The following is a 72,089-nucleotide window of genomic DNA, read 5'->3' on the forward strand; positions in this document are numbered from 1 at the left end:
CTAGCTGTATCCCTCTCATGGGAATGAAATCCTCAACTTTGAAGTCATGCTTTATTAAGAATATAATCCTATTTTGACGGCTCTCTTGGACAAAAGTGTAAAATGATAGCGAATCAGGAAATTAAAAAGTCTGCACACAGGTCCTGGTCTCGGGAAGGGGGCTAGAGTTGGGAGAAGCAACACCTGCTTTTAAGTAGCAGGAAATGGACACTTGAAAATAGTCAAATTAATCCATGAGAAAACCTGTAACGTTATTTTACGGCCAACATTATATTAAAAAACTATGTGGTAACAATGGATACTTTCTTGTACTTAGAGCAAATAATTCAACACAATTGATAGCTAGCTGGCACAAATTCCACATCGTGACACTGGCATTAAGGAATCTGAAAGTGTAATTGCCATGTCATTAAATGTCCTTAATTTAAAATGGTTGAACCAGGTTAATGAGGTCTTTATGGATCCACCTATACCCGAGAAGGTCCGGATCCAGAATCCTGAATAATGCTGTGTGTGTGTGTGTGTGTGTGTGTGTGTGTGTGTGTGTGTGTGTGTGTGTGTGTGTGTGTGTGTGTGTGTGTGTGTGTGTGTGTGTGTGTGTGTGTGTGTGTGTGTGTGTGTGTGTGTGTGTGTGTGTGTGTGTGTGTGTATGTGTGAGAGTGTGTGTGTGTGAGAGTGAGAGAGAGAGTGAGAGAGAGAGAGAGAGAGCTACTGAACTTTCCTTTTTTGATTTGAATTTTCACGAGAGTGGCCCGTGTTACTTGTTGCTGGCCAATCATAAGTCATCAAAGTGGCAACAGGTTATAATTATAGAACGACAAAGAGTTGTAACGGTTCTCCTCGTCATCGGAGGAAGAGTAGTCAAGATCGGACCAAAATGCAGCGTGGTATGTGCCACTGTCAATATTTAATAAATCAACTGAACACTGAATAACAAAACAACAAAGAGAGTGAACAAAACAGAAAACAACTACCAAACAAATCAAGTGGGAAAAAACAGGCTACCTAAGTATGATTCTCAATCAGAGGCAACGATTGACAGCTGCCTCTGATTGAGAACCATACCAGGCCAAACACATAGAAAACCAAAACTAGAACAACACATAGAATGCCCACCCCAACTCACGCCCTGACCAACATAAACAAGAAACATAACAAGGAACTAAGGTCAGGACGTGACAAGAGCCAACAGGTTGGCTGCTACATTATATTCTGAATAGAGTTGTTGTTGTTTGTAATTGATAGGACGAGAACGCTCATGCAGCCTCAATTAGCCTAGCTAGCTGGTTAGCTTAACTACCTTCTGCCTGTTTGATGCAGTCAAGACCAGTGATGTAAAGTACTTAAGTAAAAATACTTTAAAGTACTACTTAAGTAGTTTTTGGGGGTATTTGTACTTTACTATTTATATATTTTTTTTTACAAATTTTACTTTTACTTCACTACATTCCTAAAAAATATAATGTACTTTCAAAATGGATGAGAACGCCCCAGGCCTCTAGAGCGAAACCCTTTCAAGGAATCTTCTATTGTTTTAAAATAACACTTTGAATAGTACAGAGTTTAAAATAATTATTGCTTTGCTGTGCGAGAGCACATCAGAGTATAAGACCGCTGGGACTGCGTGATTGATGACCCTTGGCTGGTTCACTGTCGAACCTGAGAGCACCACATGAGTGTTTGTGTTTATATTTCCCAAACCTGCCGCTCTTATCCCTCACACAGCTTCTTATGTCAGCTATCAGTGCCATAATCGCAAATAACAAATGGGACACTCTGAACCTGCAGCCTGAAACTATGTGTGAAAGTGTGTGTGTGTGTGGAAAGAAAGGAAAAGAGAGAGAGAGAGAGTATGTGTGGGGAGGTTATTGTCAAGATAACGAAGGAGTCGTAAAGTCTGAGTGGTGTCGCTCTAATTTTACTAAATAAACAAAGAAGTAAGTGTTGGATTTCTAAGCCGCTCTCACTCCAATATTGTTCGATTTGCACACAAAAAGAATCAGCCCACAGCGACAGTTTTGGCAATATTCCCTTCTCAGCCTTGAAACCAACAGTCCGCCTATGATTATGCTGGATCATGAGTTTGCTGCCTCAAAACCATCTTTTTTTCCAAGGAACAAAAATCATAGCAGTATCGCTTTTCTTTTATTCCCCCTTCAAATCAGCACTTCTAAATGAGGCTCTCTCGCCCTGGGTGCTTGGCAGTAGATTAAGCTCGCGCCAGCCTTGACATAGCTCTCTCTCCTGCCTTGCCATTCCCTGGAGACGCTCCGCTCAAAGTTACTGTTGGGCCAGGGTCAGACGCTGACGTCGCCCCGTTGTTGAGTCTCTCGGCACAGGGTGAGGACAGGGCCACTGGCAACTATATCAGCTTCACCTGATAGCACGGGGGGCAACTCAGATGCCAGTCTGTGTGTGTGATGGGGTATCTGCTCACATGTCCAGCTCTGCAGAGCAGAATCAGGGTAGCAAACTCTGGCGAAGTCATTACCTCTATTGCCCCTTGAAGCTCATTAAGAGCCCACTGCAAGTGTTCAAAAACTCTTTTGAGTGAACAGGTTTCTTCCCAGCAACTTCAGAGTTGAAATTGGAAAGATACATATTATTTGTGACCAGGATGTTGATTATCCAACAAACCCTGACTCAGAATACTTATCCTATATGTTAAGCACGATGGCGTATAATTGTCCAATTTGTGTTTTGAAATGGACCCTTCTGTAAATCCAATGCACATCTGTAATAATAACCAATAGAGGATGAGATGTTGGAGCCTGACACGTGCCCAAGTGGGGTCCAGTGAGTCTATATAAGACAACGCAACCTCTAAGGCAAACGAAGTGAGTTGTCCTAACTGCAGGCAAGAGGACCGTTTTCATTAGTGCAGGCAACAGATGGGTGTTTGGAAAAGAAAGGAAATTAATTTTGTTTAGTTTTTTGTTGCAGAAATTCCTTATTGAACGTGAACTTTCATGTGCCTTAATTACTTGTATGTGATCCGCAAATATGAACTATGAACTATTTTCAGGTGTGAAAATTTCAGCAAAACATTCAAGTGCATTTTCCCCCTACTTTTCTCCTTAGTGGGATTACTTTCCCATGTTTCCATCAACTACAATGTATTATATACCATTTCTAAGCTCTGAGTGTACTTTTATGAATTGTAAAGTTTTTTATTATGTTTGTTTGAGCAGTGGTCCCTGGGCAAGAAACGTTTGAAGACCCCTGTACTAGATGGTAACAGGTATCTGCGTTGGCCTAGTGAAGTGGTTCCCAACCAGAGGTACAAGGATCCCTGGGTGTACTTGGCCTATCCACAGGGGGTACTTGAGTTGACCCATGAGACCATAGGTTCACTGGTAAAATGCACATGAGGGGTACTGCAGGGGTACTCTGGGCAGAGCAAAATTCAGATGGTGGTACAGTAAACAAAAAAGGTTGGGAACCACTGGCCTAGTGGACTGTTGGAAGTTGCCATGGATATAAAACAACAAGCCATCCAGTATATCCATCATTCTATTAAAGCATGGACAGTGCGTAATTCACTAGAGTTTTAATGCAATTGTGAGCTCACAGAAAATCATGGTGGCGTACATAGAGAGGAAGGCGTCATGTGACGGGAAAATGGCAGTGTACCTGGCCTGTTCATCATGGAATGATGCCTGAGTGGTAGAGAAAATCTATGTTTATATTTTTTGAGTGATACAACAGTGTTTATAATGAATATATACAGTACCAGTCAAACTTTTGGACACACCTACTCATTCCAGGGTTTTTCTATATTTGCACTATTTTCTACATTGTAGAATAACAGTGATGACATCAACACTATGAAATAATGCATATGGAATCATATAGTAACCAAAAAAGTGTTAAACAAATTCTTCAAAGTAGCCACCCTATGCCTTGATTACAACTCGGAATTTTTGGCACACTCTTGGCATTTTCTCAACCAGCTTCATGAGGAATGCTTTTCCAACAGTACTGAAGGAGTTCCCACATATGCTGAGCACTTGTTGGCTTTTCCTTCACTCTGCAGTCTAACTCATCCCAAACCATCTCAATTAGGTTGAGGTCGGGTGATTGTGGAGACCCGGTCATCTGATGCAGCACTCCATCACTCTCCTTGGTTAATAACCCTTACACAGCTTGGAGGTGTGTTGGGTCATTGTCCTATTAAAAAACAAATGACAGTCTCACTAAGTGCAAGCAAGATGGGATGGTGTATTGCTGCATAATGCTGTTGTAGCCATGCTGGTTAAGTGTGCCTTGAAATCTAAAAAAATCACTGACTGTGTCACTAGAAAAGCACCCCCACTCCATCACACCTACTCCTCCATGCTTCACAGTGGGAACTACGCTTGCAGAGACCATCTGTTCACCTACTCTGCGTCTCACAAGGACATGGCAAATGGAACCAAAACTCTCAAATTTGTATTTATCAGACCAAATGTCAGATTTCCACCGGTCTAATGTCCATTACTTGTGGTTCTTGGCCCAAGCAAGTCTCTTTGTCTCATTGGTGTCATTTAGTAGTGGTTTCTATGCAGCATTTCGACCATGAAGGCCTGTTTCACGCAGTCTCCTCTGAACAGTTGATGTTGAGATGTGTCTGTTACTTGAAATTTGTGAAGCATTTATTTGGGCTGCAATCTGAGGTGCACTTAACTCTAATGAACGTATCCTCCGCAGCAGAGGTAATGATAAACTTGAAGAAACTTTCAAAGTTCTTGAAATGTTCTTTATTGACTCACCTTCATGTATTAAAGTAATGATAGACTGTCATTTCTCTTTGTTTATTTTATTTTTATTTATTATTTTTATTTTCTACATTGTAGAATAATAGTAAAGACATGAAATCTATGAAATAACACATATGGAAACATGTAGTAAACAAAAAAGTGTTGAACAAATTTGAGCTGTTCTTGCCATAATATGGACTTGCTCTTTTACCAAATAGGGCTATCTTCTGTATACCAACCCTACCTTGTCACAACTCAACTGATTGGCTAAAACGCATTAAGAAGGAAAGACATTTCATAAATGTACTTTTAACAAGGCACACCTGTTAATTAAAATGCATTCCAGGTGACTACCTCATGAAGCTGGTTGAGAGATTGCCAAGAGTGTGCAAAGCTGTCATTAAGGCAAAGGTTGGCTACATTGAAGAATCTCAAATATACAATATATTTTAACAGTTTTTTGTTAACTACATGATTCCATATATGCTATTTCTTAGTTTTGATGTTCACTATTACTCTACAATGCAGAAAATAGTACAAAGAAAGAAAAACCCTTGAATGAGTAGGTGTATCCAAACTTTTGACTGGTACTGTATATAAACATGTCCATTTGTGGAAGTTTTTGGCATGCCTAAACTTAAACTTGTCCGAATATGTGCAAATACGCACATACAGTATATACATAAAAATACACACACATATAGTTTGTGCAAAGTATCCATAGTGAGCTGCTGATGGAATCACAGACTAAATAATGTGAGACAGTGTTGGTCTACAAGCAGTTTACAAGCAGACCTTCAAATAAATCAAGAGTCCCCTAAAAATCTTGGCCGGGGACAGTCCCAAGTAACCAATGAAGTGTAATAAATGTCATGTTGCAAAAGGTACAGACAAGAACCACGTGCCTCTGAGACCAGCGGGAGTGTCTTACTGGTCAAAAACTGTTTGAATTAATGTAATTTCAACCAAAAACGTAAATGTGATGACGTTGAAACAATGTGCAAAACTGATTGGATTGAAAGCAGTCATCAGCATCAGGGAATTTTAAACCTAAACGACATGGTGAAGAATTTTTTTATTTCACTTTGAATTCCCGTTAGTTGACAACTCAACCAAATGTAAATCAAAACTAGACATTGAACTGACTTCTGTGCCCAGTGGAGCGCATCCTGGTGAAGGACATGGCCTGGCGATTAAGTGTTCTAAGAGAACAGTCCTGCGATAAGAGTTGTCTCCATTGGATACTAAGATTACATGGATACAGTGTACATCCAAACTCATACGAACATACACCTCAGGGGCTTCCTGCAGCTCGGATCATTGTTGCCAATGAAGAGGAAGTGTTCTGCTGTTGAAGGCTAAATGGAGGATATACACTGATAAGGTTCATATCGCCCCGAAAGAGGACCGAACACGTTGCAACTTTGTTGGTGATGATGTCAAACTGCGAATTGGCTAACTTCTCAGTGGATGAACAGTGCTAAGTTAGGAGATCATGAAATTTAGTAATATTTTGTATTCCTCAATTGCATAACATGCTAAGTTATGTAGTCAAGTGTGATCAAACGCACATCCTTTAGTGGGGCCTAAAAAAGACTGTATGAAAGAAATAGAGCCTGCACACTAATAAGCTCCACCACGCACCTTTATGAACAAACAAACACCGTTTCACCCCTGCAAGGATCTTCGTCAGGTCTCTGGCCAATCCCACAGATCAAGATGTGCAAGATGAGGTACGTTGGGAACCTTCTGACATGATCATTTGTTCTTCTCTTTCTCCTCAATGCTTCCATCCAATCCAGGACACCAGAAGTAGCTTTGTGCAATTTTCTTACTTCATGAAAACCATTCCACAATGACCTGAGAGTAGCTGTTGCAACACTGGTTTCCTCAGTGAAAGAGGAATGATAACTCTCCTCATTCACAGCAGACAACCGGACTGTACTGACAGCTAAGTTCTGGAAAGGTAAGGTTTTCAGTTCTGGAGCATCCCCTGTGGCTTTACCTTTGATAATGATGTCTATTACTCCAGATAACACCGGGTCAGGTAATGGTAGCCTGGAAAGCCAATTTGAATTGCAGTGCTGTTTTACTTGCGGTATTTGATGTCAGTTAATGGGTGCTGACAACAACTAAACCCACCTTTTGAATTCTGCTTCTGCAAGTGACAGAATTCCAGTATGTGGTCCAAAGATGCTCATCAGCGGATAATGAGCTGTGAGAAGGGTGAACTTCCTCCTGTACAGATACTGGTGAAATGTATGCACTTCAAAATTGATGCCTAGGGCTTCACTTATATCTCTGTGTAGTTACTTTCTGCATTGTTCAATGTCCTTTATGTGAAAGCGATCGGCTTCTCTTCACCGGAAGGCATGATAAGGGACACGATTGCTCCCACACCATATGGAGTAACATCACAAGCCAGTTGGATGAGCAATGACAGGTCTAAGTGTGTTAGTGCCTAAGATTTCAGGGGTGTTTTTTTGGCTTTCAAGAATGCCTCATCGCATTGTTTTGTCCATTTACATGCTTTGTGCTGAAAAACCATCATTTTTTTCTTTATCAATGTAATTTGCAAGAACACAATATTCAAACCATTCTGTAGAAGCTCCACTGCTCAATATTTCGTGAAACTGTCCAATGTTTCCAACCATTTTTCATTTCTCAATAGGCTCCTGATTGTCACTCACTTCAATATTGTCCTCAACCACGGTAACATTTTCCTCAGTCACGTGATCTTCATTCACTTCACGCACTTTGGCCTTTCTAGGGAGTTTTTCCTAGCCACCGTGCTTCTTCACCTGCATTGCTTGCTGTTTGGGGTTTTAGGCTGGGTTTCTGTACAGCACTTTGAGATATCAGCTGATGTACGAAGGGCTATATAAAATAAATTTGATTGATTGATTGATTGACTTATGTTTCATCCTCAAATTCAGTCCTCTAGCAGTTTTTCATTTCAAATTCATCTTCACAGGTGAATAAATGGCCTTCCCTTTGCTTCTTTTCTGCCGTCTATGACGATGCTAACTCCCTCGATTAACTAACTCGATGCTGCACTTGCTTTTGCTAGCAATACGCTGCGCTAACATTAGCCTAGACTGTACTACGGAAAATAAGTTTTAAACTTAAAAAAAAAAAAACGTATTCAAGACAGAATAATAACAGCCAATTTTGTGTTATGTCTCATTTGTTTCATAACCAGGTCTTTGTAACAATTCATTAATGATGAGACGGGAGGCAGGGATGTGATCATCACAACATAATTCCGATGATGCTCTGCGGCACAACCCCAACACACAACACATATTTTATTTTCAATGTTTTTTTCTTATGGAACCATATTAAAAGTTACCTTGCTATCTAACCATTCTAATTTCACTCTACTGGCTCCATTTGTCTGTGCAGCATGTGTAACATCCTGAAGATAACAGTTGACACTTTAAGGTTCTTTTATTGTCTCCGTACAAAAGGAAATAGGTCAGAGGCTGTGGTTTAGTTGGGTTCAAGAAGTGGTTTAGATATTTATGTCTGAAAAACAAAACAATTCTGAGGATAAAATTGACAAATATGTTTTGACTGCATATACAGTCTTATTGCGATGATGCAATTTATCCTGACCTCACCATCATTACAAAAACTCCCTCATTGTAATGAATCTCCTCTTCGTCTGAGGAAGAGTAAGAAGGATCGGACCAATATGCAGCGTGGTAAATGTCCGTCATAATGTATTTGAACGAACACACAAAACAAAATAACAAAGGGAAATGGACGAAACAAAACAGTCCTGTAAGGTGACATACACTAAACAGAAAACAACCACCCACAAACAAGAGTGGGGAAACAGGCTACCTAAGTATGGTTCTCAATCAGAGACAACGATTGACAGCTGCCTCTGATTGGGAACCATACCAGGCCAAACACATAGAAATACCCAACATAGAACAAAAACATTGAATGCCCACCCCAACTCACGCCCTGACCAACCTAACATAGAAACATACAAAAGGAACTAAGGTCAGGACGTCACACACTTTTGTTTACACTGCATGAAAAGTGCAAAAGCTACGACAGAAAATTCAGACATGCAAATTGGTGTTGTCAGGAGATCGCAAATGCAGTTGATCAGGTGTCGTTCATCCTGCAACACTGAGTTCCTGTTTTTTCGTGCACACCCTAACCATCATGAAAAATCATTGTGAGTTAGACGGCAGCAACATTGTGAAAATCTTTTAATTAAGCCTTTCAATGGAGGGGGGTTCCATTAAATTAACATGTGGAATTGTTTTTAGATCATAACATGGATCATTTTGCGATTTGATTTAGAATTTTAGGAAATCTGTAGGTATAAAGAAATATATATACAAAAAATGTTGATTAAACATTGAATTTGCTCTTACTGTTCTTAGTCCATAGAAACGCATTGAATAACATATTCATACGTGGCAAAACAGAAGGAAGAAAGTTTTGAAGTGTCTGTCCTACATCTGAAAGATATTTTTTATACCCATATTTAACCCCCTTTTTTTGGGCACTAAAATAAAATAAGCCTAATGATGATTGAGGATTCTACATGCAACAGTCTGAAGATCAAATAAATTCTGATAACATATACTGACTGCATACACTGAGTGTACAAAACACACATTCCTGATATTGAGTTGCACTCAATTTTGCCCTCAGAACAGCCTCAATTCGTTGGGGCATGAACTCTAAAAGATGTCGAAAGCATTCCATAGGGATTCTGGCCCATTATTGACTCCAATGCTTCCCACAGTTGTGTCAAGTTGGCTGGATGTCCTTAAGATGGTGGACCGTTCTTGATACACACGGGAAACTGGTGAGCATGAAAAATCCAGCAGTATTGCAGTTCTTGACACACACAACCGGCACCTACTACCATGGCCTGTTCAAAGGCACTTCAATCTTTTGTCTTGGCCGTTCACTCGCTGAATGGCACACAAACACAATCCATGTCTCAATGGTCTCAAAGCTTTCTTTAACCTGCCACCTCCCATTCATCTACACTGGTTGAAGTGGATTTAACAGGTCACATCAATAAGGGAGCAGAGCATTCACCTGGTCAGTCTAGTTCATGAAAAGAACGGGTGTTCCTAATGCTTTGTCCCCTCAGTGTATGTTGTAGTCGACCAAAGACAATAGTCCATATTCAGCAGTATGAGACTGCAGGCTGATTGTGCTGAATGGTTGGCACATTATTCTCACCTTAAACTCTCCCCAGTCTATGCAATCAAATAACGATGTGCTTTGATTGAGATGAAATATAACTGGAAAACACAGATTACATGCAGATCTATTAACGCAGCAAACAAATGGTTGACAGCCATTTAGCCAGTGTTTGGGAGCGTGAGTGTGTGCTCCTGTGTATGTGTGGGTATTATTAAGGAAAGAGAGAATACAATGCTTTGAACAGGAAGTGGAGGATGGTGGATCTGCACTGTTTGAGGTTGACCTTCACCACTAGCTGTGTCACAACAGCAAAGACTTGCACAACACACCGGTTTAAGCGTCTTACATGAATGATCATCAAAAGGCTGTGGTCCACAACTTCTGCTCACCCAAAGGGAACACCCTTCTGTGGTTTTTGCTGGCCCTCTGATCCTCAGCTATTGAAGTATGATCATCTGCAAGCCATTTTGGTGTCCCCCTTGTCATTAAGTGGGGGCGGCTCTATTTTTAAACAGTCTGCCTGACACACAGCTTTATGTCATCTTGACAAAGACCAATTTGGCTTTATTAGTGTTTCTTTCCACTTTTAAGAAGAGGAATCTGCAAGTCTGTCTAATGTTATGCATTGTGTGAGTAGATGTGAATGGTGAGCCCCCCCCCCCCCCCCCCCCCCACACACACACACATTACATCACATTCCGTGGTTAGTGGATAGGAAATACAAGGCTGTCCTCATGGCTAGGCCATTTCCTTCCTAGCCATAACCCTGTTGTGTCGCTTGTTTCGGCTCTTGTCTTACCTCATCAATGTAAACTGAGCTGGCTGAGGTCTACTCACGAAAGACACCATATGCTGTGTGAGTAAGTAGTCATGCAAGCTTTTGTTCGCAAAATATCCTCTCCATAACATCTGCCTGTCCTTGGTTTTCATGTTGCTCTCATTGGTGTTTTGTGTGAATGGGTTAACCAATGTCTTAACTCAACACTAATAATAATAAATAAAATGAAACAATTCTGTGGAAAGCAAAGCTGTTCTGTTGAGTTTCTCTGAGACTAATTTCATAATTGTGTGTGTGTGTGTGTGAGTGCGTGTGCGTGTGTGTGCGTGTGTACTCATGCACAAGGTCAAATATACTGAATTATACTTGACTGAGCATGCGTAGAACACCTTTTCAGAAACTGCAGAAAACCAGAAACAACACATTTCTGTTTTAGTGTACATCCTTTAAACTTTAATGGTGAAGTGAAACAAATAAAATACTGCAAAATAAATTAGATAAAAAAACTTTGCCACAAGCACATTTTGGATTTGTACAACAAAGCAATGCAACATCTTGGTATTTGCATTTCAATATATACAGAATAAAAAATATGTTTTATTCTAAGTCCACTTGTTTCAGTGTAAATTATTTTGTATTGATAAAAGAAAATGAAAACAAATACAACCACTTTTTTTCTATTGATGTTGTATGCATTAATGCACACTGTATGGTACATGAATGTGTTTCTTAAATTAGTCTATACTCCAAGACAACACTTTGTGGGGCAATATTTTGGTAACATTTATTTTACAGCCCATTTTAAACTGGTACACTTTACATGGTACTAACTAAGAAACTATGTGCAATGGATACTTTCTTGTACTTCTAAACTGTCAACATTGAAATAGATATCCATAATACTGGTAACTCACTGCTTTAACTAGTACCAAATGTTACATATTGAAGCTTGCGTCAAATGAATCTCAAAGAAGATAAAGTATAAATACTATGTAAATAATTAGCTGGTAAAAAAAAGCAGGCAGTAAAAGAGAGTGTTACCAAAGTTTCTAATTGCTTCATTTTAGAAATTGGACCATGTACAATGTTGTACGAAGGCAAGCGAAAGAAACCAACTCTCCAAACAAAAACTTTTACTTGGTGTAAGATGGGACCTCCAATATTTGGCGAGATATTTTGAAATATGAAACTATTTTAACTAGAATTTCAAATCCAAATTCAATGGAGACATTCATTTTCTGCCAAAACATGACAAATTGGCCTACAGTAAGTGCTTTTACAATAATAATCAAATAATAATACAATAATAACATAATAATATGCTGCTCTCCAACAAGATAGTATTGTGAAAAGTATAGCTTAGAGTGAAGCATTATGGGAAATGAAGTCATTGTGCAGGAGCAGAAGGAATGTTTGGGCACTGATGCTAGGCTACGCTAATGCTGACATGTGATCTGTAACAGCCTCACAATGACGGTTGGCAATACTTACAAAAAGTCTTTGGTGGTCAAAAAATGCTGTAATAATACATGTGTACTATGTGTTCTCAAAATTACATCTACTCGTCTTTTTTTCTCGTTATCTCTGTTTTACACTCATGTGCTCTATAGATGTTTTGATTCATAAGTGCCTTTTAACCTCTCTTAGAATACCATTGATATTTGTGACTAGGCTGATCAGAATGTTGGTATAGTGCAAACTGAAAACGTTCGTAACGTTTTTCAACAAAATTGTAACAAAAACAACAAACAATAATATTGTTATCAATAGCAAATTATAATAATTATACATAGAGAACTGTTTGGTTCCAGCATCTGGTCCAATGTGTTTCTTTCAAGTATCTCTCAACAACACACACTCACACACACAAGCACGTACACACCATGAACGCATACACGCACGCACACTCAAACAAGTCTTCTCTTTTTAAGTTTTGAAAAAGTAAACAGTTGAGAAAATGAAACAGGCAAAAAAAAATATGAATTGTAATACTTGACAAGTTGCATAGTTTGGACAGTTGAAGTCAGAATTTTACATACACTTAGGTTGGAGTAATTAAAACTCGTTTTTCAACAACTCCACAAATTTCTTGTTAACAAACTATAGTTTTGGCAAGTCGGCGAGGACATCTACTGTGTGCATGACACAAGTCATTTTTCCAACAATAGTTTACAGACATATTATTTCACTTATAATTCACTGTATCACAATTCCAGTGGGTCAGAAGTTACACTAAGTTGACTGTGCCTTTAAACAGCTTGGAATATTCCTGAAAATGATGTCATGGCTTTAGAAGCTTCTAATAAGCTATTTGACATAATTTCAATTGTCAATTGGAGGTGTCCCTGTGGATGTATTTTAAGGCCTACCTTCAAACACAGTGCTTCTTTGCTTGACATCATGGGAAAATCAAAAGAAATCAGCCAAGACCTCAGAAATAATATGGTAGACCTCCACAAGTCTGGTTCATCGTTGGGAGCAATTTCCAAACGTACAAACAATAGTACGCAAGTATAAACACCATGGGACCACGTAGCCATCATACCGCTCAGGAAGGAGACGTGTTCTGTCTCCTAGAGATGAATGTACTTTAGTGCGGTGGACCAAAATTCCCCCAACTTATTGTGGGAAGCTTGTGGAAGGCTACCCGAAATGTTTGACCCAAGTTCAACCATTTAGGCAATGCAAATACTAATTGAGTGTATGTAAACTTCTGACTCACTTGGAATGTAATGAAAGAAATAAAAGCTGAAATAAATAACTCTCTCTACTATTATTCTGACATTTCACATTCTTAAAATAAAGTGGTGATCCTAACTGACCTAAGACAGGGAATTTTTACTAGGATTAAATGTCAGGAATTGTGAAAACCTGAGTTTAAATGTATTTGGCTAAGGTGTATGTAAATTTCCAACTTCAACTGTATATTTTTCAGGCACCTGGTCTCATGGTCGCATGGTCTCTCATCTTGCAGTACATGAAAGGAGCAACTACACCGCATCTGGGTCACATAAATATCCTCTCACCTCCCTCCCTTTGTTTTGTAACAAAAATATATTAGATATTATTTGTATTTTTTTTGAAAGTGCCACAGAGATTTCTCTGAGTTATAGATACCCCCTGGACTTGCCAACGATGGAGAACAAGCCAGTCATTGAGTCCAAATAAAAGTCGGTCTTGACAGTGTCTTGCACGCAAGCGAGAGAGAGAGATAAAGGGCCTCTTCCGTTTAGTTCTGTCTCTCTGGGCATGAGACCAACTTCCAAGCCCCACCAGCTCCGCCAGGCTTTTACGAGCAGCCACACTCCTCTACGACCATGTTCTGAATGTCTTTTTTGACAATCTTTTGCTCCTCATTGTAGTAGAGCATAGACATGGCGCGTAGCCTCGTGGGCACGCAGCACGACTTAATGTTCTGGAAGGGCGCGTAGCCCCGTATGCGGTAGTGATTGATGACGGTGGAGTGGAAGGACAGAGAGGAGCCTGTGATGCTGGCCACGTGGCTGGGGCAGTCGCCCTCGCAGTAGTTTGCGTGGTAGCCCCCCGGTGCTATGATCCAGTCGCTCCAGCCAATGTCCTTGAAATTGACATAGAACTGGCGCTTGCAGCAAGCACGCACCTTGCCGTCGCATTCCAGGCCCCTTTTGGGGCGTCGCCGTGGCTCGCCGCCCTCGCCCTGCTGCACTACCGCCATGAGGAAGGGCCGGTGGGACTGCTCACGCTCCTGGTTGCCGCTGGTTGACACCAGGATGGGTGTGGCGCCAGCATTGGCGCACAGCGGGCAGGAGATCTTCACACTGAGCATGCTTCCGCCACCCTTCAACAGGGCCTGGACGCTGGCTGACACGGGAAAAGTGTGCCAGCCACTGCGCCGTGTGTCCACTGCCTTCTCGGCCAGTAGCACAGACTCTTCATGGCCGTCTTCGCCATGGCGCTGCTGCAACAGGAGTATAGTGACCTTGGCACGGCTGCGATTGGTCTTGGCCAGCCGGAGGAAGATCCATACATTAGCCTGCTCCACCAGAGACAGCTCACCGCCCTCCTTGGAAATGAGGAAGTTGACCGCACCCTGGGAGTCGCCTAGAGAGGAGGAGAATAGAGAGAGGATCGGAGAATTCGATTAGTAAAGCATTGTAGCGAAGTCTGAGCTCATTTCAGTGTAAGTAAAGGTTTTGCTGTCTGATTCTTGTCTGAGTCTGGTGGGGTGTGATAGGGCCACATCTATCAGACTGAGTCACTTTAGAGATGGCACACATATCATTAGAATTTCCTTACTTTACATTTTTTTTATTTATTTATTTCACCTTTATTTAATTACTTAAAATAGGCCCTTATTTTTAGCCTCTGTCTCTATATTTAATAACTTAGTTAATGACTTCAATGACATGAGTTCACGCAGAGTAAGGCACTAGACTGTTTCTCTTTTTCCAAATTTGCTTCATTCAGCTCATCATTGATACTTGTGGGCACATCAGTTTGAAAATAATATGTAATGTCCTTTGCTAACATTAAAGTGAAATGTGTTTACAGGAGAGACAGTAGAATGGTACATTTTGCGTACAACATGCAAATATGTTTTGCGACGTGTATACACTCACTCACTCACTGCACACACACACACACACACACTCACAAGCACACAGCAAGACACAACACAACAGCACTGTCCATCACATACTGTTTACCTCTCCTAAAAAATAATGTTTTGGGGAGGTTTAAATGCCACAACATTGCATAATCTCTTTGTGTCACCTTTACTGGTGGCAGCCAGCATACTGTAAAGTACACAATAGGATTACATAGAGATACAGCAAGAGGTTGAAGGATTTCAGTTATTACCCATAATAACTACAGTTTTCACAGGCAGATGTGACTTCACTTGTGATGTGGTGACATGTCTTCTCGTGCCACTGTGGGAGGCGTGCTGGTGAACCAAATCTACTAGCTCTGGCTCAAATCTGGCTTATGTCCAGGGACCTAAGCACAAGCACGCCTCTGGAAAGCTTCTCCTAACAGTAGAATGTCCAAGCTAATCTCTTCCAATTACAGAGGAAAATCTTTACAATGTGATGTCTTAACAACGCTTGAAGCTCACTTTCCTGATATTACATTTGGCTCTGGGTTAGGGTTGAATGGCAGGAACACGGTTACACTCCCATTTCCCGGGATAAATAACTGCGAGAAACCAGTAAATGATAACAATTTTATATATATGAACGGCATGACGTGAAATTGAACTGTTCAATTATATGTGATGTCTAAATTTGGCTTCTCTACGGCATGATGAATCTGAATGATGAATCAATGCTCAGGGTGGGGACAGACAGCCCAGCTCAGTATGGAGTGCAGTTCACAATGCATGTAGACTTACAGTATCATCTCATTATCGTAATGTTTTTTCTTGGGACAGGTAGGCCTACATTTGCTGCAGAATAGCCTATGCTACAGTAATATAAAGACAGAATTCACGTCTAATTTACCCATCTCCATCTGGAATTCGGGTTCACCTTGTTTTTTAATGGCACCTGCAGAGTTTTCAAACAGCTGACCACTCAAAGAATATTGTTGCTTTCAATCAGTGCATACGTGAACACGTGAATGCAGTTTTTCTCTCTTTCCATCAACTCCATTCAAATTGCATCCAAAATAGATTATCCTGTTGTAGATTGACATACTGTATAGCCTGATATATAGATGTCCTAGCCTACCTCTTTCAGGTAATACATGCAATGCAGTATTACCCTTATTTTTAGCTAATTAATGATGGGTTATGCATAATAAGCTTTTAACTTATAGCCTTTGTCTCTTGCTCAGTACACAAGCACCCGTGCTCTACGCCCCTTAGGTCTTGGAGTCCCATGCAAGAAAAGCTAGACAAGAATGAGCTGAATGTTCTCAAAGTGGCTGTGATGTCATTATCAAAGGAATCGACACAGCAAATTGGCCAGTTAACCTAGTGTTGATTTGTCAGTGCAACGTTTCTAGTGTTGATTCAGGTGTTGGTGTAAAATAACCCAAGTGTTGGTAATAATAACCAGTGCTAAGATAAAACCACTCCCATCATTATCACATTTCCCAGCATGCTCTATTGCAGACTGATTTTTACAAGTGTTTGTTAGTGTCTGCATCACAAACACAGGCAAAAAAATAATTGGCTTTTCCAGTGGTGGCTCCGTCATTGTTCTTCCGTAATCCTGCACTGGGGCTAAAGAATGGGACTGTACAAACCCAAGGGGGCCCTAACCCAAAGAAAACCTGCCCTGAGAAGAGGGTTTGAGTGGATCGCTGCCCATCATGGTTCCTGAAATAAGTTGTGAGAAAATAATTGGAATCAACTAAAGAGCGGTACAATAACCCCTGAACAGTAAACAATAATTTTGCCAATGAGAAAGACAATTTGCACAGCTGTCCTGCACACAAAAATTGAAAATGACATTTTCACATTTTTACCTCCCCCATTGCGTGCCTTCAAAAGAAGAATAGGGAGTGGGGGGGTGAGCTCGAATTACCTGACAGCTTAGGAGCATTAGTGGTGGGTTCCTGTTCTGTCCAAATACTGTCCTAATTAATGTAGTCAATATGCTCACTCTTAATCCAGTTTAGCTTTGGAGGGCTAATGGTCTTTGATCTCTCCCTAGAGGTTCCAGTCTTATTGTATGGAGCCCTAACACTCTACCACTGAGGCAACACTTCAATAACAAGAAGGATAACACTATAACACACTCTTGAGGTGTTTATTGTTTACCAATTTAAGAGACATTGCAGTTCATTTATACAGTTTGATTGCCTAATTTGATAGGAGTTAAACAAAATTGCCTATTGATTAACATGAACTCAATCCGATACAACATGTATCCGATGTTTCTGCAACCCGTGACCTGCCAGTTGTGTTGGAGGTAGTTGTAGCAGCTTTAATACCTGCCAACTCTCCGTCCACTAGTTAGTAGACCTACATTCAGAGCAGACTAAACAGAGTACTCTTTGAAAAATGTGTCTTTTTCACATTTGCCTCTTTGCCTGCTGCAACTTTGAAAGAGTTCTGGTTTGATAAATCAAGCACAAAACTATTATGGCTTACTGTATCCTGGACAGCATAATATATAACCCCTTTTTTGTTGTTGTTGACTTATCCCGATAAGTAATAGTTTTAATGCATTTCTTGAAAAATATCATCATAATGATAACAGAATTGTAGCAGCATTTTTCTCTGAAAGTGCCAATCACCTTATTCTTCCCAAATTGATTTCTCTTGAATGGTGCACTTGCCTGTTTTAACACAACCATATGTGGGTCTCAAGACATTCCAGGAATGTTCCCTGACAATGACAGCAATGTTGGAGAGCCATTGTGCAAAGAACCCAGTGTTCTATGAATGTCATTAGGATGTATGTTAGATGCTATCACCACCAAATTGAAGCAGTTACATTTTAAGAATGCTTGTAAAACATTGTAGGGCTCATGGCAATTGTCTTTTAATAGACTGATAAAAAAAAAGTTACAAGCTATCTCATGTGTACCTGAAATCATTCCAATAGCATTCCCAAAAGCACTATTGCAAGGTTAACAGAGTGCATCTGCATACAAATTGAACCCTTTGGAAAAAGTCCAACAGGCATTTACGATACGTTCCATCTTAGCCGAGTCGATAAACTGACCACCAACTGACCACAGAAATTGCAAAGGTCAGTGGTGCCATCAGTCTTGTAACCTCTTTGACTTGCTTCCTTGGACTCTCAGCCTCTCCGTCTCACACTCCACTATCTCACTTGCAAAAACACTCTGTGCTGGCCTCTTTGGAAGGAGATGAACCAGCGGTGGGCTTGATTTATGACCCTGTACACAATTAGACACCCAAGCCCAGGAAGATGTGCAGCAGTCGCTCTGAGTCACCGCAGTCCAGGCATCACAGGCCAAGGCACTCCCAAGAACAATGAGCAAAGTCGGGAGAAATACAGCCTCCTCAGACTCCTAACCTTTGGAGACTGGGAGAGTGAGAGACTTTTTGTCTATCTAGCGGCTCTTTAATGCCAGGTTGTAATTATTTAAATGAGGGTTGTAATCCCCCCAAATATATATTATTTGGTCTATGCCAAGAATATTCCATTCAAATCCTCTATTCAAATTTACAATGACAACAGTAATTAGTGAAGGAGACGGAGAAGCACCCAATGATTTGCAATCATGCCACACATTTGACCCGAAGACTGTTCAGTCACAACAAATGACTTCATGTGAAGATACAATAGATCTGACTAAGCTCTGACTAACCTGTAAACCTGATCCTATCCCTCTCTCCTGCTTACTCTGTCGCTGGTTAATATCTGTTCACAGATGTTAGTGGCTGAATCAAGCCAATAAATACTGTGGTGTAGGTAGTGTGCAAGAAGAAACCTTGCCACACATGGGCTGTCATAGTGGAGAGGTGAGGTGAGGAGTGATTGGGCCCATATGAATTGGAAGTCAATGAGACCTGTCCAAGGCTTCTAGTTGTCTCCCTCTCAGTGAGGCACCATGGCCTTCATAGGAACGTGTATGCCCTCCTATACTGCTTGAAAAGCTACACAACTCAACAAAACACCGGACTCCCAGCCGGATCCTAAAGGCATCATCCACCAGTCGGTTTATTTTTATTTGACCAGCCCAGAGATATGTGAAAGTATTTACAAAGTTGCCACATTTATCACATTCTTTCCCCTTGCTTTTTACGATTGCCTGAAGATACTGGCTGCTGTTTCTTTTCTGTTTGTCTGGGCTTTGTTAAGGAGCTAGAATAGTCTCTATGAACCATAAAGGTTTCGTCTGACTCGATGTCGGGACACTTTCTTAACACCCTTTTGGAGTAGGCCTCGGCAGCATGATATTCATTTGGAGAGATCAGAAAAGAGACTCAGTTGGTGATGTCAAGATTTGACGTCACATTCCAAAACATATTTAATTGCTCTGGCCACGGCACAAGAATGAATGGTGGTGGCAGCATTGAGGGGAAAAAACAGCAAATGTCTTTTTTGTCTTTTGCTTTAAGCAGCACTGATGGTTCATTGCATTATATACCAAATGGAGAGATGAGACAAAATCAAACAGTAGTTAAACCTGTCAACCATGCAGGTTAACAAGCCAAAAAAAGAGACTTGCCAATTTAGGCTACAGTACAATAACTTTCCATTGACTGCTATTTTGTACTACAATCTAAAAGTAATTAACTATTATTGGAGCGACATGGTTAGGAGGTGAGACTCTTTTGTAACTGATGTGGAATGTGACCTCTCAGCCTCAAAGTCCTTGTGAGAGGAGTGCTTGAGCTTGATAACTGATAGCAGTGCTGGATACGTAAAATACATGACTGATGAGGGCATTTTAATGGAATTATTAGTTAACTTACACCAAATAGGCAGAAAATAACTGTTTCACATACAAATGTACATGTTGATGATATTCAGTCTCATGAGAAAGTGTGCTTATTTTCTTAAATCACAAACAAATCTTAGCAGTCACTATAGTTAGTCTATGTAGCCCAGTTAAGGTGTCCAGAGACAGCTGTGCGATTAAAGAGACACAGCTACCAGAAGATAAATGTGGATATAAATGTGGACATCGGAATTTCACTGATGATATGTTTAATTAATCGCTATACTCCATGGGTAGGGGGGTTGAAGGGGATAGTGGGCACAGACTGCAGCGGAAATTGGCACTTCCAGCACTCAGCACTTTCCACACAGTGAGCTAGGCTCTTTCATGAGATACTGTCCCAACAGCCCAAAATAATTATTGGGCCCCATATTCCGTTGAATGAAGCAATTATATGCAGCAGAATGCCCCTGGTGCGTGGTTAATTTAACCCTAGTTATTTACGCTTTTTTGTATTTATTATTAAAGACCCCCAAGCAGAAGTGCCACTCTTCCCTTTTAATCTAAAGTTCATTCAAATGCCTATTTAGAGTAAAGTTAGTTTTTTTTTTATATAAGCCAACAAGTACAGCGAATGTGAATGTGGAACTCAATAGTGATCCACACAGGAGTCCCACACAGGAGATTTCTTTAGTAGCCCTCTGATGTCGAAGCAACTCTGAATAATGATAATGTGACTAAATGTCAGGCCAAATCAAATTCTCATCACAAATTTAATTTGGAGAATAATTTATTATGCACTAAAAACAAATGGTTCTATATAGTGCCAAATAAGAGTAATTTGGCTTGTAACCCCTTTTGCTGCTATAAATAGCCTTTTAAAGGTTCTATAAAGAACCATGCTCATGGTTCTAAATGGAACCTTCATGGTGCTATAAAGATCCCTTTCCTAAAGTTGTCGAAATGACCTTTTGAAGAAACATATAGTGTTCTTTTCTTTTTGGTTAGCCATATTATATTGATAAAATTCCATAGGTTTTATTATTCTGTTAATTGACAAGTTCAAATCAGTTGTGCTAGCTTTGGAATGGCTGGGGTTCCCTGAGGAGAAGTTTGAGAACCATTAAACTAGACATCAGTTCTCAATTGACGCAAAGCCATATGTGAGTCTTTCAACAAATAGAGCTGTGAGAAAACCCCCTACATTTTTATTATGATTACTAAAAGAGGAAAGAACCCTTTTCTGAACTGCAAAGAACTATTGAAGGGCTCAAAGGGTTCTTTGAGGTGTTATGGTTAAACATAGAACCCTCATTCTTCCCAAAGAACCCTTGAGGAACCCTCTTTTCTTAAGGTGACTTACAGGCTATGATCATTATGACTGTATTCATGTTAATTAAAATGATTGACTCTACTATGTCAATATGCCTTTGTTGTAAATCTTTTGGTGCCAAAGCGGTGGCAGTACTGAAAACAGCAGTTGGAAGAGTTGGAAGACTTAAAAATAATAGTACTGTTGATAAGATGCTTTTATTTTTTAATTGGGATATTTTCTATTGAACCATGTGGTCTATGCACTAGAAACTCATGAACACTATGGACACATATATATATAAAAAAAAGTAATACTATAAATTAATACATTTTGTAAAAGTTATTCAATTATAAATGACCAAAGTGACCATAGATTCTGGTAACTTTGGTAAGTTAACGGTAGCTTTGCAAACCTAGGGAAAGCATAGCCAAGATATGTATCAATGACAAATGTAGGCATAAGCATAACCAAAAAAATGTGAGATATGTTTTCAATTACAAATGTCACATACACTACCGGTCAAAAGTTTTAGAACACCTACTCATTCAAGGGTTCATCTTTATTTTCAATAGTGAAGACATCAAAACTATAAAATAGTACATATGGAATCACGTAGTAACCAAAAAGTGATAAACAAATCAAAATCTAATTTATATTTGAGATTCTTCAAATAGCCACCCTTTGCCTTGACGACAGCTTTGCACACCCTTGGCATTCTCTCAACCAGCTTCATGAGGTAATTACCTGGAATGCATTTTAATTAACAGGTGTGCAATGTTAAAAGTTCATTTGTGGAATTTCTTTCCTTCTTAATGAGTTTGAGCCAATCAGTTGTGTTGTGACAAGGTAGGGGGGTATACAGAAGATAGCCCTATTTGGTAAAAGACCAAGTCCAAATAATGGCAATAACAGCTCAAAAAAGCAAAGCGAACGACAGTCCATCATTACTTTAAGACATGAAAGTCAGTCAATACGGAACATTTCAAGAACTTTTAAAGTTTCTTCAAGTGCAGTTGCAAAAACCATCAAGCGCTATGATGAAACTGGCTCTCATGAGGACCGCCACTGGAATGGAAGACCCAGAGTTACCTCTACTGCAGAATATACGCTCATTAGAATTACCAGCCCAAATAAATGCTTCACAGAGTTCAAGTAACAGACACATCTGAACATCAACTGTTCAGATGAGACTGTGTGAATCAGGCCTTCATGGCCGAATTGCTGCAAATAAACCATTAACAAAGGACACAAATAACAAGAAGAGACTTGCTTGGGCCAAGAAACAAATTGGAGATTTTTGGTTCCAACCGCAGGGTCTTTGTGAGAATGTGTGTGTGAATGGATGTGTATGGATGTGCATGTGTATTTCCCACTGTACTGAGGTGTTATGGTGTGGGGGTGCTTTGCTGGTGACACAGTCAGTGATTTATTTAGAATTCAAGGCACACTTAACTAGCATGGCTACCACAGCATTCTGCAGTGATACGCCATCCCATCTGGTTTGGGCTTAGTGGGACAATCATTTGTTTTTCAACAGGACAATGACCCAACACACCTCCAGGCTGTGCAAGGGCTATTTTACCAAGAAGGAGAGTGATGGAGTGCTGCATCAGATGACCTGGCCTCCACAATCCAAAGACCTCAACCAAATTGAAATGGTTTGGGATGAGTCGAACCTCAAAGAGTGAAGGAAAAGCAGCCAACAAGTGCTCAGCATATGTGGGAACTCCTTCAAGACTGCTGAAAAGCATTCCAGGTGAAGCTGGTTGAGAGAATGCCAAGAGTGTACAAAGCTGTAGTCAAGGCAAAGGGTGGCTATTTGAAGAACCTCAAATATAACATGTTTTAGTTTTGGTAAACATAACACTTTTTTTGGTTACTACATGATTCCAAATGTGTTATTTCATAGTTTTGATGTCTTCACTATTATTCTACAATGTAGAAAAATAGTACAAATAAAGAAAAATCCTTGAATGAGTAGGTGTTCTAAACTTTTGACCGGTAGTGTATATTTTTGTCGGCTTCCTGATCTTTATGCTAAGGCTTTGGTATAATAATATTAGGTCTGTCTTTGTCATATTGATGTAAGCTTGAGGCGTGGTATTTATGGTGACACACTGTTAGAAAAATATGTTGATGCTCACAACAGAAGGTTTGTGTGTTGACATTTTAGTTGAGCAAACTCATAATCCTATTGCCTTACAATTGCATGTTTGATTAATCAACATTTGTTTAATTATAGTGCATACTCTCACTTAGGTTTTCCTAAATGGTTCAACTGTTCATTTATTTCAAGTGTATGCTGTTGAGAACCTCAGGGAGGGAACCTGGCTCCAGTAATCAGCATGCTATCATTTTCTAATGAAGTGAGGTAAACTTTTATTTTTTAACTTGACTCTGTTTTCTCAACCTCAATACACGCATTGATCAATAAATAAATAAATAAATAATGGTTATTTCCCCCAATTCTGACATAAAAAAAGTTGTTTTCAATGCCATGTTATAGCGACTTGAGAACTATTTCAAATTGTACTGTAAAATGCATATTCTAAAATGAATGTTTAGAGAATTCCTAATGGACAGGTTGGAAAGTTGGGTCTAACTACCCATATAGAGGAAGAGACTACGTTGAAAATATACATCGTTTTTCTAGAATTCTTTGCTTTTACCTTCTTGTTTGTTTGTTTTTATCACATAACAGGAACAGCAACTTGACATCACACAATGAAGGACATTCTCATTTTCTTCATTGTGTGTCTGACCATTGGTTTTAAACATAAGTTGTGTGAGTGTGAGTAGGCCTACTGCAGTAGTTTGCTAAATGTAATCTGTCAAGTCCTTGTGAACTCACTGCAAATGCCAGTCATGACTTGGAGTACACATCCTTTACACTCTCATTGAAGCACTCCTCTCTCCCCCCCCCCCCCCCTTGCTCCAACAGAGATTCATGAGCACTCAAGATCACCTCACCAATTGCACAGTACTGTATTTCCGAACCGAATAGCCCTTTCCAAAATACTGTACTGTAAAATGTTCTACACCTCCAATGGCAGTCATAATTTGCTATGGGAGGAAAAGGAACATGGTTCTTGTGCCCGACACAGTTCAGCTTTTTCTATACTCCATGTTCCCCTCCTGGGCTATCTAAGTCAGAGCAGACTCAGATCTCCCTACACATCATAGGTTTGACAGCACCTTTGAACACACCACTCTACACCCGACAGCAGGCTTTAAACCCGCCTGTGGAAGAAGAAAACCGAGTAGAGTCAGTACCTGGATAAGAGTTTATTTTTCTTTAACCTGAGGAGCCTTTTTTACATTTATTTTTAATATCTCTCTCTCTCTCTCTCTCTCTCTCTCTCTCTTCGCTGTCGCTGCCATTTCTAAGAAAAACACTCATTCGGTCTCCCGGCGACTGCTACTGCACTACTCTGAATAACTTCACACAGGAGCTAAGGAACACAAGCCTGGGAGCTTTCTAAGCAGATAATTGTGTATTCTTAAAAGCAGCAGGGGGTCATTAGGGACCTTAAGGGAGGGGTGGCAGGGGAAGGTGTGGGGGTGGGAGCAGCTCTCTGAGTAGAGTCAACAGGTTAAACTTTTCTTTCACACAGGTGGAATTAAGCAGGTCGAGAGCCTGTCGTTTCAAAGAATTAGGTCTGCAAACCTGCCGAACTGGGTTACAGTCCTATAGCCTTTGTAGCGTTTAGCAAGGCTGCTTTTCTGTTTTTGCCTCCTTAGACAAGGACCTTCCTTGTTGCTCTGTCTATCGCTCTCTCTCCTTTTCTCTTTTCACACATGTTCATGCTCGATCACCCCCCCCCCCCCCCCCCCCCCTCCACACACACACACACACACCTGTGGCACTCACCGGCCTCTGCGAAGGTAAGGATCTCAGTCGTCTCGACCATGTCGGCAGCATCTGGGCGCCCGTGGCCCCCGTCCTCGATCTGGACGCTGCCGTCCTCGGCCACTCTTCCCACGTGCAGCTTGCGGATGGCATTGAGCAGAGCAGCGCGGGGCACCGGGTGCGTGACATTGGGCCGCACCTGCAGGTGCAGCATGTTGAGGATGTGTCTCTTCACTGCCTCCACCACCTCGGGTTTGCTGCCATCCTCCTCCTCGTTGAGCCGCGCCAGGGCGCAGGAAGGGCAGTCGGTAACCTCCGGCACCAGCTGGGACTGGGTCTGTGGTGGCGTCTGGCCACCACCCATCGCCACGGACAAAGAGCCGGCCCCGCCACAGCTATGGGCAAAGAGTAGCAACATCCCACTCAGCAGGGGCAAAGGAGACATCCTGGACTAGACAGGTCTGCTGCCGGGACAACGTAGAGAGCAGCGCAGCGAGCACCAACTAGTAGGCGAAATGATGAGAGTGGGGGAAAAATATCAGTCCTTCTGCCAAAAGAGATTTTAAAAACTCCTCCAGACAAGGTAAGCTCTGGAAAAATAAATTTAGTCAGCAGTGCTGTAAGACTTGGAATAAAAGTTTAAAAAGTGACACCTAAAAGTGAGAACGAAAAAGAATAATCCTTGTGTTTAAAAAGGAGAGATGGCTGAAGAAGGAGAGGTGTGGACTGAAGATGGTCTTGCCAGTGCTGGAGTGGAGATTATGTCTGATCCTTGGGAGGTTTTGTGTGGGAAGGTCAGTCGTCCTCAGAAGGTTACCCCAGGGAAGAGTAGGTCTCTGTAGAAGTCTGTGAGTGCTCACTGTGCACAAGTTGAATGGTTTTGTGAGAGTGGGCAGGGCTCTCTTTGCTGTCTCTCTCTCTCTTTCTCTCTCTCCTTCTGTACCTCTCCCTGTGTCTTACCGTAATTATACCTCCCTCCTCCCTCCTGATCCCACCCTTTACTAACTCACTACTTCTGACTCATGTGTTTCACTAACTTTGCCTTTATTTATTTATTTGGGGTTGTGCTGTGTGCCTCACAGTGGAAGGCTTGCAAACCTTTTCTATCACATTTGATGAACTACTTTTGAACATGTGTTTTATCCTTTGTTGCTCATTCCCCTCTCACTTCTGTTAAATTCAACCACGTGGTTGTTGAATAATTTATCTTATAGAATTGTAGACATTGGTTTGTAGTGATGTACAATAAGAAGTTCTGATATGGATTGCTTGTATGCATGTGTTTAGAGTGTGTGACAAGTTGAAACTCTTTAACCCATTATAGTCTAAGCCCTGTCTAAGTCGGGGGTGGGGGGGTTCTACTAAGCTATATGGAATTGTTTTAAGAAGGTCATACCAAGGATCATTTAGCTATTTGATTTTGAATTGTAATACACCTTGATGTCTCAAAAAAATATATAAAAAATGATTTGATTAAACGTTTATTTGGTCTTACTTATACGTGCCCATACAAACGCATTGAATAACAGATTCACTACATGGAACAACTGATAGTCCCGCAAAAAAAAAAAAAAAAGGTTGTTCTGAAGTGTCTGTCATATATCGGAGAGATATTAGAAAGATCAGTAAATATATAAATATATTTTTTTACATGTATAATAAAAACTAGAGTCGATTGATCCCATAAAATTCTTAATCAAATAGCTAACTGATCCATAGTATGAGCTTAAAACAATTCCATTTGTCAGCCCCCCCCCCCCCTCTCCCAACGTCTTAGACTCTAAAGATTTAAGTTGAAACATTCGAATCATTTTGAAGATGGACATGATTGCCTTGTCTGGTTGCAAGGGTTAGATAGCGTACCATATTAGGGCTTTGTTTAAAGGAATGTACATTTGTGGTCACTGGTAAGCCCCAGGCAAAACACTCAAACCCCACAATGCATCAATCCATGTTTTAGATGGCTGTATGTTGTGTCATTGTATTTCATGTATTTCTCGCCAGTTTGACGTGAATGGGATGATTAGGTTCAGTTTTTTTCCTTACAACTGTATGACATCTGCCGATTCACCAGGAAGTGACCGCAGGGTCAACGTCCTGTTTTAATAAGTTGAGGTCAGACGTCTGGGATTCTCAGTGACGTAGACAGACTCCGACTCTTCGGAGTGACATCATCAAAGGCAAAGCAGAAGGCTAGCGTGAGTCGTCCGTGTATCCAAAAATCTACTCCAAGTCATGCAATGTCATCCCTAGTATATTATCAAATTAGACATTGATCTTGATCAATGGAAATTTACTTGCAGTTGTAACAGCTCTGGAAAGTGACTGGCTACGATGACTCACCATCTTGTGTTATGCTCAAATTAGCATCTGAATTGTTCATGTTAACTAAGGCTATGTGAAAACTCTGAATAAACTGTTTTTGGAGCACTTGGGGAACTAACAGTATGCTTCAAAATGTTTGTTTTTGTTTCTAATGGTCAAAGACTTTGATTACATGTACTGCATTCAATTTAATTGTAGTTCTAGACCTTTATGCAGCTCTATACTATGTGGAAAATTGTGTGCAGGTAAACATTTGTATGTGTTTAGTGTTACATTACAGTTGAACACTTTAATATCCTAATCTACAGTGTGTATTGTAATATATATCTTCTAAACTAACTGAAGGATCACTGTATATGGCACTACTCCCTCTTGTGGACATATGATGTACCTTCAACCACATACTCATTCCTTCTCCTTTAAGTTCACTCTCCCCCTCTATGTATCCATCTCCTTCTCCCCCTCTCTCTATTTCTCCCTCTCCATCAACCTGTCTGTCCTCTTTCTCCCCCTCGTGCCTCGTTCTTTACTTCCCTCACATTTTCTAAATCCCCCCCCCCCCCCCTCTCTCTCTCTCGCAGTTTGGCTGCTGTCCGCCACTGTCTCTCGTAAAGGTTAGGGGTCATTTCCTTCCACTCTGAGCTGTAGCTGCAGGACCTCTGCAACTTTATGAAACACGTAATAGGTGAATTCAGCACATCGTTCCGCTCCTGACAAATTTACTGCCTCAGAGTCTCGAGAAGAGACTTCGTCCTCCGCGGACAGTGATGGGCCAATAGAGCAGCTCAACGTAGCGCTGGCCGTATCATGTCAGACGGCAAAAGACAGGAGGTCCTCAAGCCAGCCAGAGGCTACAGCTGCCTGTGTGTGACACCCTGTTGCTGAGAGGAGGGTGGGGGTGAGAAGGATGGTGGCTTGTGTGTGTGTGTGTGTGTGTGTGTGTGTGTGTGTGTGTGTGTGTGTGTAAGAGAGAGCACGGGGAGACAGCAGGTTATGTGGAGGTGAGGTATCTGTTATAGTTCCCATAACACCTTTTATTGTACTTTGTACAAGACGGAGTAGCAACAGTACAGAGTTGAATGATGACGATTTTTATTATTATCATTATTATTATGCTCAGCGTGTGTGTGATGGCACGGAGGGGCCACGGCCATGTGTGATGGATTGGTTCACTCCGTCTCCACGCCAGGGGAGATATAACCGGGAGAAGGATGCCGAGAGTCCAGCAACACTCAAGTTACGGCATTCCTCACCGTCGCGGCGGGGGCGTTGAGCAGACCCCATTAAAATCAAATCCCCAACGAACTGGGATGAGGTGGTGGTGACAGTGGCATGGGGGGGGGGGGGGGGGGGCAGGTTTTATTCACCTGGGGGGGGGTTGGAGTTTTATTCACCCTGAGAAAGTGATGAGTAAGTCTTTCACCAGATGTGTGCTCCTCTAGTGCGGAGTAATTCTCCCTTCCTCCATCCAGACGCATGGGAGAGCCCGTGGCTAAGGTTTGACCGTCACTGGGCCTAGCCAGACAGTGTCTAAGTCTCCCCTCTCTCTCCACTAGCCTGGTTCCAGACCTGTTTGTGCTGTATAGCCAACTCACATGGTTGTTCGCATGACCACAACCTTAGGAGTTGGCTATACAGCAGAAACAGATCTGGGACCAGGCATCCTCCATCCTGAGAGAGACATAAATGGGAAGAGGTAGCTGGACAGAGAAAGTCAGGGCATGTTGAGTGTGAGTGTGGAGCAGAGGTTTGTTGAAGCAAGATGTAGGTTCAGGCTCAGTATAGGTCCCTTGGCTGTCCAATTTATGAATATACTGGATTTCAGTTTGTATTAACTGATATGTGGACGTAATTTGGACTTGAACTTGAACTCAAGTTCTGAATCTCCAGGGCCACCTCAATGTCCTTTATGAGCCTCGCTGTGGAAATGTACACTGACTATATTAAAACTTTAAGTCCACCTAGTGTACATTTGTGGAATAGTAACAATTATTCCCTTTTGCCAACTGTATTAGTTGTTCTTCTGAGGCGTCAGTGTGTTTATATGTACAGGGTGTCCTGGCCCACGGGCCATCCGTTTAAACTAGCCGTGATTATATTTCGCAGTCCGGTTAGGATACACCTGACCTAAATAGACATTGTATTCTCAGACTCCCACTCTGTTGGAAAAGTGAGAGGCGCGTCTAATGTGTGTCTGACTGGACGTTTTTCACAGATGAAACCCCACCCAAATGGAGAAACATCATAATTAATGTTTTTCAGCTAAATGTTTATTTATAAGCAGAGTTAAGTGTATAACTCGGACAGGGGTGTGGTTTAGCGGTTTGGGAGACGGGCTAGTTACCAACAATTCTGTAGACTGAAATTGCTTCTTGGTATTTATGCAACTGTCTTCAAAAATGTGAGCTATGTGAGTCACCCTGGACTGTTCGGTAAATCTCCTCGATGAACAAACACAAACACTTGATTCGTTCATTAACTGTAAAAATGTCATCATCTAAATCTCTTCTGTCCTAAGATGAGCTATTAACGCCAAATAAGGAAAGAGATGGATGGGGTATATGGTCTGTCTGGGAGTAGTGCGGAATGTTAGTTACTAGTATAAACGGGCACACAAAGTCAGGCTGAACTAATGCAAATGCATACAGAGTGGAGAATGAGAGAGACAGAGCCTTATGACCCATCTATTCAACCTGTTAAATCCCTGACCTTTTAGCGATGGTGACCACACCGAGATGACTTCACTTTACAGTAGACGCAGTGGAAGGATAAGATCTGCTGGAAAGGCCAGCGCAGCCACGAAACTAGCGTAGCCTCATTGTTTCCGAGTGGAGGATTGAGAGAGTGGAGCAGAGGAGAGGCAGCGGGTGGGGAGTAAGAGGGGATGGGTGGGGGAGGGGGAAGCAACGTTCTGTTGCACAGCTGTATGTGGTGTGTGACGGCGCAGGGAACCCAGACAGCTTTAAAAACTGTTTCCGAAAGCCGGTGGCTTCATGACAAGCTTCTTCCACACACACACGATCAGGGGATTTCTACGCCCCATATGCAGTCTTATGTTAATAAACTGTTCTTTGTTTTGATATGCCTGTGTGGGTGCATGTGTGAGGGTGGACCAGTGTGTGTGTGTGTGTATGTTCTTACTTGAGTGTCCCTTAAGGTTAAGGCTACCCTTTGACTAAAATACATATTGGAAAGGAGAAAACATCAGAACTGTATTTTCCATGCATAAATCAACCAGCCCTACCCCCTCCCCCTAAACCTCACACACACACACAGTGTTTACCCCCTAAACTCGACTCACACTCTATAAAACCAGGCTCTTGCCCCCCTCACCCAGACCAGACGCATCACTAGCCCCAGACTCATGACACCTCAAAGGTCCGGCTGATTCAAGGGGTCTATGGCTACTTGGGGGTGCCAGATTATATGTGAATCAGGGGCCCACCCATTACTCTCATTGTCTTTGTAGTCGCTGAGTCAGGATCCGGTTAGAACTGGGGAGAATACGGTAGCACCCTTCTCTCACTAAGAGTGGTAGACAGACGGTCAGGCCAGATGCTGACCATGCTGCGTGTTCACCCCATAAAGCAGCCTGTACAATATTAGTAACTTTGTTTCTTACTTGGATCGGCCTGTGACTTTAACTGCTGCTATGTTAAGTGCCTTGGAAAAGTCCCCCTGCCTCTTACTGGCAGACTTGACGTATGAGATTCAAATATTTGGCTAGTCATGTTGGCGAAGGACATGGAGTGTTTTGCCTTCTCTTTTTTTCCCTATTGTTTAATGTGGAGAATGTTCTCTTTTGAATTGCTTATACAGTACCAGTCAAAAGTTTGGACACACCTACTCACTCATTCAAGGGTTTTTCTTTATTTTGACTATTTTCTACATTGTAGAATAATAGTGAAGACATCAAAACTATGAAACAACACATGAAACAAGTCATGTAGTAACAAAAAAAAAAATTTTTAAAGAAAAACTCTGGAATGAGTAGGTGTGTCCAAACATTTGACTGGAACTGTATATGCAACTCCCGAATGGACTTGGGAGAGGCGAAGGTCGAGAGCCACGCGTCCCTCCTGAAACACAACCCTGCCAAGCTGCAATGCTTCTTGAAAACCTGCTCGCTTAACCCAGAACCAAGCTGGAGGTCAGCTAGCTAACGTTAATTGTATAATATGTGTAGTAATATTATTCGTATCTCAGAGCCATTTCCTTTGCTAGTTATAGCCTAATGTTAGCTAGCCAACATTGAACCTGGATTGTTTGCTACCTGCAGATTCATGCAGGGTAGTAACATCATGAGTTGGGATTATGGTTCATTGTTTATCTAGCTAGACGTCTTAACAATAAAAAAAAGACTCCATTATGCAAGTAACCATTTCAATAGAATGTTCATGATGTCACTGCGACAACTGTTGATTGACATAGCTGGTAAATTCGCTCTGGCTATCTACTCCGATTTTAGAGCACTCTCCTCTGAGTGTGGCAGAGTTCAGAATAACTGATAAATATATGAACGCTCAAGACCCATTGACTATGTCAGTGTCAGTGTGTCAGTAAACGTTGGCAAAAAAAGCATAGTTAAATTGTTGCTAGCAGCACAGTTGCAGTCACCAAGGCTCTGGATAACAAAAAAACAGCCTAATCAGCTCTGCTAGAGTGAGTAAAATGGTCAGAGTGAGCTGTTCTCTCATTTGTGTCTGGAAGCAGCTAGCAAGCTAGCCAACGTTAGCCAGGTAGCTTGGGTGCTTGGCTGCTGTTGTAAGCACAGAATGCTCGGATCAACCCTACTCCTCGACCAGAGTGTCCATTGAGCTCTCTAAACGCTCTAAATTTACGAAAGGTACATCTAACAACGCTCTGAGTTGACGAACACCCAGAGCATACTCTGGCACTCCTGATTAAATTTACGAACACACCTGTAGTATAAACCACATTTCAGTCCAGAAGGAAAGGGTGCTTCGGATCATGCGATTAGGGACAAGTAATGGGTGCCTTTGAAAGAAGTGATAACAGGGGTGGCTTTAAGTGTTGAGGAGGATCCGTTGAAATTGAAGATTCCCGGTGTCTGTGATGCCTGCTGTTTGGAGAGCCTTTGCCCGACAAGGTCAAGTTAGGAAGTGTAAGTTATCCAGTAAGAGCTTTTGTTCCGAAAATACTACAGTGTTTTAGGTGTCAAGTTTATGGGCACGTTGCAGCAGCAGTGTATGAGGGAGATTCCTAGATGTGAGAAGTGTGTAGGAGGACGCACACCTCCTAGGGACGGCATGGAGGAGCAACAGTAAGCCAGTGACTGTAATAGGGTTTGAGGCAGAGAATCCCAGTGGAGAGAGGGGAACCGTCCAAGCAGAGACAGCAAGGGTGGTTCGTTGCTCCAGTGCCTTTCTGTTCACCTTCACATTCCTGGGCCAGACTACACTCAATCATAGCACCTACTGAAGAGATGAGTATTCAATAAAGAGGTAAAGGTCGAGACAGAGTCTGCGTCTCTCACATGGATAGGCATTCCATCAAAATGGAGCTCTATAGGAGAAAGCCCTGCCTCCAGCTGTTTTCTTAGAAATTCTAGGGACAGTAAAGAGGACTGTGTCTTGTGACCATAGCGTACGTGTAGGTATGTACAGCAGGACCAAATCGGAAAGATAGGTAGGAGCAAGCCCATGTAATGCTTTGTAGGTCAGCAGTAAAACCTTGAAATCAGCCCTTGCCTTAACAGGAAGCCAGTTTAGGGAGGCAAGCACTGGAGTAATATGTTCAAACAAATGTTTGGTTCAAATCAAGATTCTAGCAGCCGTGTTTAGCACTTACTGAAGTTTATTTAGTGCTTTATCCGGGTAGCCGGAAAGTAGAGCATTGCAGTAGTCTAACCTAGGAATGACAAAAATTGATAAAATTTTCTGCATAATTTTGGGACAGAAAGTTTCTGATTTTTGCAATGTTACGTAGATAGAAAAAAAGCTGTCCTTGAAACAGTCTTGATATGTTCGTCAAAAGAGAGATCATGGTGCAGAGTAATGCCGAGGTCCTTCACAGTTTTATTTGAGAAGATCTCTTTGTTTCTTGGGACCTAGAACAAGCATCTCTGTTTTGTCCGAGTTTAAAAGTAGAACATTTGACGCCTTCCACTTCCTTATGTCTGAAACACAGGCTTCCAGGGAGGGCAATTTTGGGGCTTCACCATGTTTTATCAAAATGTACAGCTGTGGGTTGTCCGCATAGCAGTGAAAGTTAACGTTATGTTTCCAAATGACATCACTAAGAGGTAAAATATATAGTGAAAACAATAGTGGTCCTAAAACCTTGAGGAACACCGAACCATCCACAGAGATAAACCGATATCTTTCTGACAGATAAGATCTAAACCAGGCCAGAACTTGTCCATGTAGACCAATTTGGGTTTCCAATCTCTCCAAAAGAATGTGGAGATCAATGGTATCAAAAGCAGCACTAAGGTCTAGGAGCACGAGGACAGTTGCAGAGCCTCGTTCTGATGCCATTATTAAAAGGTCACTTACCACCTTCAAGTTCAGTCTCAGTGCTATGATGGGGTCTAAACCAGACTAAAGCATTTCGTATACATTGTTTGTCTTCAGGAAGGCAATGAGTTGCTGTGCAACAGCTTTTACATTTTTTTTAGAGAGGAATGGGAGATTCGATATAGGCTGATAGTTTTTATATTTTTGGGTCAAGGTTTGGCTTTTTCAAGAGAGGCTTTATTTTTGACACTTTTAGTGAGTTTGGTACACATCCAGTGAATAGAGAGCCGTTTATTATGTTCAACATAGGAGGGTCAAGCACAGGAAGCAGCTCTTTCAGTAGTTTAGTTGGAATAGGGTCCAGTATGCAGCTTGAAGGTTTAGAGGCCATGATTATTTTCATCAATGTGTCAAGAGATATAGTATTAAAGTATTAAAGTCTCCCTTGATCCTGGCAGAGTTGTGCAGACTCAGGACAACTGAGCTTTGGAAGAATATGCAGAATTAAAGAAGAGTCAGTAATTTGCTTTCTAATGATCATGATCTTTTCGTCAAATATGTTATTTTCGTCAAAGAATTTATCACTGCTGAAGTGAAAGCCACCCTCTCTTGGGGAATGCTGCTTTTTAGTTAGCTTTGCGACAGTATCAAAAATACATTTTGGATGATGGTCAAGCAGCAGTGAGGGCTCTTCATACTGCATGGTACTGTCTTTCCAAGCTTGCTTCAGAGCTCGGGTATTTTCTGTATACCAGGGAGCAAGTTTCTTATGACAAATATTTTTTGTTTTTAGGGGTGCGACTGCATCTAGGGTATTATGCTAGGTTAAATTGAGTTCCTCGGTTAAGTGGTTAACTGAATTTTGTATTCTGATGTCCTTGGTTAGGTGGAGGGAATCTGGAAGGGCATCTAGGAATCTTTGCGTTGTCTGAGAATTTATAGCACGGCTTTTGATGATCGTTGGTTGGGGTCTGAGCAGATTATTTGTTGCGATTGCAAACATAATAAAGTGGTTTTCCAATAGCCAAGGATTATGAGGAAAAACATTAAGATCCACAGCATTTATTCCACGGGACAAAGCTAGGTCCAGAGTATGACTGTGGTAGTGAGTAGGTCCGGAGACATGTTGTACAAAACCCACTGAGTTGATGATGGCTTCAAAAGCCTTTTGGAGTGGGTCTGTGGACTTTTCCATGTGAATATTAAAGTCACCAAACATTTTAATATTATCTGCCATGACTACAAGGTCCGATAGGAATTCAGGGAACTCAGTGAGGAACGCTGTATACGGCCCAGTAGGCCTGTAAACAGTAGCTATAAAAAGTGATTGAGTAGGCTGCATAGATTTCATGACTAGAATCTCAAAAGACGAAAATTTCAGATTTTTTTGTAAATTGAAATTTGGTATCGTAAATGTTAGCAACACCTCCACCTTTGCGGAATACGCGGGGGATATGGTCACTAGTGTGGCCGGAACTGATTGAATCGGAATTTGCTGTCGGACTCGGCCCAGAATCAAAATGAATGACTGCCCAATTCCGTCTACCGGAATTCAGCCAACCCTGCCAGCATTTTACCAGAATCCTCCCAGAAGCGACCCGATACAAATTTAAATAAATGCACACAAAATTACCCAATTTAGTAATTTTAAATATTACAATTATCATTTGTATACATACAAATTACACCCATCCACAAAAAAAAAATGTATCGGAGGAAACACCATACATCTGGTGACAGTGTATGAGCCTGGCTCCCCACAGGAGTCGTTAAAGCACGATGGGACAAGGACATCCCGGCCAGCCAAATCCTCCCCTAACTCGGACGACGTTGGGCCAATTGTGCATCGCCTCATGGGTCTCCCGGGTGAGGCTGGCACGGGTCTCAAGCCAGCATCTGTAGCAACGCAGTTGCTAGACCGTTGCGTCACTCAAGAGACTCCATCCACAGCATTTTTAATGCTTATCAATTGGCTAGCACAAAGTATCAAAATACTAAAATATTACACAGGACTCTTAAAGAATTTAATTTAAATGTTAATTGTATTTTTTGATCACAGAAATAATGACAAAATATGGAAAAATAAATAATGAAATGTTAATTATATGAAGCAGCCCGTGTAATCAACTGCCAGAAAGTAGCCCCAATCGGCCCGAGCCCCAAGAAATACAGTTGGGCCAGATACCTCACACTTGAATCGGCCCGAGCCCTATTCCCGCATCCTAGCCGTAAGTAATACTGCCGAAGGCAGCCGGACTCGGGCCACAATACATTGGCCGAGTCTGACTCTCAGCCGAGTGCCCTGACTCTAAGCCGGAATAGTCCCAGATCCACTGTGCTAGCTGGGAATTAGCTAGCTAGCTAAATAATTGCTAACGTCATAACCTTTAGGACCTATAAGTGTTTGCTGACAGGAAAAAGTATTATTGGTAATGTCAGCTAACAGGATAGCCTCTTCACTCCCGGAGCTATCAATGTTCAAGCGTTGCCTAACCTAGTTAGCTAACGTTAGCTTTTCAACGTCTAACATTGTGAGACACAAACAGAGCGATACATAGAGTGATCTTCAGAAAAAGGCACAAAGCATACTTTTATCCAAGCTAACTAGCTAACCCCCATTGGTCTGTTTTAACTAACGTTAGATAGTAAGTTATTCTTAGTTAGTAAGCTAACAGCGACAGTTTCAACAAACAAAGAAATTACTTTTACCTCAAATAATTCTTACTTTAACATAATAGCTAGCTGACTATTTCAGTTTGGACATTCAACACGGGTACAAAAATCCAATCTCTTTTACGAAGATGTCCCTACGCAAAAGTTATCACGGTCGTCTTTTTCTTCTATGGTATTATAACGGTCGGCAAACAAATGTTAGATGTGCATGCCGTTACCTGGTGTACTCGAGTGAGTAGTCAATCACAGAGGACAGGCTAAATTAAGAAAGAACCAAACATGAACAAAAAACAAAACTCTCCTACCTAATACTGTACGATTAAGAAAATAAAAAAGAGCCTCATTAACTTCTAACAAACCATCCCCCATTCCCCAAATCCCCTCCCAAATCCCTGTCCAACCTCAATAACCCTTCACATCAATATTGCCCTTTCTTCCACATAACGGTACTTACAACAAGACATCAACCCATGCTTCACTTTTTCTTTAACCATACACTCTGCACACAAACCATTCACATGCTGGAAAACTGGATGTAATGACGAGTTCAATGAAAAATGCGCATCCGAGAAAACACCACCTCTTCCTTCCTAATCTGACCTTTGAATCTTGGTCAACCAACCTTTCTTTGGAGGGCAAAAACTGTAAATGCCGGTCCTTGGGCTCGCTGTCCACCTCTACTGCCACACATCTATCATAATGACTCTAATTTTATATTTGGCTTAACCCACCTCTCCTGGTCGTAATGTCTGAACTAGCTTGACTGCGTATCAGGGTTCCCCAACTAGTGGCCCGCAGGACGAATTTGACCCGCAGATGGTTTTATTTGTGCCCCAGGTTTTCTGAGCAAAAAATAAATATATAAATAATATTTGAATCTTCATTTGTTGGACATAAAATACTAAATGCATATGTGATCATTTCCCAATGTAATCAAGGTTCGAAATCATACTGAACAAAATATAAAAGCAACATGTAAAGTTTTGGTCCTTGTTTCATGAGCTGAAATAAAAGATCCCAGAAATATTCCATACACACAAAAAAGCGCATTTCTCTCAAATTGTGTGCACAAATGTGTTTACATCCCTATTAGTGAGCATTTCTCCTTTGCCAAGATAATCCATCTACCTGACAGGTGTGGCATATCAAGAAGATGATTAAACAGCATTATCATTACACAGGTACACCTTGTGCTGGGGACAATAAAAGGCCAGTCTAAAATGTGCAGTGTTGTCACACAACACAATGTCACACAAATATCTCAAGTTTTGAGGGAGCATGCAATTAGCAACCAACCGGCCAGCCTCACAACCACAGACAACGTGTAACCACGCCAGCTTCTTCACCTGCGGGATGCTCTGAGCCCAGTTACCTGGATAGCTGATGAAATTGTGGGTTTGCGCAACCAAAGAATTTCTGTACAATCTGTCAGAAACCGTCTCAGGGAAGTTTACACAATCTGTCAGAAACCGTCTCAGGGAAGCTCGTCGTCCTCACAAGGGTCTTGACCTGACTGCAGTTCCTCGTCGTAACCGACTTCAGTGGGGAAATGCTCACCTTCGATGGCCACTGACATGCAGGAGAAATGTGCTTTTCAACTGTACCAGGTAGATGGCAGACAGCGTTTATGGCGTTTGGTGGCGGTGGGGTTATGTTATGGGCTGGCATAAACTACGGACAACGAACACAATTGCATTTTATCGATGGCAATTTGAATGCACATAGATACAGTAATGAGATCCTGAGGCATCACCTCATGAGTCAGCATGATAATGCATGGCCCCATGTCACAAGGATCCATACACAATTCCTGGAAGCTGAAAATGTCCCAGTTCTTCCATGGCCTGCATACTCACCAGATATGTCACCCATTAAGCATGTTTATGATGCGCTGGATCAACGTATACAAAAGGGTGTTCCAGTTCCCGCCAACATCAAGCAATTTTGCACAGCCATTGAAGAGGAGTGGGACAATCAACAAGCTGATCAACTCTTTGCCAAGGAGATGTGTCGCGCTGCAGATACTGACAGATTATCTGATCCATGCTACTGTCTTTTTTTGACCAACAGATGCATGTCTGTATTCCCAGTCATGTGAAATCCATATATTAGGGCCTAATGAATTTATTTAAATTGACTGATTTCCTTAAATGACCTGTGAAATCTTTGAAACTTTGCATGTTGCATTTATATTTTTGTTCAGTGTATAATTTTTTGGTGAAATACTATCTGTTTGGGATCCTTGCGGTCAATTTGCAATGTACAAATTATTCATAATTATAAAACGGGTTGTTTGGATCCTGGATGCTGATTGGACAAGCAGTGTTTCAAGCTGTACTGTATTGACCGTGACAGGCATACTATGCCTGCTAACTGTTCCATCTGAATTATCAGTGCGCCTTCATAAGATTATCATCATGTTCATGTATTTGTCTCAACTCGCACATTATTTCTCCTTGCTTCTAGCCTAGCATTTGGTTTGGTACAGCGAGGGTTAATATACGCATCATCTCTGATTTTTGTTTTTACTTTTGCGTTTTGATCTCTGTACCATACAGAGAGTTAACGGTGCCCCGACGAAATGAGACAACTTTTTCTGGGCCAGGCGAAATCATGCACCACCGTCATTATCAGGAAAATATTCAAGTAAATGCCAACAGAAAAAAGTGAAAACAAAAATGCTAGTGTACTGGAATTCCAGATGCAAAGTTTGATGTGACAGAGTTAGCTGAAGTTGGCTAGCTAGCTAGCAAGAGATATAGAACGTTATCCAGCCTGATGACTGATAACATCACGAAAATTATGCGCATGCATCAATGTAGCCGGAAGGTATGCAGTTATGATTCTGAATGGTCAGATAGCTAGCAAGAATGACAAGAAGCTGCCTTGTGGGTAATCGTAGGTGGCTCGTTTCAGCTCATTGTATCTTGTTATTGATACCATGTGTTATTTTAATTTAAGGTGTTTTGACTGATGTCATGTCTATGCAAAAATGGCTCAAATTTGCTAGCTAGCTAACCAACAACTGTAGCAATGTATTTGAGAGACAAAAAGTGCTCCTTGTGCAAATGTATTTATGTTTTCAATAAACATTGAGATTAAATATAGTTTACATGTTATCAACAGTCACAGTCTAAGCCAACTCCATCTGTTCTGCCCCATAGTTGCACATGCATCAGTTTTGTTTCTGAACAACCAATCTGTCTATAGCAACTAAACTAAAATTATTACTGAACTGGTCACGTCTGTAACAACATGACCAAAATGATTGACAACCATATTTTTGTCCAGACTATATATTCTGGTAGGATAATTCAATTGTATGAATTTACTCATCAAAATAAAAATGGTATGAAAACATGTCAATAATTATTTTAATACTGTATGTTGGTAACCGTTTTATAAAAGCAAGGCACTTGAGGCAGTCACAATTACCTGCGACCTTATTCAGAAAATCCATCATGGGGGAAGTTAGGTACTGTGGTAAATGTATTCCTTTTATGCAGTTGTCTAGGTCGGAGAGGGCAGTGTGGAGTGCAATTATGATTGTATCGCATGTGGATCTGTTTGGTGCGGTATGCAAATTGGAGTGAGTCTAGGGTGTCTGGGATGATGGAGTTGATATGTGCAATGACCAGCCTTTCAAATCACTTAATTTTTCTAGATGTGAGTGCTACAGTGCTGTCGTCACTGTGTCCGGATGCCTATGAGTTTTTGGGAACAAGAATGACGGTAGTTAGCTTGAAAGGTGGGGGAAAACAGACTGGGACAAAGAGAGATTGAAACGGTCTGTGAAGAGCCTGCCAGCTGATCTGTACATGCCCTGAGGACAAACAGAATACCTGGAATAGCGTCTGGCCATGTGGCTTTATGAGTATTGACCCATTTAAAAACCTAACTCAGGTCAGCTTCAGAGAGCGAGAGCACCCAGTCTTCCAGGTCAGTGGGGGCCCTTCTGCAGGGCTCTGTTATTTGTGTCGAAGCACGCATAAAAAGCATTCAAATCGTCTGGTAGAGAGGCAGCATTAGGTAGCTCATGGTTAGGTCCTCTTTTATAATCAGTAACAGACTGTAGTCCTTGCAACATGCCACAAGCATTAGTACCGGTGTAGCTGGATTCTACTTTATTCATGTATTGTCTTTTCGTATGTTTGGTGGCTCTGTGGAGGTCGTAGCGGAACTTCTTGTACGCATTTGTAGCCTTTAAAAGGTAAACACACCTTATTTGGCAATCAGTGCCCCGTCTTGGGGCAATAGTTGTGCTTAAAGTGTTTGATGTCAGTGTTTTAAAAGACAATGCATAATGAATTTCAAAGAAAACCTAAAGAAAAACATTTTTATCATCAGCTGTATTTTTTTTATTTATCCAGGCAAGTCAGTTAAAAACAGATTCTTATTTATAATGACGGCCTAGGAACAGTGGGTTAACTGCCTTGTTCAGGGGCAGAACGACAGATTTTTACCTTGTCAGCTCGGGGATTTAACCTAGCAACCTTTCGGTTACTGGCCCAACACTCTATCCACCACCCCATCAAGATACAGCAAATGGAATGATATCCTGTGTAGTAATCAGTGTGGTCAGCTTTCCATCAAAGGTTTTCTCACTGCCGTTGAAGAACTTCTGGGGGAAACTCACTCATCCCACATCTGGCACCCTGAATAGCACATGTGAAATGCTAATCAGAGTGTTTGATATGAGCCGAGTGAGCTTTCCTCAGAAGTTCTTCACAGTGTGAAAGTCTTTGACAGAAAGCTTGCCACACTGTTTACAACACACAGCTGGGATTCAAACAAACATAGACAAGCAACATGTGCAGTGTCACAAACTTTTGAAGACAATTTCCCATACATGCCAATCGCAGGGGACAGTTCATTTATCTGCGTTCGATTCAGTCCAAGCCACATAATTAATCCAGGAAGGAGAATGGAAGAGAAAAGGTAAAGGGAAATATTTTTATTTTATTTATTTGACATATAGAGAAGTCTCAGCCATGAATGATGGTGTCATTCTCCACCCCCCCAATCCCCCAATCCCCCCCCCCCTGGAATCAGGAGTAAAAAGCTTTTGACATGCCTCATCTGTCATCGCTTTATCCAGTCTTATTCTTCTGTGAGTGATGACATGCCCTGGCAGGGAGGGAAAGGAGTGGGCAGGGTGAGGGGGAGTGAGGAAGAGTCTCAGAGTTCATAGTCATCCCTATTTCAGTGAATCAGATAGCCCTCATCTTCGCAAAGGAGAGAGAGTGACGCATGAGCGGAATCCCTCACCATCTCTCTTGCCCAAGGGGTGGTGGCCCCCTTCACCACTGATGACTCACCCCATTATAGGTATGGTACCATGGTAACAGCCTCACACCTGCGCCTTTGATCCTCAGCATCGATTGAACAAGGCTTCAGCCGTCAATGTGACGCCAACAATCCAGATTCCTTCTCAACCTTTTTTCTTTGCTTCCTTTCATCCTCTTTCTTTCTAATTCTCACAATCCAAGGAAAAAGAACATATAGAAAAAACAGTTACTGCCTAGGTTCTATCTGTAGAAGTGTTTGATGCCAGTTCCTAGCTGTCACTTTTATCCTGTGGATCCAATTCACACACTTTGAATCAGTCTTCCCCTGTGAACAGATTCACTTACTGTTTGTTTCATTTATCAGATTTAGCAGTACGTAAGGGTTTATGTAAAGGTGACGTAAGGCACTGCCGTAGTGATGCAATGCGAACTAGGGACGTCACACTTCTCTTAATTTGATCACACCGATATATCCGTCACCCTTCTTTTCTGGGCCAAAAAGTAGAGCTAATCCTTGCTATCTCTCACAAAGTCCAACCATGTCTCCCTGTCAACTGTGGAGGCTGTCAGTTAGGTCAGCCTGTTGGTTCAAAGCCGAGATTGATCCATCAATCCGTGGCTCAATACGTGATGACACACATGCTAAAACTGAAAGGGCTTGACTGTGCCATTATTCCTATTATTTGGAAAGTACTAAAATACAGTCTTGAAACTTTTGCCTTTCATTCCATACAGATTCTGTTTGAAGTATCATTCTTCAGTTTAAAACAGCGGTATCTTAAAGATGCTGTTTTGAAGTTTAGTTTAACATTTTGTCTAGCTAAAGGCTACAGTTGTTTTTACGTTGATAACCAAATATAATCTCATATAATCTCTCATTTAAAAATCGCCTATAATCACATAAGAATTACTTCTAAACAAAATTTGATTTGATTTTGAACACCGCTCCAACTCGTAATTACTAGTGGGAAACTATCATCCCTGAGCTCTGACTTCTCCCACATGCTGACCTCTGCTGATCTCTGAAGGGAATTACCTCGATAACAGCCTTCCTGGCAGTTAAACGTAACAACAAAACATTATTTATAGAATGTGATCTATTAATATGGTTTTTGAACACTATAATATGTTTACAAGCATGATATATTGACGTTTAGTTCATTGTTGACACAGTTTGTTGGCTACTAGTCAAACAATGTTTCTCAACAACTTCAAACGTGAATGATTCCAACTGGTATTCACAGCTTGTATTTACCTCCTTCCCTCTTGCTCATTAACACAGCATGAGCATGACAATCATATTAAGCTTACAATCCAATTATAATGAGGGCACAGTAGCATAAGAGTCTGAACAGTGAGAAATACATAGATGCCTATATATCAGCTCAAGGAACAGCGTTTGTCCTTTCATCACTTTTGTTTTCACGGATTTCTAGCAACACTGGTGCTTATTTTTTAGGGCAGTATAAATTGATAGATGTAGAGGTAATTATTTTGTGAAACAACTTTTTGCAAAAGAGAGAGGAACAAAATAAATGTTTCTGGTTCCATTTCAACCAAAACGAGTTCCATGGTCAACTATAGCTTACAACAAACGAAACTCACATACTGCATTTTGTTACGTTACATAAGGTCTGGAAAAGGCTCTAAGGCAAACAATATATGCTTTTGCTCATGGACATGGGGAGGTGTGCCCCTTTCTGCCCAATGAGGTCATTTCTGGGCAAGCAGTTTAGGTCACTCCTTTTGGCTCAGAACCTCCAGACTTGAAAGTTCTTTATAGCCACTTGAATGTATACAGATAAACACTGTTAAATTGCCCCATGGTAAGACGGTAACACTGTTCCAAAATAGATGAATTATCTCATTTTTGTGTGTTTCATAAAGTCGTAGAGGGGAGTTAAAAGCTGAGATCCGTGATAGGTGAAACAGCGCCATGGCTGCCCCAGGCGCATTTGTTATTATTTTTGTTTTGAGGAAATGACCATCCAGCATCGTGGTAAAAAATATATATAGTAGTACATACTCTGCTGTTCTATCATGCTTGCATGATTCCTGAGGGGAAAAAAACAGTGTTTGTCATTTTAAGTAATATCTTTGTTGCTGTAATATCGCAAAACAGACGTGGCAGTTTCAGCGCTATGGATTCAAGCTTCAACAAAGAAACTGTATACGTTGTGAATTACACTTCTATTTGTTGTCGTGGATGAATTATGAAATGTGTGGAAAACGCAGAATCACATTCCATAATTATGGAATACTCCCAAAGCATTCCAAATTGGACCAGCCACTTAAAAACGTTATTTCCTTTAATGCAAACCACTTCTTCTTTCAATGAGAGAAACCTGTACTGCCTTTTTGTACAGACATTAGATGACTTTATGATCACTGGAAAGTAACGTAATTAAATTCAATGTATGAAAAGATGCGTTTCTGGGTTAAAAAGTCCAGATTACTTTATCAATGGCGTGTCACACATCTTCGGCACAACCTGCATTGAGTAAACAGATGACGTGAATGGCTCTGTATACCCGGCGTGATCGGGTTGAGTATTCGACTAAATTTACCAGGGTTTCATGACCGTGTACTGCACTGAACTCACACTGTTGTGTGTGTGTGTGTGTGTGTGCATGTCTGAAAAACTTCCAAGCACTCTTCCCCACCGGATTGAAACTCTTGCAAACCTACAGTACACTCTCTCCCACATCATATTAATCCCTGAAAGACTGTGCTACCCCAGCTGCAGTAGTCAATACAAAAAAAGATTGTTTGGGCCTCCCTAATGGTTCAACTTTCTAAGGCACTGATGGTATAGAGTACAGTATATGCATATGAGATGAGTAATGTAGGGTATGTAAACATATAAAAGTGGCATTGTTTAAAGTGGCTAGTGATACATGTATTACATAAAGATGGCAAGATGCAGTAGATGGTATAGAGTGCAGTATATACATATGAGATGAGTAATGTAGGGTATGTAAACATTATATTTAGTGGCATTGTTTAAAGTGGCTCGTGATACATTTTTACATACATTTTTCCATTATTAAATTGGCTGGAGTAGAGCCAGTATGTTGGCAGCAGCCACTCAATGTTAGTGGTGGCTGTTTAAAAGTCTGATGGCCTTGAGATAGAAGCTGTTTTTCAGTCTCTCGGTCCCTGCTTTGATGCACCTGTACTGACCTCGCCTTCTGGATGATAGCGGGGTGAACAGGCAGTGGCTCGGGTAGTTGTTTTCCTTGATGATCTTTATGGCCTTCATGGAGGGCAGGTAGTTTGCCCCTGGTGATGCGTTGTGCAAACCTCACAACCCTCTGGTTGTGGGCGGAGCACTTGCCATACCAGGCGGTGATACAGCCCGACAGGATTCTCTCAATTGTGCATCTGTAAAGGTTTGTGAGTGCTTTCAGTGACAAGCCAAATATCTTCAGCCTCCTGAGGGGCGATAGTCGTTAAGCTCAGTTACCTTAGCTTTCTTGTGAACAGGAACAATGGTGGCCCTCTTGAAGCATGTGGGAACAGCAGACTGGGATAAGGATTGATTGAATATGTCCGTAAAAACACCAGCCAGCAGGTCTGCGCATTCTCTGAGGACGCGGCTGGGGATGTCCTCTGGGCCTGCAGCATTGCAAGGGTTAACAAGTTTAAAATGTTTTACTCAAGTCGGCTGCAGTGAAGGAGAGTCCACAGGTTTTGGTAGAGGGCTCGTGTCAGTGGCACTGTATTTTCCACAAAACGAGAAAATAAGTTGTTTAGTCAGTCTGGGAGCAAGACATCCTGGTCCGCGACGGGGCTGGTTTGTGTCTGAGCCGTTGAATTGCGACTCTACTTTGTCTCTATGCTGACACTTAGCTTGTTTTATTGCCTTGCAGAGGGAATAGCTACACTGTTTCTATTCGGTCATGTTTCCGGTCACCTTGCCCTGGTTATAAGCAGTGGTTCGCGCTTTCAGTTTCACACGAATGCTGCCATCAATCCACGGTTTCTGATTTGCTAATGTTTTAACAGTTGCTGTGGGTACAACATCGCTGATGCACTTGCTAATAAACTCGCTCACCGAATCAGCGTATTCGTCAGTGTTGTAGTTCGCCGCAATGCTGAACATATCCCAATCCACGTGATCGAAGCAATCTTGAAGTGTGGAATCAGATTGGTCAGACCAGCGTTGAACAGACCTGAGCGCGGGAGCTTCCTGTTTTAGTCTCTGTCTATAGGCAGGGCGCAACACAATGGAGTCGTGGTCAGCTTTTCCAAAAGGAGGGCGGGGGAGGGCCTTATATGCGTCGCGGAAGTTAGAATAACAATGATCTAAGGTTTTACCAGCCCTGGTAGCACATTCGATATGCTGATAGAATTTAAGGAGTCTTGTTTTCAGATTAGCCTTGTTAAAATCCCCAGCTACAATGAATGCAGTCTCAGGATATGTCGTTTCCAGTTTCCATAGAGTCAAAAAAAGTTTGTTTAGGGCCGTCTGCTTGCGGGGGAATATTGTGATTATAATTGAAGAGAATTCTCTTGGTAGATAATGCGGTTGACATTTGATTGTGAGGAATTCTAAGTCAGGTGAACAGAAGGACTCGAGTTCCTGTATGTTGTTATGATCACACCACGTCTCATTAATCATAAGGCATACCCCCCCGCCCCTCTTCTTACCAGAAAGATGCTTGTTTCTGTCGGCGCGATGAGTGAAGAAACCAACTGGCTTTACCGACTCCGATAGCGTGTCTCGAGTGAGCCATGCTTCCGTGAAGCAAAGAACGTTACAGTCTCTTATGTCTCTCTGGAATGCTACCCTTGCTCGGATTTCATCAACCTTGTTATCAAGAGACTGGACATTGGCGAGTAATATGCTTGGGAGCGGTGTGCGATGTGCCCGCTTCGTCTGCCCCTTTTACGGTGACGTTGTTTTGGTTCGCCGGCTGGGAACCAATCCATTGTCCTGGGTGGTGGGCAAAACACAGGATCCGCTTCAGAAAAGTCATATTCCTGGTCGTAATGATGGTGAGTTGACGTTGCTCTTATATCCAGTAGTTCCTCCCGACTGTATGTGATAAAACCTAAGATTACCTGGGTTACAAATGTAAGAACTAACACGTAAAAAAACAAAATACTGCATAGTTTCCTAGGAACACGAAGTGAGGCGGCCATCTCTGTCGTCCGTGACTGGGAGTCCCATAGGGAGGCAGACAATTGGCCCAGCGTCGTCCGGGTTAGGGGTTAGTTTGGCCGGGAGGGCTTTACTTGGAATATCGCTCTGTAGTGACTCCTTGTGGCGAGCCGGGCACCTGCAGGCTGACTTCGGTCAGCAGTTGGTGTTTCCTCCAACACATTGGTGCAGCTGGCTTGTGGGTTAAGCGGGCAGGTGTTAAGAAGTGCGGTTTGGCAGGTTATGTTTCGGAGGACACATTACCTGATCTTCACCTCTCCCGAGCCTGTTGTGGAGTTTCAGCTATGAGACTTTTTAAAAGGGAGAAAGGTTTTAAAAAAGGCTTGTTTACAAAAGATTTTGTGTTGTTACTTTCAAACATCCACTTGCCAAACTATATTGGCCCATACTGAAACACACATTTGCTTACCTGCAAGGGGATGGGCTATAAAATGTTACTTTTTCAAGCATCCACAAACTCACTTTCACATTATACATTCAGAACAAATATGTTTTTTATTGTGATTGAAATAAAATCTTCCAACAATTACAAATGAATAGGCCTAGATAAGTATACAGTGGATAGAGAAAGTATTCACCCCCCTTGGCATTATTCCTATTTTGTTGCCTTACAGCATGGAATTATGGGTTTATATCATTTGATTTACACAACATGCCTGCCACTTTGAAGATGCAAAATATTTTTTATTGTGAAACAAACAAGAAATAAGACAAAAAAAACTTGAGCGTGCATAACTAGAGCCACCTTTTGCAGCAATTACAGCTGCAAGTCTCTTGGGGTATGTCTCTATAAACTTGGCACATCTAGCCACTGGGATGTTTGCCCATTCTTCAAGGCAAAACTGCTACAGCTCCTTCAAGTTGGATGGGTTCTGCTGGTGTACAGGAATCTTTAAGTCATACCACAGATTCTCAATTGGATTGAGGTCTGGGCTTTGACTAGGCCATTCCAATACATTTAAATGTTTCCCCTTAAACCACTCGAGTGCTGCTTTAGCAGTATGCTTAGGGTCATTGTCCTGCTGGAAGGTGATCTTCGTCCCAGTCTCAAATCTCTGGAAGACTGAAATAGGTTTCCCTCAAGAATTTTTCTGTATTTAGCGCCATCCATCATTCCTTCAATTCAATCCTTCAGTTTCCCAGTCCCTGTCGAGGAAAAACAGCCCCACAGCACGATGCTGCAACCAACATTCTTCACTGAGTGGGTGATGTTCTCGGGGTGATGAGAGGTGTTGGGTTTGAGCCAGACATAGCGTTTTCCCTTAAGGCCAAAAAGCTAAATTTTAGTCTCATCTGACCAGAGTACCTCCGTCCATATGTTTGGGGAGTCACCCACATACCTTTTGGCAAATACCAAACGTGTTTGCTTATTATTTTCTTAATTTAAATTAATGGCTTTTTTCTGGCCACTCTTCCATAAGGCCCAGCTCTGTGGAGTGTACGACTTAAAGTGGTCCTGTGGACAGATACTCCAATATTCGCTGTGGAGCTTTGCAGCTCCTTTAATAAGTCATGGATAAACACACAATGCAGGATATTGTATTCCACTTGGAGTTATATCACCTTGTCTGTCCAGAACAAGTTAGGCAACACTTCCACTATGTATGAGGCCTTTAAGTAAAAATCTACACTAAATGTATTTGTGGTATTTCATTTTGGCCATGTTCAGATTGAAACTGGTAAAGGGATTATTTTTATCCCAAGCCATACACATCTTAAATGTCACAGCCAAAATGTTTATTTTTGTCTCCTTTTCCAATGTTCTCGGAATAGTAACCACAACAGAAGAATGGAAAAGAGGACGCTGAAACATCCTCCAAGTGCTAATAAGAGCTGCATGGCCCTCAAATCTGAACCCAAAGCACTTAAGAGGCTGTTACGAATCCTTGCATTGCATGTTATCGCTTGTTTTTAATAGTGTCCCTCCCCCTCTTTCCTGGCCTCCCAAAATAACTAACGCTGGTACTTTCGGCCTGTCTGGCATGAACGGTGCACGTGTCGCAGAGCGCTCTGGTTAAACCTGCACTCCTGCTTTACGAAAGAAACAAGTGAAAGGAAAGAGAACCCGGGAGAACAGAGGTGGCTCATGTTTTTGCAATATAAACAGTTTCAGTAGATGTGAATGAGTTGCGAAGACTGCATAGTAATCCAAAATGTCTTTCTATATTTTTCCAGAGCAGCCGAGGGAGAGCGGGAGAGTGTCAGAGTGTCAATCTTAGCTTTGGAGAACGTCCAGACTCCACTTCCTCTATAATGGTTAGAGAGCTGGTGGTCTGTGGCCGGCCCAGGCAGGGCAAGCCCGCCCACTTGGTAGGATTAGGCGGCTGCCTAGTGCGGCAGATTTACGAGGATGGCATTTTCTGAGCCAATGACCAAGAGGCACCTCCAACACCTCACATAATTCTGCCCCAAAACAATGATGAACACTTCCCTCACCCGGTGGCATATGGGCTATTAAAGTGAGCACTGATGCAGGAGTACAAAATATGTATCTTGACCATACCCAGCATGTCTCTCAATAGTGCTGTTGGAGAGACGCTGTGCTCCATCGCTCCACAAACGCTCCGTCAAAGTCATCTAACATATATGGTAGAATGAGTATAAAGCCTCAGTGGTCTTTTCTGTAGCCTATAGTGTGACCGAATGTCATGAGACCATGCGTGTTTCCAATCAATTAGCCTAAATGGTGCCCTATCAAAGAAAGAATTGCCTAAATGTAAGTATTAATTCACATGTTAACAAACACACCATATCCTAAAAACAAGACAGGTCAAAGTAAAATTGACAATTCTCCAAGATAGCGCAACGCCTGAAAAAACTTGGGTAGGCCTATAACTGACACAGGCGGCACGACATGTGACTTTCAAGTTTGAGGAAGCTAAGAATCGATGTGTCAGTTATGATTTTCATATTCACATTTTCGTGGAACAGTTTCATTTCAACAATAATATTTTAATTTCTCCACATTATTGTCACATGGTTAATAATACAAATCTTAATTTACAAAAATGTTTAACTAACTAATGAAAGAGCACCAGCCTCTGCCATATGGACACATTGATAGGCCTATACCATGAGCCATTGGCGGCTAAAGAAATGAGTGCATGGAACACAGAGATAGCCTATAGGCCAAATTGGCCTAAGCAGCGGTAGGCCTATAACTTCCATTGTCAACAAAGAAAAAATAGATAGAGCCAACAAATAAAAAACAGTAGAAAATATCCAGATGAAACTTCAGCTTCTTTCAATCACATTAATCTATCTACTCTGCCTCCCTTTCCGCTATCGCTAGTGAAGTGCAACATTGCATCAAATCAGTTAACTGGCATGAGGGGCGTCAAGGATGCCGGCATTAAGTATAAACCTACGTTCCAGGAATACAAGCCAACTCAAATTACTTATAAATCTACTTTATCGCTTGAGAACCTTGAGAGCCACCACTAACACTGACACAACTCCAGCCACTTTAATAATGGGAATTGATGGGAAAGGACGTAAATATATCACTAGCCACTTTAAACAATGCTACCTTATATAAATGTTACTTACCCTACATTATTCATCTCATATGCATACGTATATACTGTACTCTATATCATCGACGGTATCCTTATGTAATACATGTATCACTAGCCACTTTATACTATACTATGCCACTTTGTTTACATACTCATCTCATTTGTACATACTGTACTCGATACCATCTACTGTATCTTGCCTATGCTGCTCTGTACCATCACTCATTCATATATCCTTATGTACATATTCTTTATCCCCTTACACTGTGTACAAGACAGTAGTTTTGGAATTGTTATTTAGATTACTTGTTATTACTGCATTGTCGGAACTAGAAGCACAAGCATTTCGCTACACTCGCACTAACATCTGCTAACCATGTGTATGTGACAAATACAATTTGATTTGATTTGATTTGATTTGATTTGAGATGGAGGCGGATAATGGGAGTTCAGAGATCGAATCCAACAAAAGTGAAGAGAAAGAACCTGTGTTGACAGGTGTGGGGAAGGCTTCCGAGCCTCACCCGAATGAGCAGGAAACTGCCTGAGATGACTCTGGCCCAGTGGGAGTGAGTTTGTGGAGAAATTGAGTCGTCTTTTGGCTGACTCATTTCTATCCTTTTTAGGACCCCATCTGTCCTTTTTAGTTTTGATATTGAGTGTTTGCCTGATAAAGTCATGCTAGAATATATGAGTTATCCTGTGAGAGCGTTTGTTCCGAATCTGCTATGATTTTTCAGGTGCCAAGGTAACGTAGCAGCAGTGTGTCGGGTGAAGATGCCGAGGTGTGAGAAGTGTGCAGGAGGACATGAGACAAAGGAGTGTGTAGTGTCGGAGGAAAAACTAGTGTTTCAATTGTGGGGTCAGAAATGTCCCGTGCAAGTGAGACAGGTTGAGGCTGCCAGGGTTTGAGCAGTGAGGAAAGTAGAGGATGGTGGGCTAAGAGTGAGGGATCATGAGAGGATACCAGTAGTAGGTCAGTACTGAGTGACCCGAACAGTATGTGTTTTAGCAAGGTTGGTTTCTTGGCGTTCATTGCTATGGTAATTAACCGTATTTTACAGATGGAAAGAAAGTCTCAGAACCTAAAAATAGTAGCAGTAGTGAAAGATCTTATGGCAGAATGGTTACAGGTGTTGAAGGAAGGAGTCCCGTCCTCCCAGACCAGTGACCAGGAGAAGGAATGGTTAGTTCAAAGTAGTGGGATAAGGGGGGTGCTTTGGATTTATAGTTGCAGGGTTAAGGCTGGTGTCATTTTTATTTTTCCCCTTCCCTTTTCCCTTATTTTTTTTTGTTTTGTCACAATTTGGAATGCACATTCCAAACTGAGAAATGCAGCAATATGCTGCATATTGTGTATAGTGTATAGTCTGCCAGAAATTCACACAAAGAAGGAGATGAAGAGGGGGTTCAAATTGCAGGGGGTTTTCTGTGGATTATTGTCGTGGCCATAAAGTGGGGGAAAGATGGAGGACAAAAGAAAGGAGAAAAGTGGAAATTGTTTTGAGTGAATATTGAGTGGTGGATGGCATAAAACTTTTGGAAGAGCTGCAGAAATTGAACGTGAAGAGAGTGAGGAGGAATTAACTGCGGTGGCAGGTGGGGAGAAAATACCAGCGAGTTTGAGCCTTGTCCCTAGATGCAAAGATGATTCTGACCGAGTGAGATTTTTGGTAGAGAATGCATCCTTGCCTTCTGTCAGGTTGCATGAAGAAGAGTTGAGGAAGTTTGGGTCGGTAACAGTGACTCGAAGTGGAATCGTGTAGATTTTACGCATCTCTGCTCTCCAGAGGGAGTGTGCGCTCCTCACCACGTGACTGGGGACAAGAACTGTGATTTGCTTTCCTCTCTGGAGCATGACGCCATTGAAAGGAGTGATACAGTGCCTTGCGAAAGTATTCGGCCCCCTTGAACTTTACGACCTTTTGCCACATTTCAGGCTTCAAACAAAGATATAAAACTGTATTTTTTTGTGAAGAATCAACAACAAGTGGGACACAATCATGAAGTGGAACGACATTTATTGGATATTTCAAACTTTTTTAACAAATCAAAAACTGAAAAATTGGGCGTGCAAAATTATTCAGCCCCTTTACTTTCAGTGCAGCAAACTCTCTCCAGAAGTTCAGTGAGGATCTCTGAATGATCCAATGTTGACCTAAATGACTAATGATGATAAATACAATCCACCTGTGTGTAATCAAGTCTCCGTATAAATGCATCTGCACTGTGATAGTCTCAGAGGTCCGTTAAAAGCGCAGAGAGCATCATGAAGAACAAGGAACACACCAGGCAGGTCCAAGATACTGTTGTGAAGAAGTTTAAAGCCAGATTTGGATACAAAAATATTTCCCAAGCTTTAAACATCCCAAGGAGCACTGTGCAAGCGATAATATTGAAATGGAAGGAGTATCAGACCACTGAAAATCTACCAAGACCTGGCCGTCCCTCTAAACTTTCAGCTCATACAAGGAGAAGACTGATCAGAGATGCAGCCAAGAGGCCCATGATCACTCTGGATGAACTGCAGAGATCTATCTACAGCTGAGGTGGGAGACTCTGTCCATAGGACAACAATCAGTTGTATATTGCACAAATCTGGCCTTTATGGAAGAGTGGCAAGAAGAAAGCCATTTCTTAAAGATATCCATAAAAAGTGTTGTTTAAAGTTTGCCGCAAGCCACCTGGGAGACACACCAAACATGTGGAATAAGGTGCTCTGGTCAGATGAAACCAAAATTGAACTTTTTGGCAACAATGCAAGACGTTATGTTTGGCGTAAAAGCAACACAGCTCATCACCCTGAACACCATCCCCACTGTCAAACATGGTGGTGGCAGCATCATGGTTTGGGCCTGCTTTTCTTCAGCAGGGACAGGGAAGATGGTTAAAATTGATGGGAAGATGGATGGAGCCAAATACAGGACCATTCTGGAAGAAAACCTGATGGAGTCTGCAAAAGACCTGAGACTGGGACGGAGATTTGTCTTCCAACAAGATAATGATCCAGAACATAAAGCAAAATCTACAATGGAATGGTTCAAAAATAAAAATATCCAGGTGTAAGAATGGCCAAGTCAACGTCCAGACCTGAATCCAATCGAGAATCTGTGGAAAGAACTGAAAACTGCTGTTCACAAATGCTCTCCATCCAACCTCACTGAGCTCGAGCTGTTTTGCAAGGAGGAATGGGGAAAAAATTCAGTCTCTCGATGTGCAAAACTGATAGAGACATACCCCAAGCGACTTACAGCTGTAATCGCAGCAAAAGGTGGCGCTACAAAGTATTAACTTAAAGGGGCTGAATAATTTTGCACGCCCAATTTTTCAGTTTTTGATATGTTAAAAAAGTTTGAAATATCCAATAAATGTCGTTCCACTTCATGATTGTGTCACACTTGTTGTTGATTCTTCACAAAAAAATACAGTTTTATATCTTTATGTTTGAAGCCTGAAATGTGGCAAAAGGTCGCAAAGTTCAAGGGGGCCGAATACTTTCGCAAGGCACTGTAAATAAAGTGATGTTAAGTGTTGAAAAGGATCCATTGAAGTTGAAGATTCACGGTCTCTGTGATGTCCGGTGTTTGGTGTGACGCAGACCTGGTGGAGAGTGTGATGAAAGAGAATCCAATGTCTGTACAACTGAGTTTTGATGCAGTGTCTTTACAAGATAAAGTCAAATTAGGATGTGCCAGTTATCCTGTGAGAGTTTTTGTCCTGAAACCATTACAGTGTTTTAGGTGTCAAGATTATGGTCATGTGGCAGCAGTGTGTAGGAGGGAGATTCCTAGATGTGAGAAGTGTACAGGGCGACATGAGACAAAGGAATGTGTTGTATTAGTGGAAAAGGTTTGGTGTGTAAAACTGTAGCGGCTGGAGATCAGAGGTGTCCATTGAGAGAAAGGCAGGTTGAGGTTTCCAGGATTAGAGTACTGCAGATGTTGTTGTATGCTGAGGCAGTGACGATTGTAGTAGAGGAAGATGGCTGAGGAGTTCTAAGAGGATCCCCGTGAGTAGGCCGAGGCCAATCGAGAGTGATAGGAATAACATATGCTTCAGAATTTTTGTATTTTTTCATGGCCATGTTTGTCAATTGTACCACAGGAATGGAACGTAAATCAAAGAGGACAGATGTTGTGGTGGCAGCTTTAGAGAAGTACTTGGGTATACAAGATTTTACTGCAGAAGAGTTACAAGATGTTTTGAACAACAGTGTCTCTTCCTCCCAGGCTAGGATCAAAGTAGTAAAATAGTGGTGAGGTTTTAATGGGTGCAGGGTTAGTTGATAGGCAATTTTTTTCACAAAGTCTAATGAATTCATACTAAAGAATACACAGCCAATACAGTAGGTGGTGGCATGTATCTATAATATTTGTTTGCGGACCGCCATAATACCAAAGAAGGAAGGGATTACTGTTTCTGTTTTTTCACTGCTGTAGTAATGGCAGATGCTGTAAACAGATGCCTAAACTTGATGCTAGCTATCTAGCTAGCTAACTAGCTAAATATTATTGCTAAAAAAGCCTGCTGCCGAAGAGCTTGCTATGACTATGTATATACCGTATATACAATAAGAGAAATATATGTTATGTCAAAAACATTAACATTAAATTATGCTTTGTTAGTTCTATTTAACTCTGCGATAGGGGACGTGGGGTAAGATGGCGGACTGAACACAGCAGTGCAGATCGCCTCAAGATGAAATCATTATATTCAACATCTGTTAGACTAGATATTATCACTTTATATACGTGTGTGTTATAACCTTCAATTTGCATAACAACACAAAACAAATCATAAGGCTAGAGAAATGTATCGACAAATACTATGAAAACAAGCAACACCCGAACATGACGGAGAGTAAACAAGAAGAACCAATCTCCTAGACGGACACCGTCAATTTATGCTTTTCACCACCGGGAATGATAAGGGTGGAAACCCGATCTGTTAAAATGAATAAATTACAAACTGGACATACTTGAATTAGTCAGTAAAGATATAAAGGAGTTGAAGGCGAGCCTCGAGACGAGTGACTAAAAAGCTGCAACAATGGAGCAAGAAACAAACCAGCTAAAAGGGACAGTCAATAAGACTGAAACGGTTGTTAATGAATTTAAAAAGAAGGAACTTCTTTCTGAGAGAAGCCTTACTTGACATACAGATTAGACCTATAAGAGAAAATCTGATACTTACTGGTATCCAAGAAAAAGAAGGCGAAGTTGCAGAACGGCGCAAGGTTCTGTTCCCAATCTTCAAGGAGAATAGATTAAAAGGGAAATGTGTAGCTCTCGTGGTTGATAAACTGTATATTGATAACCAAATATTCAGAGACACAAAGACTACCCATGGCTATTCTAAATATTACAACGTTCCCATAGAGAAGTCAAATAATGGAACACCCAATACTAGCGATGGTAGGGATTGTAAAAAAAAAGAGAGAAAAGCAGTAAAATACAACAATTATTAAAGAAAGAAACTACAGTATACCATTCTAGATAGGGAATGTTGGAAAATAATGAGTATTAGACTTTCCATGTAAAGTATTTTATAAATTAATAAGACATCATTAGAAGAAAGGATAATTAGTTAAATAATATATCTTCAAATATAAGGAACTGGAACACAAATGTACTCAATCAACATGGTAGAGATAAAACACAGCAAACAGAGGACATAGAAGGCAGAGTATGTGGGTATGTGCGGATATATTGTGGTGAAAGGTGAGGGGGGGTGTTTGTGTTTGGAAAAGTGTGGAGTTAAGTCAGTGAAAAAGGAAAATGGTTGAAAATCCCAGAGCCCATGTGTGTTGGTGAGAAGGGGTTGTGAGAGAGAGCATTCAAGTTTGTGCAGATATGGGATATATATTTTAAAATATGGTTATTTATTGTCATATCATGATGGAACGGTCCTCAGTTGTTGAATCTTGTTATGTTCATACAAATATTTACACATGTTAAGGTTGCTGAAAATGAACACAGTTGATAGTGAGAGCACATTTCTTTTTTTGCTGAGTTTAGTTGCCTATTATGTAGTGGGTCCTTAAGGCTGAAGGTATGGGTGCGGTCAGAGGCTTGGCATCTTAAACCTCTCTGGGATATGTGGGACGATAGCGTCCCACCTGGCCAAAAGCCAGAGAAAATGCAGAGCGCCAAATTCAAATAAATTACTGCAATAATCAAACTTTCCTGAAATCACACATGCAAGATAGCAAATTAAAGCTACACTTGTTGTGAATCCAGCCAACACGTCACATTTCAAAAAGGCTTTTCGGCTAAAACAAACAATGCTATTATCTGAGTATAGCACCATAGTTAACAAAGAGAGAAAAGCATATTTCAACCCTGCAGGCGCGACACAACGCAGAAATAAAAATACAATTCATGCCTTACCTTTGACGAGCTTCTTTTGTTGGCACTCCAATATGTCCCATAAACATCACAAATTGTCCTTTTGTTCGATTAATTCCATCGATATATGTCCAAAATGTCCAATGATCCAGAAAAACACCTGTTCCAACTTGCAACGTGACTACAAAATATCTCAAAACTACTTTTGTAATACAACTTGAGGTATTTTTTTACGTAAATAATCGATAAAATTGAAGACGGGATGATCTGTGTTCAATACAAGAGGAAAACAAACTGTAGCATACTTTCTGGTCACGCGCTTCTAACAGTACACTTCAAGTTACTCTCGTTCAAGATGGCCGTACTTCTTCATTACACAAAGGAAAAACCTCAACCAATTTCTAAAGACTGTTGACATCCAGTGGAAGCGATAGGAACTGCAAGAAGGTCCCTTAGAAATGTGGATTCCCAATGAAAAGTCATTGAAAAGAGAGTGACCTCAAAAAAAAAATCTATGGTTTGTCCTCGGGGTTTCGCCTGCTAAATAAGTTCTGTTATACTCACAGATATGATTCAAACAGTTTTAGAAACTTCAGAGTGTTTTCTATCCAAATCTACTAATACTATGCATATCTTATCTTCTGGGGACGAGTAGCAGGCAGTTGAATTTGGGCCTGCATTTCATCCGGATGTGAAAATACTGCACCATGTCACCAAGAAGGTTTAATTTGTCTGCAAGCCCATTTTGAGAGAGAGCTGGCATTTTTTTCCCGTGTGCCATATATGGATTTCAGGCCTCTTTTCTCACCCAATCTACTGTTTGTTGGTTCGTTTTTTTCCTCTGGATTATTATTATTTTTTATTTAGCCTTTATTTAACTTGGCAAGTTTAAGAACAAATTCTTATTTACAATTACGGCCTACCCCACCCAGACCACTGTTTGTTGGTTAGGTCATATTATTTATCCTGTCAAGTTACCAATACACTATGATGAGGATGATGATGAATACAATAGTTTGGCTTCACGATTAAAGCCTGTGGAAAGAGATATCCAGGCGTTCCATTTCAATGCTGTAAAGCAAAAAGACGTTCTCCGGTACTATATTGACTATAAATGCCAACGCTTGCAAAATGCCCTTGATGGTGCTATGATGAAAATCAGGCAGTCAATGGTTGATTGTTTGCCGCAGAGAGGCAGACAGTTGGATACACAACTCAAGGACCTTACTAGGAAAGTGAGCACCTCCATGCATGATGATGCTGGGTTTGTACAGAGAAGTGACATGGTGGGGTCGGGGACAGGAAGGGAGCCTACTGGGGCAACAGAGAATTTAACTGGAGGCTTACGCCGGGAAGAGAGTGGCGTTGCCTTTCACAGATACAAACTACCAGTGAAGGTTCAGTTTCCCAGCTTTGGAGAAAGGGATGATGATAAAGGTAATTTGACCTATCTGGAGAAATGGCTCATCATCCTTTAAACACATGAAGAGGTGTTGGCTATGAATACTGTTCTACAGGGCACAGCCAAAGACTGGTGGCGAGGTGAAAGTTCACAGGTTGATACCTGGTGGAGTTTCACGACTGCATTCTTCTGGGCATATCTCACTGAAGACTATGGAGAAGAGGCTTTGAAACAGGACTTTAGGCCAAAAAGAAAGCATCCAAAACTTCTCTTTTCAGTACAGAACTCTGTGTGTGTGCTGCAAGCCTGGTAACGCTTAAAAGGATATCATGAATCTTATACTCAGAAATTGTAACCCAAAATTGTCCAGCAGTCTGAGGGACCACCCACATAGTTGATGAGCTGGTGCGGACTGGGACCCCCGTAGAAGCTGACTGGTCAGGCCAGACCACCTACTGGAATCTGGTGAATGCTATTACAGGCAAAGATGCAGTTCAAAATCCAAAATCCCAGCAAGGACCAGGAGAAGTGGCCACCAGATGGAGGCAAAAGAGCAAGATCCAAAGTCCATTCAAACCAGAGATGAACAGCCAATCAGGAACAAAGCTTATCGAGTATCCCCAATAAGGGTTGTAAGGAGGTGAAAGGCTGCATTCAACCATCCACATCTCCCTGGGCTGTTCCGGTTGTCCTTGTTAAGGATGGCAGCATCCGATTCTGTGTTGACTACCGAGGTCTGAATTCAAAAGCACACCAGGATGCCTATCCCATGCCCAACCTCCAGGTAATCCTTGAGCCTGCATGGAACAAAGGTCTTCAGCTCCTTGGACCTTAAAAGTGACAACTGGCATGTGAAGATTGATCCTGCTAGCCAGCAGAAGAGAGCCTTTGTGACAGAAGAGAGCCTTTGGGCCTATTCAAGTACATGAGTTTCGGATTGAAGAATGCTGCGGCCACATTCCAACGGCTGATGGAGGTTGTGTTGGCTGATCTGAAGGGAGTCATAGACGACATCATCGTCTATTACAAGTCTGAAACGCAACACCTCCAGGACCTGGGAGATGTCTTCCTCCGGCTGGAAGATGCATACCTCCCTCTGAACCTCAAAGTGCAACCTGATGCAGCACTGCTTGAAATTCCTTGGCCACATCATATCTGCTGATGGAATTGTGACGGACAACCAGAAAGTGGAAGCAGTACAGGCATTCTCTACCCCAAAATCTGTCAATGAAGCCCATTGCTTCCTAGGTATGGCCGGCTGGTATCACAAATTAATTCCAAAGTTTGCAGAGAGATCAGCTTCTGAATGCCTTGAAGAAAGAGAAAGATGTCACATGGAAGTGGACTCAAGAATGCCAAGTGACACTTGAGGACCTAAAGAAATCCCTTCAAGCAGCACCAATCCTACAGCAGCCAGACTACAGCCTCCCAGGCAGATGCCATCTACATTGGTTTGGATATCCAAGAGCATGCTATTGCATATCCCTTGAGACTGCTGAATCCTGGCGAGGTCAACTGCTGTCTTAGAGAAGGAATGTCTCGCTGTGGCGTGGGCTGCAGAGAAGTGGCGTGCCATGCTAGAAGGATAGCAGTTTGAAGTAGTCACAGACCATGCTGCCCTGGTGTGTGCTTTCATCACCCCTAAACTGTCCTCAAGGCTCACCAGATGGACGATCCGGCTGCAAGACTTTGACTTCAATGTGGTGTATAGGAAGGGAAAGCACAGCATTGTACCTGATGCCTTGTATAAGGAGTGAGACTATCCAACCCTGCAACCTTCTGTCTTACTGGTCGGAGATTGCAGATGCTCAAGCCTCTGGCAAGGAGACACAAGCTCTCATAGAAGGAAACACAAGACCAGGCCAAATCACTTACATCCTGGAGAATGCTGATACCAGGACAGAGGTTTGCCCAAAAGTTACAGCTGTTTGTGCCCCAAAAGCTCCGTAACCCATTCTTGGAATACTTCATGATTTCCCTCTGAGTGTGCACATGGGACGGCTGAAGAAACTATTGTGACTGCTGGATGTAGATTACTGGCCCCAAGTCAGAAACAATGTATGGGCATACACAAATAACTGCCTTGTCTACCAGCAGTACAAGCCTGTGTGCCAGAAACCAGCCGGACTCCTCAAGTCCACTACCATGAAAGAACCAGCTGAGATGCTGGGAGTGGATCTGATGTGACTCTTTCCGAGAAGCAAAAAGGGCAACAACTACCTGCTCGTCATTGTTGACTAGGGTTCAAAGTGGGTTGAACACTTCCCGCTGCTGGATGCCAAGACAAAGATGATCAACATACTCAGGCAGGAGATCTTCCTTTGATGGGGGAAGCCAAAGTTCCTCCTATTGGACCAGGGGCCACAGTTCACAAGTCAGCTGCTGAAGGTGCTCTACAGACCCTGGGCGGTCATTCAGAAACTTAACACAAGCTACCACACCCAAATCAACTTGACGGAGAGGGTTGCTCTGACCCTAAAGACAATATTGGCCTCCTAGGTTAAGGTTAATCCCCAGAACTGGGATCTGTGGCTGGGAGTTTTTCTATCAACATGGCTTCTCTCCTGCAGAGGTCGCTTTGGGAAGAAAACTGAAGGGTCCTCTAGAGCGACTGTTGACTCAGCTTCCAGACCCAAACCAAAAAGCCTATAATGTTGTTCAGCGGCAGCAGTAGATCCTACAGCAAGTGTAGGGAAATGTAGCCCAGCTCAGAAGTGTCAGGTGCATATCTACAAACAAAGGTTAACCTGTCTACGATACTGGTTCCCAATTGGGGATCAACCCTCCCACGTTCAGCTGAAACGGTGGCGCATGGAACGCAAAAATATTCTTAAAAATATTTAACCTCCACACATTAACAAGTCCAATAGCTCAAATGAAAGATAAACACCTTGTTCATCTAGCCAGCAAGATTTCTAAAATGTTTTACGGCGAAAACATAGCACATATATATGTAAAACCACCACCAGACACAGCTCATTTCAATAGCCAAAACATGCAATCAACAAACGCAGGATTAAAAAATAAATCGCTCACTAACCTTTTGAAAATCTTCATCAGATGACAGTAATATGACATATTACACAGTACATATTTTTTTTTTCAATAATATGCCATTTATATCCATAAATGTCCATTTACAGTGAGTTCACCTTCAGAAATTACTCAAAAATGCCCGCAGGAAATCTATGTAGCGCGGCAAGATAACGTAAATAGACATCATAAACTTTGACTAAATATACATGTTCTACATATAGTTAGAAAGATACACTGCTTCTTTATGCAACCGCTGTGTTAGATTTATTTTTAACGTTACAGAAATCGCACACTATTCCATATGCTGAGACAGCGCTCAGTTCCAAGCTACATTTCCACGTAATGTTGGAGTCAACAGAAACACAGATTTAAGCATAAATATTCCCTTACCTTCGATGGTCTTCGTTCAAAATGTTCTGGAAGGCTTCATACTTACCCAATACATCGTTTGGTTTCAAGTCTTGCGTCTTTGTATTAGCTACTGCTAATAACATCAGCTGAAATGCACCCAAAACGTCCTCTGGTCCGGAAAAGTTGCGCATCAAAACTTCAAAATTACACATTATATGTCGACTAAACAGGTCAAACTAAGTGCAGAAGCAAGCTTTATGATGTTTTAGAGACGCAAAACAAACTTCAATTCAATCGGCCATCGTCTGCCCTTCTCTTGAGTGCTGGAACAAAGGAATGGCTGGGACCAATTCGCGCCCATACGCACAGCCTATTCTCTCAGTGGCACGCACTAATTTCACTCCCATAGGGTCAATTCTCGTGGGATTTGAACGATTCAAAGCTCTAATGAAAGAGGACATCTAGCGGAAGAGATAGAAAGTGTCCCCAGAATAACTGGTTGGGAAGGGTGGGGGCCATGACGTCAAAGTTGCTCCAACTTTCATGGCCACAAAAACTAGTTTGGAAGAATGCCTGCCCTGTGAGTTCTGCTATACTTACAGACATAATTCCAACGGTTTTAGAATCTTTAGAGTGTTTTCTATCCAATAATAATAATAATAATAATTTTATTTGCATATATTAGCAATTTTTGACAGATTTTTTTTCCAGTTTACTAGGGGTACCCAATCTCTCCAAAGGGGGCGTATGTCTGCCATATCCTTAACAGGTACAGGCAATTCCCCATAATGACAATGCGAAAACAGGTTTTCAGAAATGTTGGCAAATTCATTTTAAAAAACAATACCTTATTTACGTAATTATTCAGACTCCTTGCTATGTGACTCAAAATTGAGCCTAGGTGCATCCTTTTTCCATTGATCATCCTTGAAGTTTCTACAACTTGATTGAAGTCAACCTGTGGTAAATTAAATTGATTGGACATGATTTGGATAGGCACACACCTGTATACAGTGCCTATTCGGCCCCCTTGAACTTTGCAACCTTTTGGCACATTTCAGGCTTCAAACATAAAGATATAAAACTGTATTTTTTTGTGAAGAATCAACAACAAGTGGGACACAATCATGAAGTGGAACGACATTTATTGGATATTTCAAACTTTTTTAACAAATCAAAAACTGAAAAATTGGGCGTGCAAAATGATTCAGCCCCTTTACTTTCAGTGCAGCAAACTCTCTCCAGAAGTTCAGTGAGGATCTCTGAATGATCCAATGTTGACCTAAATGACTAATGATGATAAATACAATCCACCTGTGTGTAATCAAGTCTCCGTATAAATGCACCTGCACTGTGATAGTCTCAGAGGTCCGTTAAAAGCGCAGAGAGCATCATGAAGAACAAGGAACACACCAGGCAGGTCCGAGATACTGTTGTGAAGAAGTTTGAAGCCGGATTTGGATACAAAAAGATTTCCCAAGCTTTAAACATCCCAAGGAGCACTGTGCAAGCGATAATATTGAAATGGAAGGAGTATCAGACCACTGAAAATCTACCAAGACCTGGCCTTCCCTCTAAACTTTCAGCTCATACAAGGAGAAGACTGATCAGAGATGCAGCCAAGAGGCCCATGATCACTATGGATGAACTGCAGAGATCTACAGCTGAGGTGGGAGACTCTGTCCATAGGACAACAATCAGTCGTATATTGCACAAATCTGGCCTTTATGGAAGAGTGGCAAGAAGAAAGCCATTTCTTAAAGATATCCATAAAAAGTGTCGTTTAAAGTTTGCCACAAGCCACCTGGGAGACACACCAAACATGTGGAAGAAGGTGCTCTGGTCAGATGAAACCAAAATTGAACTTTTTGGCAACAATGCAAAACGTTATGTTTGGCGTAAAAGCAACACAGCTCACACCATCCCCACTGTCAAACATGGTGGTGGCAGCATCATGGTTTGGGCCTGCTTTTCTTCAGCAGGGACAGGGAAGATGGTTAAAATTGATGGGAAGATGGATGGAGCCAAATACAGGACCATTCTGGAAGAAAACCTGATGGAGTCTGCAAAAGACCTGAGACTGGGACGGAGATTTGTCTTCCAACAAGACAATGATCCAAAACATAAAGCAAAATCTACAATGGAATGGTTCAAAAATAAACATATCCAGGTGTTAGAATGGCCAAGTCAAAGTCCAGACCTAAATCCAATCGAGAATCTGTGGAAAGAACTGAAAACTGCTGTTCCCAAATGCTCTCCATCCAACCTCACTGAGCTCGAGCTGTTTTGCAAGGAGGAATGGGAAAACATTTCAGTCTCTCGATGTGCAAAACTTATAGAGACATACCCCAAGCGACTTACAGCTGTAATCGCAGCAAAAGGTGGCGCTACAAAGTATTAACTTAAGGGGGCTGTTGATTCTTCACAAAAAAATACAGTTTTATATCTTTATGTTTGAAGCCTGAAATGTGGCAAAAGGTCGCAAAGTTCAAGGGGGCCGAATACTTTCGCAAGGCACTGTATATAAGGTACCACAGTTGACAGTGCATGTCAGAGCAAAACCCAAGCCATGCGGTCGAAGGAATTCTCTGTAGAGCTCCAACATACGATTGTATCGAGGCACAGATCTGGGGAAGGGTACCAAATTTGTCTGCAGCATTGAAGGTACCCAAGAACACAGTGGCCTCCATCATTCTTAAATTGAAGAAGTTTGGAAACTCCAAGACTCTTCCTAGAGTTGACAGCCTGGCTAAACTGGGAAATCGGGGGAGAAAGGCCTTGGACAACCATCTCTGCAGCACTCCACCAATCAGGCCTTTATGGTAGAGTGGCCAGACTGAATCCACTCCTCAGTGAAAGGTACATGACAGCCCTCTTGGAGTTTGCCAAAAGGCACCTAAAGACTCTCAGACCATGAGAAACAAGATTCTCTGGTCTGATGAAACCAAAATTGAACTCTTTGGCCTGAATGCCAGCCGTCACGTCTTGATGAAACCTGGCACCATCCCTACGGTGAAGCACAGTGGTGGCAGCATCATGCTGTGGGGATCACGATCGAGGGAAAGATGAGCAGAGCAAAGTACAGAGAGATCCTTGATGAAAATCTGCTCCAGAGCTCTCAGGACTTCAGACTGGGACAAAGGTTCAGTTTCCAACAGGACAACAACCCTAAGCACATAGCCAAGACAATGCAGGAGTGGCTTCGGGACAAGTCTCTGAATGTCCTTGAGTGGCCCAGCCAGAGCCTGGACTTGAATCCGATCGAGTATCTCTGGAGAGTCCTGAAAATAGCTGTTCTGTGACGCTCCCCATCCAACCTGACAGAGCTTGAGATGCTCTGAGGAGGATAATGGGAGAAACTCCCCAAATCAGATGTGCCAAGTTTGAAGCGTCATACCCAAAAATGGCAACAATTTGGTTTGTAATTATGGGGTATTGTAGAATAAGGCTGTAACGTAACAATGTAGACATTTTCAAGGGGTCTCAATACTTCCTAATGCACTCTATCTGTGTGTGTGTGTGTGTGTGTGTGTGTGTGTGTGTGTTAGATCTAACACAGGAAACTTTTTTGACTGCACTGACTCCCCGGCCAACAGCTCTTTTGTTACCAAATCACCATATACCACCAACCACTGCGACCTGTATGCTCTAGTCGGCTGGCCCTCGCTACATATTCGTCACCAGACCCACTGGCTCCAGGTCGTCTATAAGACTATGCTAGGTAAAGCTCCGCCTTATCTCAGCTCACTGGTCAAGATAACAACACCCACCCATAGCAGGTTCCAGCAGGTATATCTCTATATATCTCACTGATCATCCCCAAAGCCAACACCTCATTTGGCCGCCTTTCTTTCCAGTTCTCTGCTGCCTATGACTGGAACGAATAGCAAAAATCGCTGAAGTTGTTGACTTTTATTTCCCTCACCAATTTTAAACATGAGCTATCTGAGCAGCTAACCGATCGCTGCAGCTGTACATAGTCCATCTGTAAATAGCCCACCCAATCTACAACCTCATCCCCATACTGTTTCTATTTACTTTTCTGCTCTTTTGCACACCAGTATCTCTACTTGCACATCTTCATCTGCTCATTTATCACTCCAGTGTTAATCTGCTAATTTGTAATTATTCGCTCCTATGGCCTATTTATTGCCTACCTCCTCATGCATTTTGCACATACTGTATATAGACTTTCTTTTTTTTAGACTGTGTCATTGACTTGTTTATTGCGTTATTGGCTTGTTTATTGTTTATTCCATGTTTAACTCTGTGTTGTTGTCTGTGTCACACTGCTTTGCTTTATATTGGCCAGATCGCAGTTGTAAATGAGAACTTGTTCTCAACTAACCTACCTGGTTAAATAAAGGTGAAATAAAAAAATAAAATAAAAAATAGCAACAGTTTTTAGCTAGCTTAGCAACCACAACTAGTAGCTAGCTAACAACAAACATATCCGGAATACTAAGTGACAAAGCAATGGACAGACTCACACTTGTCAAATAATCTGTCTCCGTTTATGGCTGTTATAGTGCCTTAGTAGTTCTAACATAAGTTTCCAAACCTTGAATCCATCCATACTATTTGACTACAGGCAGTAGCTAATCCTTCGGTGTTGGTAAAAAAGGAAAGCCTGCTAGTTATTGTGCACAGCCCTGTGAAGTTGGTAGCTAATTTAAATGTCCAAATGTATGAGTCTCATTGGCTGAGATAGCAAATGGGTTTTTGTTTTTTTACCAGTATACGCCCAAACATTTTATTATCCTAACCTGCTGCGAAAAGTCACTTCTTATTGATAACAACCTATTCCATTTAGTCTCAACCTAATAATAGGTAAAACTGAAGTATTGAATTTACAGTGCAAATCTAACTGACACTTAGATAGGGACATCGGTTTACATTAAAATGAATGCATTTTATCCAAAGCTAAACAAAAACGTAAATGTGACCCATACAGAAACATCTAAATCATCAACTTTGCAAACAGTGTACACTCTAATGCAAGCATTGTACAGAAAGGGAAGTCCACTCCAGGTAGCAGGCATAAGGGGGAGCAAAATATCTGCCCTTTTTCATCATTGGTGCCTTCCTTGAAGTTGGGTGTGTGAATGTTTCCTTTTTCACTATGTAAGAGAGTCAGCCGCCCATGACTGTCACTCCCCAAGCCCCCAAAGTGCACTTGTGATGTAATAAACATTTCACGCCTGAAGGACCTCCTGTTAGACGCCTACGGTCCTCGTGCAAGACGGACCGATACCCAGCAACAGGGATGCTGGGGCCCTCTTATCTTTCGTTCCTCCCCTCTTCTGCCCTCTTGTCCTAATCGGAGCCCCTGGAGCCCAATCTTTGCCCCCCACCACCTAAAGCTTAGGCAGGATTTGCTTGGGGTAGGAAGGTGATCTCCCCTGGGGAACATCACTCATCTCGTGGCCCTTCAGTCTACCCCTCGAGCCGACATGGGCCTTCCTCCCTCTTCCCTTTCTCTGACTCTTAAAACCCCTCAGTCCCCTTGCTCCTCCTTCCACAGAGCTGCCGTCCACATAGCGATGACCCACAGGCCATATCTCCTCGCACCCTATAAACATTGTCACATGTTTGAAGGTTCGGCGTATGTGGGGTACGTCAAATGCTTGTGTAGGAGCACTCAAAGGCACCTAGTTAATTAACACGCTGACAATGAAAGAGGGAAACAAAGTGAGAGATGTCTACCAATAGGCCTAAAGACCCAGGTGGGTCCCCTCTACAACTCTGGTTTACACTGTACATTTATGATGAAGTCACCGGGACACAGTATTCATGACCTCTGGGGGTCATCCTTGGATTAGCAAAAGGATACATTCTTTATCCTTTTTTACTGGACATGGATTAACTGCATGCACAGTAATGGTGATGTATGTGACTCACCGAGTACACATTATGGATAATAACACACTAAATGTATATGGGAACAATTATTTAAGGGGGATTAAAAAAAAAATTATACTGAAGCCTGTTTACGTCAATGTATCCCTACAATGCAATCTGCATGCAACACAGGAAGGACGTGATGAGTTGGAACTGAAGTCCACCTTGACATCTCTCTCTCTCTCCCATTATAGTGCCTGTGGAATCATTGTTATTTGGGAAGAAAACAGACCCAACCTTTCATGGGGAAAACTTTGTTACCAGATATGTAGTGTCTCTCCAAGGCACTCTGAATACTAATCTGAGGTGGGCCAAGGCCCAAAGCAGTATGTCCCTATACAAAAATTAAGAATAACATTAGCATGTGTTCAGGTTAATCTTTGCCTTGTAATAAGAATTCATTATGCTGTACCTGATTTAGGCTGAATAGTAAGTGTGTGAAATTGCTACCTAATCAATGGCACCAATTGGCCAATTACCTTGTCAGCAATAAAAGTGAATATGTTCCTTCCGAGAGTTTGCTAATTATCTTTTGCACCTGTAAGAGCAGAGCTGCTCTCCCAGATGTCCGACAACTACAGTATTTCCACCCCCACCCTCACTCTTGTATGGTCCTTCGATGCTCTTCCCTCTCTGTTTCTCTTTTACTTCCTCCCCATGGCTGCGCCTCCAGTGTCTGTGGTAACACTAGACAGAGGCCTGATTGCCGGTCCCTGTTGGGAGGGCTCATTCATCAGCAGTGTGACGGGCTGTGCTTAACTGCCATCTGTCAAACCCAGAGTGGAGTGGGAGAGGAAGGAGAGGTCTGTCTGGCCTTGGCTTCGGCTTGCATGCTGAGGCCCCATATAGGCGTACAGTCAAAAACAGAACATTTACAAAATATTGTAGCTGGACCGCCCACACACATTGCAATGGTTGTGGATCAAGTTCACTGTACATACATTACTGACATCCTCAATGAATGGTCACATCTGGTTGTTCACATTTCAATGTCACATGAATACTACTGTATTAATAAGGAGACGGGTAGCAAGCTCATTCGGTAGCAAGATCCAGCAGTTTCAACAACGGATTTCTATTTCCGACACCATCTATTCTTAAGGAGACGGTATACCATAGAGTTAGCTTTAGGAGTGTGTTTATCAAGATGAACTGGAAATAGTTAGAGCATTATGGGTAGTGCAGTGCATCATTTTACAACCACTAACGCATCATAGATGGACAGGTAAATTGTCCTTGATGGTCAGACAACACTGCAGGAGAGAGTGATGCCGATTCAAATCTGAGCTCATCAAGGACTCCTAGTTTTCAATGGAAGTATCAGTCAAGTCTGTCAATTCCATCATATAATTAGAGAGACTGTGATATGATTGCGATGGCTAGGATGGCCTCTGTTATAGGGTTTGATCTGTTTTCATGCTTCAGAGAAAAAGGGGGTTTGAGATGATGCTGTAGTTTTATGTAATATGGGATAGTGTTGCTCTCATGAGTCTTGAGTTTATGACGTTGATCTTATGTTTCTATCACTTTGGAATGATTGAATCAGGCCAGAAAAGTAACAAGCTTCTGAGTTATCATCCCATCATAGAGCTGTTTTGTATTGCCAGCACCCATGTAAAATAAAATAGACATGGGTTTCAGAGGCCTCCACTCAACACTTGTAATGGTAGATTAACTGCTCTGCATAAAATGTTTTTCTGATATCATTTTTTTTTTTTTTTTACTCAAAATGAACATGACACAGTCGGATGTCTTTTCGATTTGACTTCATCTGTCAGAGGTTGTGAATCAGGAGGAGCCCGACGGTACATTCTACAAGGACACCACAACAGTCCATTATGCTGGGCCCAACCCACTGAAACATTGACTATTCAACCGGCGAGGGAGCCACCGTCTGGCTTTTAAACAAAAATGTCATACCGGCACAATAGCTCCACCCCCACTACCCGTCTTCCAATCCGTCTGTCCTTGGACACTGGCCCGGGTTGCAGAGCGGAATTCAAAATGTTGTGGTTGTGGGCCCTACTCTGTGGCATTACTCAGGGAAACGTTATCAGTGCTATTGCCCAGCCACTTCTGGAAATGCGAACATTTGGTTGGATAGGTCATCAGGGGGCGGTGGGTGAAGCGTGACTGTGAAGCGGTGCTGACTGCCCGGAGAGGAAAGTTGGCCGATAAAGTGTCTAACTTCCTGGACAAAGGAGACTGGTGTTTCAACGTTCGCCTTTCAGTGACAATGCTAACATGTGCCGCATCACGGCAGGTAGGAGTTAATGAACAGATCACTGCAAATGTTCCTTTCCTGGCTATGTCTGTCTAGGCTATACATCTCTATATGGATATTTCCTTTTGTATATACAGTGCCAATCAAAAGTTTGGATACACCTACTCATTCAAGGGTTTTTCTTTATTTTGACTTTTTTTTTTTTACAAATAATAGTGAAGACATCAAAACTATGAAATAACACATATGGGATTACATAGTAACCAGACAAGTATAAAACAAATATATTTTACATTTTAGATTCTTTGCCTCGGTGACAGCATTGCACACACTTGGCATTCTCTCAACCAGCTTCACTTGGAATACTTTTTCAACAGTCTTGAAGGAGTTCCTACATATGCTGAGCAATTGTTGGCTGCTTTTCCTTCACTCTGTGGTCCAACTCCTCACAAACCATCTCAATTGGGTTGAGGTGGGGTGATTGTGGAGGCCATTAAATGCAAACCAGTTGGGATGGCATATAACTGCAGAATGCTCTGGTAGCCATGCTGGGTAAGTGTGCCTTGAATTCTAAACAAATCACTGACAGTGTCACCAGCAAAGCACCTCCACACTTCATGGTGTGAACCACACATGCAGAGATCATCCGTTCACCTACTCTGCGTCTCACAAAGACACGGCAGGTGGAACCAAAACTCACATTGGGACTCATCAGACCAAAGGACAGATTTCCACAGGTCTAATGTCCATTATTCATCTTTCTTGGCCCAAGCAAGTCTCTTCTTATTATTGGTGTCCTTTAGTAGTGGTTTCTTTGCAGCAATCTGACCATGAAGGCCTGATTCATGCAGTCTCCTCTGAACAGTTGATGTTGAGATGTGTCTGTTATTTGAACTCTGTAAATAATTTATTTATCCTCTGCAGCAGAGGTAACTCTGGGTCTTCCTTTCCAGTGGCGGTCCTCATGAGAGACAGTTTCTTCATAGCGCTTGATGATTTTTCTGACTGCAATTTCCCGCATTGACTGACCTTCATGTCTTAAAGTAATGATGGACTGTCATTTCTCTTTGCTTATTTTAGCTGTTCTTTCCATAATATGGACTTGTCTTTTACCAAATAGGGCTATCTTATCTATACCACCCTTATCTTGTCACAACAACTGATTGGCCCCAACGTATTAATGAAAGAAATTTCACAAATTAATATTTTAACAAAGCACACCTGTTAATTGAAATACATTCCAGGTGACTATCTCATGAAGCTAGTTGAGAGAATGCCTTGATGACAGCTCTGCACACTTGGCAAAGGGGTGGCTACTTTGAAGAATCTCATAAAATATATTTTGATTTAATCCTTGTTTTGGTTACTACATGATTCCATATGTGTTTTTCGTAGTTTGTTTTCACTATTATACAATGTAGAAAATAGTAAAAACAAAGAAAACCCCTGGAATGAGTAGGTGTCAACTTTTGACTGGTACTGTATCTACTCGTTACTATCCATTCCATTCACAACCATTTGAATTTGCCGCCCACAAATGGTAAATAAGACATTTTAAGTGTTTTGTTTGGCTACAGCAGGTTATGTTCCTGCTATCGATCAGTGAAAGGTTAAGCAAACCAGGTGTGACATGCAAAGCAGGGCCCCCGTAAGGGTAAGGGACAGACAGGTGTGGACAATGTGTTGTATTTTCCATCTCAGTTGTGTTAGTATGAAACATCATGCAAAAGAAATGTACTTATCTCTCATGCCTTGAGGTACACTGCGTTGTCAGTGTCAAACCAAATGCAATGGATAGAGGACCTATGCCATCTAGTGGGGAGGGTCTCAATAGATGAAGAGTTGGAATGTGCCTCTGGGGTGCTGTTGGGACAAAAGGGGTCACTCCAAATGGACAGAAATATCGTCTGTCCCGTATTTAGCTTATTGGACAGACGAGGCACACCTCCCCATACCCATGAGAAAAAGCATACAGGTTTCATGAGAAATTGATTCATATTATATAATTTAGGTATAACATTCAAACCTATGTATACAATTAGCAAATACACTTCCATAGTTCATCTTTCAAATGAAAAGGGACAAACTCACATTTCTGGCATGAAGGCTGAAGAGCTGTTGAATACGTTTTTTTTGTTGGTGCAGTACGCCCTCTGTGGAATAT

General features: G+C 41.7%; 1 protein-coding gene across 1 annotated transcript; it reads right to left on the reverse strand.

Annotated features, from left to right (window-relative positions):
* Positions 1-11,134: 11,134 nt before the first annotated feature.
* On the reverse strand, positions 11,135-26,238 carry LOC110535572 (inhibin beta A chain). The gene is made up of 2 exons (XM_021620643.3): positions 25,236-26,238; positions 11,135-14,784 (listed from the first exon to the last, which is right to left on the reverse strand). Exons 1-2 carry the CDS (start codon positions 25,657-25,659, stop codon positions 13,994-13,996), a joined length of 1,215 nt encoding a protein of 404 aa, XP_021476318.1. The 5' UTR covers positions 25,660-26,238; the 3' UTR covers positions 11,135-13,993.
* Between the last annotated feature and the right edge of the window lie 45,851 nt (positions 26,239-72,089).

Source organism: Oncorhynchus mykiss, chromosome 11, assembly GCF_057628025.1.
Source record: "Oncorhynchus mykiss isolate SJ-2025 chromosome 11, ASM5762802v1, whole genome shotgun sequence".
Taxonomy (NCBI): Eukaryota; Metazoa; Chordata; class Actinopteri; order Salmoniformes; family Salmonidae; genus Oncorhynchus; species Oncorhynchus mykiss.

What these genes read in the sequence shown, in the direction of transcription:
- LOC110535572 (XM_021620643.3), bottom strand. Translation starts at nt 25,659, where the DNA reads ATGTCTCCTTTGCCCCTGCTGAGTGGGATGTTGCTACTCTTTGCCCAT. An exon ending in CCTTACCTTCGCAGAGGCCG is followed by an intron (nt 14,785 to 25,235) that starts GTGAGTGCCACA and finishes CCTCCTCTCTAG; the next exon opens with GCGACTCCCAGGGTGCGGTC.